Genomic DNA, 70,194 nt, shown 5'->3' with positions numbered 1-70,194 from the left:
ATATCATTTATGTTTCTCTCTTAAGAAAAAAAAACAAATAGGTCGTTTGCCTCGTATTATATTACAGACGACATATCATGAGTTTTTTGTAACATGCCTATGGATTTTTTTATTGGACCTTTGATTTTTTATAGGTTTTTTTTTATTTTGATTTTTTTTCAACTCCATCCTTTAATATTGGGTTTTTTAATGTTTTATTTTTTATTTAATTTTATCTTTTAATGTTAGGTTTTTATTGATTTTTTTTATTAGTATTGAGTTGCTTGTGAATCGGTTTTTGTATTTTTTATCATATAATAAAATAAAATAAAAATAATTCAATCTATTGGAGTCAATAGCTCGGGTTACGGGTTTAGCGGCTGACTAAGATGAATTTGGCCTGTTATTTTTTTCAAGTCGGATCGGAATTTTCAAGTTTGGAAAAAAAAAAAAAAAAAACAAGAAGAAGAAGAGGAGGAGAGGAAGAACATTATTGAGATCAATTCATCAACATTAGCTATCACTTTCATCCATATTCCATAATGAAAAACTAATCTTAGTTGCAGCCTCCATCATGAGCACAAGCAGTGGTGGATTCCATTTCCACATGAGTTTCTTCTCTTGGTAGGCAAAAACATTCATGTGTTTTATCAACACAGACACCTCGTCCTGATGGACATTGGAAGGAGCAGTCAATATCACGAACACATTTTGCTGCCTCCACTGATCTTACTACTACACCTGCATAAATACTCAAGAAAAAACATCAGTTTTCCAACACACAAACCCTAAGCGAAGGGGTGGTAAGAAAGCGAGAGAGACTCACTAGAAGTAAAAACTACGAGGATGAGCAAGAGCACAGGTTTCAAAGAAGCTTTCTCCATTTCCTAACAGTGATTTATATGCTAGAATGTATTTAATTAAATAGTTATGGTATAGAAATGGGGGGGAGCCGATACTATTTTTATAGGCTAGGGAATATTTTTGAGGAAATGTTAACAAATATTTCCAAATATCCTTCCTACTTGTTTATGGGATAGATACATTACTTTATATATATATATATATATATATATATATATATATATATATATATATATATATATATATATATATATCATAGTTTTAAGACCCGGCCCGGTCCAAGACCTGGGTTCCGGGTTTTGACCGGGTCACCGGGTCGGCCGAGTCAGTTCTTTTTTTTAAATCAAAATGACGTCGTTTTAGTAAAACAAAAAAAGCAAAAGTCAACGGATTTTCAACCGGGTCTTGCCGGGTCAGCCGAGTCACCGGATCAGCTGGGTCACACCGGGTTTTTCCTTCTCTCGTTTTTTCTTCAACCCGTCCCAGTTCTAGTCCCAGGTCAGCCGGGTCCCGGGTCGACCCGCTGGACCGAGCCGGATTTCAAAACTATAATATATATTACCTTTCTTGGTTAAGAAAAGTTTCCGAATCCCATTCTATCCAAGCATAAAGGGTTTCCAAGTGTGTCCCACCTGTTTTTTTTTTTATCAGTAATTAAGAATAGATACTCAAGCCAGCCTTGAAAATTCATTAAAATAATATTTTTTATATTTTAAAAAAATTATTTTTAATATCAACGTATCAAAACATTTTAAAACATAAAAAAATTAATGATAAGTGAAAAAGAAAACTTTTTAAAATAAAGTTTCAGCAGCGTTTTTTAATACGGTACAGTGTGGTACAGTGTTGAGAATGACCGTTTTTTATTTCGGGAATCAGGGCTCGCTTAACTGGCATGTGCTGGAAAAATTCTTCCATGGGCTTAGCATTTTCAAACACCAAAACAGGGCCCACTGATAAGGTCGCTAGTCTAAGTTCAACGGCTGATAAATATTAGGTCCAATTGAAGCCCAGCTCAGAATGGGTCCAAAAATCCATTGATTGTATTGGCCATGAACATGCAAGATTTCACGAGAAGACGAACATCTAGTTAACTAAAGCTAATTTTAGCATTGAAAATACTGTGGATATAGATATTTGTATTCTTTACTAGAATAGGGTAATAATGTTTTTTTTAAAAAAAAATTAAATGTTCTCATATTGAGAGTATTTATGTCTTTTACTTTTTTAAATACAATAAAATGATAACTTTACCTTTATAGAAAAAAAATTAAAACATTCATGTAAGGGCTTTTTGGTCTTTTCACCATGTTTTTTTCTTGTTATTACCGATTTTATGAAGAGAAATTTGATCTTTTTACATAGATTAAATATTATTTAAATGGAAGAAAGTGTAGGCGCTTGTGGAACAAGCGTCAATGCTTGGGAGGCATTCGTGCACTTTGGATAGTGGCTTCTGGTGGCAAAAATTCACCTTCCGCCATGTTATTGGAAGTGTAGCTTTGTTTTTTTTTTTTTCTGTTAGTGTGGCATATGTTGGTAGTAGTGAGGTGGTTTGTTGTCGACGAGCTTTTTTTTCCCTCCCTTCTTTTCTCTCTCCTCCTTAAAAAAAATTATAATTTAACCATTTTTATTATTGATATTTCAACTTCAATCCTTATTCTTTTGATTTCTAGTTTTGTTTCTTGGCTCTTTTGTAGAAATTCTATTTGTTTTCAATTTCATCCTTCCATCTCAATTTGTCATATTATTTTTTGAATTTGGTCCTCATTCTTTTGATTTTTTAGGTCTTTTGTTGAATTGATTTTTCTTTTCAATTTCACCCCTAAATAAAATATTTATTTTTATTTCTTATTTCAATTCTGATCCTTATTCTTTTGACTATTTTTTTGTCGTTTTGTTAAATTGAATTTTCTTTTCGATTTCATCCTTTAATCAAAGAAAAAACTAATTTTGTACTTTAAATTTGATCCTCATTCTTTTAATTACTATTTTTTTATTTTTAATCCTTTTGTATAATTAATATTCTTTTTTCAATTTCATCCTTCAACATTTGAATGATTGGAATTGGGTGTCATGGTTTTTCCAGATAGAGTGTTTCTGATTTAATGATTGGGGTCACAAGTTTGAAAAGTTAATGTGAGTTGACAGTAGTTTTTTAAAAAGAAATAGGCTTTGTGATTTTTATTGTTTTATTTTCTATAGAGTTATTCTAATCTCATGACTTGGGTTACGGGTTTGGCGGGATAACCCGAGTTATATTCCTCAATTCACATGTTTTGTTGAATAGTTAGTGACAAATGAATGTCACTTAAGTATACCTACTTATTTCATTTCTTAACAAATCAAGGTTAGGTCTAACTAGATCACTAGTTTGTGTTATGTCACGGGTCAAATAAAAAAAACAAATGCTAAAAAAATATTTAGACATTGCTAATGTGATTAAAAATATATATATTTTTTAACAATGAATTCAAAATTTATTGCATATTGGACTACATGTTTTTAAGAATTTTGAGATGGTAACACACTTAACAATACATTTTTAAATATTAAAACGATAATATATTGAACCAACTTGGATTAACTCAGGTTAATCAGCGAAACTCACGGATCGGATCATGAGATCATGATAGTTTTACAAAAAGCAAATCGAAACAAATAGGAAGCTTAATGTCCAATTAACTCAATTATGAAGAATAAAATTAGTAAAAAAATCAATATTTAATTAAAAAAACTTGAATGAACCCAAGTTAACAAACGAAACTCGTAACTTAGATTGTGCATCTCACTAGATTTAATAATCTTTTATCCATGAGATTAGTTTTCATTTAATTATAAAATAATTATTTTTAAAAAATAAAAAAGAACAACCATAACAAACACGTGACATAAAGATAGAAAAAATAGGCCTAATTTTTCTAAGTTAAATAACACAAGGAGGTTTTTTATATTTATTTTAAGTTAAATTAAAAAAAATATCATGGAGTAACAAAAAAAAATTTAAAAAAAAATTCAAGGACTAAAATGTATGAAATAACAAAAAAAAAGCTAGAGTGTAAAATATAGGTAACAAAAAAACATTAAAAAAACAAAAAAACAAAGCATGCCAAACATGTCGTCTAGAGCCTTAGAATCCAATAAACAGAGGATCGTTGAAAGATCCGGGCAATGATTTATTTTTTCCAAGATTTTTATTTTCAACCTCTTTTTTTTATCCAAAAAATCTAGAAAACATCTTAAAAACCTTAATAAACCTATTTATAACCTCAAACAATCCAAAAATTAGTTCAAAAACCCATAATCAACCTGAATAAAAAATATTTCTTGAGCTTAGATCTACTATCTTAAGGAACGGTAATGTCAAAGAACATCCCAGTAAAATTTTTCTTATTGAATAAAACTCATTGGCACTAAAATCAACTATTTTAATGGTCGAAATTAATATCAATCAAAACTTTTTTTCTTTTCTATTATAATTTGACAAGATTTTTTTTCCAAACCCAAAATAAAAAATAAAAAAACTTTAAAACCATCATATATTTTCAATGCCATTTCCACCCTATTCCTCCTCCTCCCAGTTTCTTACCTGCTTAAATCCACATTGAAATTTGAGGAAGCGAGGAGGAGTACACATGTGCACTGAGTGGCATCGCCTCCCCCATTTTCTCTGTCGTAATAAATGCCGACCTAACATGCTCGCTCGCCCGCTCGCCTGTCCAAATCCTGATTTCCCTATCCTCTCTTTTTTCTCACCCAAAAGAGAGAGAAAAATCATCATCCACAAGGTTGACTTATGGAGCAACATGCACATAACCAGTCCCAGACAGAATCTTTTATCTTCAAAAGAAGCAATCGCAATGATCAAGTGTTCTCACATGCCGATCACATTGGGACCCCAAATATGGTTAAATGTCGGTCCATATAAAAAAAATACAATAAGCTCAAGATTCACCGTTAAAAGGTCTACACAACCACCGGAAAAGGACACCATCATTTCAATTCCATTTCCCCATATCTTCTACTAGCTGGAACAGGCATTCTTCCTCCCTGGCCTATACATGTTATCGGAGACAATCCAAGATCCAATCATGTGTGTGTTTTTTTTTTATTTGATGCTAGGAGGTCTTTTTAATTTAGTGTTTTTTTATTAATTTAGTTTGAATGGTGATATTTTAAATAAGATAAATCTGGTTTTAACATGAAAAAAAAATTAAGGGTAATTAGAGTGTAATAACAATTATTTTTTTAAGTATTTTTTGTTTAAAAATATATTAAAATAATTTTTTTATTTTAAAAATATTATTTTTAACACCACCATGTTAAAATAACTCAAAAATATAAAAAAATAATTCTAAATAAAATATATTTAAAAATATATATATATATATATTTTTATAAAAAAAAAACAACTTCAACCCCTTAACAAAAACACCCTCTGTCATAAAACAAATATTTTATTAGATGGAACGGTAAAGTCAGGAAAATACGAAGACAAGCTGACTCAAAAATACCATTTAACAACAAAATAATATAATAATTGATTTGACAAAGAAAACCAGACCACCAAATATGACTAAAAACGACGTCGTCACCGTTCAAACTTCTAAATCAAACCAGTTATAACTCTCGCCTCCAGGCTTCTACAACGAAAGAAAACACAGCACCTTCGTTTTTAAAACTCTCTCTCTCTCTGGATCACTAAAGCTGCGTCTCTTGAAACCCTAATTTCTCTCCCTTTCTCTAATCTGAAACCCTAACTCTAAGAAATCCCCGAACTGCCCTCTCCGCCACTAGCATTCTTGAAAAAAGTTCAAATCTTTCTACCTCCAACACTCGATTTCTACCCGAATGGACTCAGTGAGTCACCGCTCAATTAACTGAACTCAGCGAGTCACACTTTTGGTCCCTTGTTTTTACTGGCGGTGGGTTTTGTTAGGAATGTGAAAAAATGGAAGGAAATAATGGGAATTCTAGTGAAAATAGTAGTAGACCACCGATACCTCTCTCTGCTTCTACCACTACGACGTCGTGCAGACAGTGTTTTAGCATTGATCGTGTGCCTGTTAACTGTAAGAAGACTCTGGTTCGTCACAAGTCTCTTGTAAGTTTCTAAATTTTACACCTTTTTGGCATCTGGGTTTTTTTTATTTCGTGGTTAAAGAAATTGGGTTTTGGTTTTCTTTATGTTTCTGTGATTTTAATGGGTTTTTTTAGTTGGATTTCTATGTGTTGTGCGTTCTTTGTTGTTCGAGAAATTCAAGTTTGACTTTTGATTGGGTTGAATTGGTTTGTTACGTTTGATCTTGTTTTTCTTTCTTTCTAGCTTGTGTTGTTCTTTTAATATCACTATGTAATATATTTGTAATTATTGACTCTTTGAAGTGGACTCCTTGACAAGGAAGTTGTTAGTGATTTAATGAGAATGTTTTCCGAGGAGTAATGCTAATTTTGATTAAACATCTCATCCATGGTTTAACTTTTATTAAATTATGTAAGCACAAAAATCAGGTCAAGTTTAATTTTTATTAAATTATGTAAGCACTGGTGATCTACAGTTCTTGTTGCTGAGATTTTGACCTGATTTTTGTGCAGGTGAAGACAAAGACGTTGGATATCTCTGTTAAACCTCAGCTTGGTGCAGAAAATCATGATGCGGATTTCATTCCAATTATCCGTTCTGGTGCATGGGCGGATATTGGCTTTCGCTCAAGTATGGAAGATGTGTTTTTATGTGCTGACAATTTTATGAGTGATTATGGACTCAAGAATGCTATTGATGGGCCCAATTCCTTTTATGGGGTACTAGTTTCTTTCTCTTAATTCCTCATATGATTCCTTGTGTGGGACATTCAAGAAACTGTTGGCTGTTCTGTGGTTAAAATGATGTGCGAGATATTTGTGATTTCCTTGAAGCATTGGCCCTTTTTGTTTATTTATAAATTTTCTCGTATCAAAATTCTTAAAATATGCAATTCACACCATAAAATCATTTCAGTTAAGTGAATAGCAGGCTGTTAGGCAAAACTTGAGGCCTTGAAAAATATAGCCTTTTTGTTTTTGCTTGATATTCAAGAAACGCAATAGCTTTACGTTTTCTTCAATTCTGCTGGTTCGAACCATAGTTGAAAGCATCTTTTTTGTGATTATGGCTATGGGAAAAAAATATGTTTTATGTATGGTTGATCGCGAGTGCGTTGCTGGTTATAGCATTGATATCAGCTATCGTGATGACAAGTATTAGTTGAAGTCAGTTCTGTTTTTGATGGTTAGGTGTTTGATGGACATGGAGGAAAGCATGCTGCTGACTTTGCAAGCTACCATTTGCCAAGATTCATTGCTGAGGATGAAGACTTCCCCATGGAGGTTGAGAGGGTTGTTGCTTCTGCATTTCTGCAAACCGACTCTGCTTTTGAGAAGGCTTGCTCCCTGGATGCAGCCCTTGCTTCTGGAACCACTGCACTAGCAGCTCTTGTTGTTGGGAGGTTAGCTTTTATCCATCCACCAACCGACTCAGCTCTTCTTGGAGCATTTAATGCTCACCAAACTAGGCTGTGGTATATTTTATTAGTTATAGATTATTAAGAATCTTTATCCCTGGTGCTTAGTTTCACCAATTACAGTACTGTTGAGTTAAGAAACAAAGGTAGATATGAGCTATCCAAGCTATAGTTGGGCTTTTTATGAACCTGAAATAGGTTGAACCACATTCTATATTCAAAGGCAAGCCTCCATCTGGATATTTCTTAGGGAGGCTGATAATATGAGTTTATTCAAGGAAATAAAAAGGCTGCAGCTAAATGATGGTAATGCTTGCCCTTAGGTCATATCTCGAAATGCACCCATAAGAGCCATTAAGGCAGGGTCTGTGGTTTTTCTCTTAAAGTTGGGTTGTGACGACTGAGTTTTCGACTACTTAATATGCTATTTATTTCTGATGACAGGTTGTTAGTTGTGGCAAATGCTGGAGATTGTCGGGCAGTTCTATGCCGCCGTGGCAATGCCATTGACATGTCTAATGATCATAAACCAATGTGCAGCAAAGAAAGGAAGCGCATCGAGGCATCTGGGGGCTACATTTATGATGGTTATCTCAATGGACTACTCAATGTGGCTCGTGCTTTGGGAGACTGGCACATGGAAGGACTGAAAGGTAATGGCAGTGATGGTGGACCACTAAGTGCAGAGCCTGAGCTTATGACTAGGCAATTGACTGAGGAAGATGAATTCCTCATTATAGGCTGTGATGGGATTTGGGATGTGTTCAGGAGCCAAAATGCTGTGGATTTTGCTAGGCGGAGGCTTCAAGAGCACAATGACCCAGTCATGTGTAGCAAAGATCTAGTTGATGAAGCCTTGAAGAGGAAGAGTGGGGATAATTTAGCTGTTATCGTGGTTTGCTTCCAGTCTGAGCCTCCCCGAAACTTGGTTGCCCCACGTCCAAGGGTGCACAGGAGCATATCTGCCGAGGGTTTGAGGGAGTTGCAGAGCTTCTTGGATGACTTGGCAAAATGAGGCAGTAACATGTTCCTTCTCTTTCTTTCCTTCTTTTTCTAATTTAGAGTTTTAGCTGTAGTTCTAGATATTGAGAGAATTGAGTTCCAATTGTAACATATGCGGCGGTTTGTTGCTCGGTTAGAAGTTCATCTTGGCGGTTTGTTGCTCGGTTAGAAGTTCATCTTGTTTCAGCCTTTTGTTTGGCCTGATCTAGACAGTTAATTTTTTGTGAAGATGGTTTGTTGTGCGGTATTAAACTTGTTCATCAATACTTGGAGCATTTACTAGAGTGTTGTGGTTTGGGTGTTTGATTTTGTTATAATGGTGGGTTCCATCTCTCTCTCCCTCCCCCTCTCACTCGTCCTCTCGAGTCTAGAATGTTTGGTATGGAATTGAACATTTTCACTTTGTTGCTGGTGATTGCAAGCATGAATGCATTTATTCTGAACATGTACTTAACTAGATGTAGCAAGGTTTTATTGTCCAAGCATAAACATGTTTAAACAAGGAAGTTTATAGTTCAAGCAAAGTCATATAGGGCTAAAATTCAGGACATAAGATCTTGCAAGGATGATCTCTGCGAGCAGTTGTTGTAAGGTCATGAATTTGAGCTTTTACTAAATTTAGGAGATGATCACAACCACCAGGCACCAGTCCTAGGTCCTCTCACACACTTTCTTCCATCCTCAACACCTTTAAATGCTAAATTGATTACCTCATAAATACTACGACTTGAGCCTTGAAAAGTCCCCTCAGACTCAGAGAGGACCCCTACCATGTTAGGAAAAGAAGATGGGCCAAAGAAGTGAATGTTTTGAAACTAACACTATGTATGGCAAAAAACTATTGTTTCCCATTTTATTTTTCTTTCTTTCATAGACATAACCTTTTAGACAGGTTTGGCATGGATCTGCTTTCGCGCGCGCGCAGACACAAACCACATTTCCAACATGAGCAAAAATTATGATCAATAGAACTTGAAGCAATGATAAATTTCTGATTGCTTTATACATTTATCTATGTAGAAAAGCAGAAAAAAATCTCATCTTCTCTGGAAGTTAAATGCTCTAATGGAGAATGCAAAGGTGAATGCAAATAGCACACAGATCCCAACAATTACGATTGCACAAGTTCCAACAAAGTCGTGCCGAAAACCGAAATAATTCCTCACGAAATCTTCTACTGTTTCATCACCCTCTAGTTTATCCTTGATGTCTCCATATTGCGAAGCAATCAATCCATAGAGGGTCCAAGAGATCGGACATGCCCAGAAGTACCATCTCCACCAGATAGGAATCCTCTGTCAGAAACAAGAGTTAATCATCTTAGTCCTGGTCTGTTTTTTATTTAGATTAGGTGGTATAGAAACACAAAGGAGGGTAAGTTACCGTTCGAGGAACAATGAATCCCGAGAAAAGATTCCATATTGCGTAGAAAGCAGATGAAACTATAGCAGCAACATTGTGGTTTGGCGTGACGGCGACAGTCATCATGCCATAGAAAGTCATGTATAATAAAGTGAAGTACATGAAGAAGATGTACCAAAAGAACTTGCTAACTGTCCAATCAAAACCAATCATGGTGTACACTATAACTCCATATATGAGAGTCTGAACTAAAACGTATGGGATTTCAATCATAACCTGCATAGAAAAACAAATGATTAGGTGAGGGAACCTTGCGGTTGATTTTCCTGGAATCTCAAAACAAGCATCAAGCAGTCTCTTCTGCATGTTTCCTGTATTTATATACCTTAAATCTTGACAGATGGATAATGCATTGATGAATTAATCAATTCCTTTCCACGAAGACAAAAAGGCTGATTAACAAAATCAATTTACCTGTGCAAAGGCATATGGCAATGCAGAATACATTCCTGCTGCTCTTTCTCTGTAAAATACTGTTCTCTCAATAGCAACAACTGGCTGCACTGATGTAGCATTCTGTACCCCTATGAAAAGAACAGCGGCGTACATAGAACCCATCGAATTAAAGATATCTTGTCTGTTCCTTCTGCAGTTCAGAACATTTCATTTATGTTAGAGAGCAAAAGAGGGGGGGGGGGGGGGGGGGTTAGCCCTTGTGTAAAGAATATGCTGCACTTCTATGTACCTTTTGGAGCCCATGTCCCAAAATATTGTCCCAAACATTAAAGCTATGAATGTTGTGAATAACAGTCTGACTGCAGTGTATGGCGGGTTGCGCCAATATGACCAGTGCTGCTTCCATAGGCAAGCCATACACTGGGTGAAGAAGGAATGCGAATACTGAGTAGGGAAGTAAAGATCGTTTGAACCCGGCGGTGGAGAGCTTAGTTCCTTGATCAATGCTTTGTTTCTCCTGAATAATTCACTGAAAATTGTCAGTAACCTTGTAACATTGTGTGCATCAGAAAATGATAGATTCTTATGAAGCTTCACCTCTTTTTCTTTAAATACATTTCCAATTATAGCAGTTTTCAACTCAAAATATAAACACGGTCCATAAAGTTCTCTTTCATTTTTCCACCCTCTCCTATTTTTATTTTTTATTTTTATTTTTTTATAAATAAAGGAAATGTGAGGCGGTCTGACCTGAATAGTTCTGAATTCTTGTAGATATCAGTGAAGTCAACCCCGAGAAGAGCTTCTTGTGCTGCTGAAGTAACCTCCAACATCCAAGTTGCAGGATTGTGACCATCCTTAATCTTTGGAACTCCCTCAATTTCCTTGGTAAAGTTCAAGTCCTCAATGTCAGCATTTTAGCAACAAGGTAAGATTCGAGTATCTTCTGTATCAAGCAAATTATCCTAACCTCAAGATACTTGATTAGATGGCAAGCATGGCGGCCTACTGGACCAACATAAATTTCCTCACCTCCCCGTTTCAACAAAAATAGCTACAATGTGAAAATAACGGATTAGAGCATCTAAAAAGATGACAGAAACTCGTTTGATAGTTCCATTAGAGTGAGAAATATGTCTCACCTCATCAAAAGCATCGAATATGTCTATGCTTGGCTGGTGTATTGTGCACACTACAGTTCTCCCAGTATCCACCGTGTTCCTCACTGTTCTCATAACTATGGCTGCTGCCCTGGCATCAAGGCCAGAGGTTGGCTCATCCATGAAAATTATGGATGGATTAGCAACAAGCTCAACTGCAATTGTCAACCTCTTGCGCTGCTCGGTAGAGAGACCATTCACACCAGGCAATCCAACAAGCGCTTCTCTTAAAGGGTTTAACTCCACAAGCTCCACGACTTCCTCAATGAACATCTGCAACACATTGATTGAATTTAGAGTCATTAACCTGATGGCTGAAGAAAACAGAAAAGTTGTAGTATCGTGCTGCATCCTTGATTTTGGATGCCTTTTCGTTCATCCCTCCCTCCGTGTTCTACAATAAAAATAAGAAAAAGAATGAAATGTACCTTTCTTGTCTCTGAATCGACATCGGGGGAAAGTCGAAGCCATGCAGAATAAACCAAGGATTCATAGACAGTAACATGAGGGGAATGGATATCCATTTGTTCACAGTATCCTGAAATCCGAGCAAATGTTTGTTGGTTTTTTGGATACCCTGATATAGAGATTCTTCCTTCAATATAACCACCGGTTTTTCTTCCAGATAACACATCCATTAGAGTGGTCTTTCCAGCACCACTAACACCCATTAGAGCTGTTAGGACTCCCGGCCTGAAAGCACCACTGACACCCTTCAAAAGTTCCAGACGATCCTCAAGAATTCCTTGAGCCTTCATTTCCTGCAAGATTGGCACAAAAGTCAGGATGCACACCTTCAGCACTTCAATAGAATGGTTGCAAAAGAGCAAATATAATACCAGAACTCAATAACTATTTTGAAATTTAGAGACTTCCTACAGATTCAGAAATTCTTTACGTAATGACATCGGGAGAATTACATAGCAAATTAATTCATCCATAATGTCATTAACTCCCAGAAAGTTCAGCATTTTCATTTGCTCTTTAAGGTTGCTGATATCTACGTTGTACTTCATAATTAAAGAGCCTTAAGGTACCTGTGGCATGTCTACCGAATATCTGATCTCATCGAAAGTGATAGAAAGGGGTTGAAAAGGGAGAACCATTCCTCGCTTATTTTGACTGGCATCACCAAAGCTATGCATTCTTAAAGATGGTGGCCTGGCTGAGGAACTTCGTCTGCTGTCAATCCCTCTTACTGCAATGTATTCAGAAGGTTTAACTTCGAGCTTCCTTCATACAAGATAGAAAAGAAGCAACTATCTATATAGGTTAGTCTATTGACCTACCTGAAGAGCTCTTTCCTCTTGTTGATAGTTCAATCAACTCTCCAGTTCTGTTAGCATTTCTCTCAGCCAAGGCCTCTTTTGATAACATTGCCTGGGGCTTCCCGAATGCTGCAATCAATTCAATCATCAGAATGGTGGGCTCAACTTTCAAAACTGAACATGTAAATGTAGATACTCACGGTTGAGATATTTTAGAGCCAAGGTGAAAAGGAAGTTGAACAGCAAGGTATATCCTATCAAAGCTCCTATTCCAATCCAATACCAATGTGCTTCTGGGAAAATTCCGCGAGACTTCAAGACAACAACTCCTAATGACTCTGTTGAATTAGGAGGAATCTGTGGCACGGATATTTCCAATTATTAGTATTAGTATTAGCTGAAGCATTTTCTTCGAGTCTTCAATGTGCGTGTGTGTGTTTTCCTGTCATCAGAGTTCAAGAACATGAAGCTTCTTACATGTCTCCAACTATGCCCAAGAAATTCATTGACAGACGCCGCATTCTGCACATACATTAACGGCGAGACCCAGTAGCCCCATATCCACCATGGCTTCACATTATCTAATGCAAAAGAATATTGGGTTCACAATCAGAATTTAATCTCATCACACTTAACAAAATAAATAAGAGTAAATGTATCCAAGCCACCTCTTGATAAGATGAATCCTCCCAAAACTAGTACTGCAAGGAATGCAAATGAACCAAATGTATTTGCTACAATTATGTTCCTTCCTAGTGCTCCCGTCATTCGGAACAGCCCAGATGACATCTGGTTAGCCAACACAAATATCAAGTACTGCTTGAAAAACCTGCCATGAAGAGCTTTCAGCAAATTCTGGAAGTCCAAGGGACTAGAAAACATATTCATTGACAAGTTCCATTTTCTCACCTTCCAATGTTTGGATCAAAGCCTATAACATAATATGTCATGATCGTCCATATGGCAACTTCTACAAACGTGATTGGGATCTTGAGAATCCATGTAGGTATGGCATATGCCCAGGGAGGATAGAAGAGAAGGTCTCTTTGCTTGTAAAAAATAGGAAGCTTCATGATGGTCATGGCAAGCTCTGAGAAGCCATTGAACATGATGACAATGATAGCGAAGAAAAGAGCGCCGAGATAAATCCCACCATCCACTATTGTGTTGCGATGCATCTCCGTTCTTAGAAATATAGTCATTGTTATGGAAGCTAAGATAATAAGCTGAAAATGAAGGAAGAACAAGTTATTATTGTCACAACAATGAAGCGCTTGAAGTTTATTCTAGTTTTGAACATATGCAAATCCTTGAGAGCACAGAATTTGATCTTATGAATGGAATGGCTACGATTTCTGAAAACAAGAAAAAGAATCCTCACTTGTGTGAATTTGAAAATGTAGACAAATGAGTTCCTTTTCATGAGCAAAAATTCTCTTGAAATGCAAGCTTTCAAGAGTTCCTTCTTGCTGACACCATACTTCTCAGTTGTTAGAGCAGCAGGGTGGCTTTTGGACTTGTCAAATGGTGTAGCAAGTTCATCACCTAGTTTTCGGCCAATATGAAATGATTGGAATGCTTCAGAAAATTCCTTGGCTGAAACAAAGCTGTAAGGCTGATCTCTACATGCCCAGTACTGCTCTTGATCTTTCCTTGATGTCACCTATTTGATATCACCAGAAAAAAGTTTATAAACAAGCTCAAAGCTGTTCCAAGATCTGTAAGGGAAATATGTCATTTGAAGTTATGGCTAGAATTACTTCTTGTAAGAAGTCAGCAACTCCTTTCCTCTCCGGACATTTAAAGCCCAATGATTCAAAGAATTCAAGAACATTTTCGCGTGGACCTTGGTAAATAATCAGTCCTTCCGACAGCAGAATTATGTCATCGAAAAGATCATAAGTTTCTGGTGCTGGTTGAAGAAGAGAGATGAAAGTAGTTCCATTGAGAATGTGTGTTGTTTGCCTGAGTGAGTTCGCTATTTGGAATGTTGTTGAGCTGTCCAAACCAGTTGATATCTCATCCATGAAAAGTGCTCTTGCTGGTCCAACTAGCATCTCACCTACATCACATAGATAGACCAGAAAACACCCAGTTCTGGTTTATGCTCATAAGAAATTACTCCCAACAATAACAAAAAGTTGCCTTATGTTTAACCTGTTGTGAGTCGCTTCTTTTGTCCGCCAGAGATGCCTCGTATCATTTCGTCACCCACCATGGTATCAGCACATATATCAAGTCCTAAAATCTGTTGATTTGTAGAAGCAGAAGGATTAGTTATATCCATATGTGTATCTTTGTGTAATCCTGCAACTCCCTGGCCTAGTTAGATTTGCATCCAGTACCTTGAGAATATAATCTGTTGTTACAGTAGTCTCCTGCCCTTCTAGAGCTGCTGCCTGTAGAATCCAAATGTTTAGGGCATATTTTAATGATGAAAACACTTTTCTCACTATGATTATGGACTCAATTCTATTGCAGTCCATCCTCACCTTCATGAAAATATCAATGTCAGGATCTGGTTTGATATTTGCTTCCCTCTCCCTCCTTGATAATTCAGTTAACATCTCTGCATAATTTCACAATCCCACAGTAATTCAAATCAAATCCTTTATTGATTAAACAATTGCTATGCTGAAACAATGGTGTTTTACTGACCATAACGTGGTCCAACCCCCTGACATCTTGCAGAGAAAGACAGTGTTTCTCTCACAGTCATTTCTCCTATATGAAGATCATATTGACTTATGTAAGCTGATGTCCTCTGTGGTACGAACTCTGCCATCCCATGTCCATTGTAAGTAACGCTTCCTGAACTCTGAAATTTCACAAATATCAAGGTCAGATCACAAGGCAAAAAACAATTTCTTAAAAACAAATACCGAAAATCCGTGACTCCTTACTTTCAAATCTTTACCAAGTTTTCCAGCCAACGCCAATAGTAATGTGGTCTTGCCTGAGCTAGGAGGGCCTAAAAGTAGTGTCATTCTGCAAAACTTGAATATGAGAAACCAACCATTTTGCAGCATTCTCTATATAAATATACTGCAAACTTAATATTTTCACTGACCTTCGCGGCTTGATGATCCCACTGAGATCATGAAGAATGGGAAATGGTTGCTTTCTACTTGGAAGTATGTGAAGGAAACTCAAGAACCCCTTCGGAGATAGGAAGAATACAGGACAATCAGTGAATTCAATTCACAAAACTGGAGGAAATTTTAGCCGAGTTAAAAAGACAACAAATCAAGCATGATTTCTATAGCAGCTTTTGTACCTCTAGCATATTAGCAGAGAAGTTGAAAATCGTAGGCAATGCTCTACCCCCAACATAAGCTTCTGCTTCGATACTTAAATGTTCAAACCTGACTTCAATTGTTGGTATATCCAGTCCAACTCTGTGTTTCCAAAACCAGTTTAGAGAAAAAAAAAACAGAAGCAGCAATGTATCAAAAAGAAAAAGAAAATCTTTCAGGAACTGGGATGAATTTGAAGTTTCAAGATCCAATACCTGTGAATCCTTTCTTTGAGCTTCAACAAGAATCTCTCATTATCTTCTTCAGCAATTTTAACTAGCCTCTCCACTAAATTCCTTTTCTCTATCAAACCAAGGCTTGCTATATCAATCTCTCTTGCTTGACCTTCTTCTTCAGTTAATATACCTCTTCTCATACGTAAACAAGTAGGGAGTTTTTCTATAGCAGCCCATTTTAGAGCTTCTTCATCATCTTCATCACGAGAGGACCTTGAAAAAACGTCCAAGGTACTATTCCTCCATATATTAGAAGAACTGCTTAAACGTGCGCTGCTTACTCTGTATATATCACCTCCACCATCCATTCTTTTTCTCTTTCAAAATGTTGCCAATATCATTCAAACATGAACAACTTTTGAAGTTTCTCCAACTTTCATGCAAGAAAAACAAGGCACGCGAACTTTGTAATAACTCAAGGAGTTCGATCAGTAGCTTGGCATAAGGTATGGGCACTCTCTGTCTTCTCAATTTCAAGTGTTCATGGTGGAGAGAGTAGGGACAACAAGATGCCTGTCTTCTCTGTCCTTTCAGTCGAAGAATTGACGTGAGTTTTAATAATTTGAAGATGCTTTGTATGCAAGAAATGGCACTTTCTATATATATATATATATATATATATATATATATATATATATATATATATATATATATATATATATATGAGAGTTAGAACATCACATATTATATAATTAATTTATGAAATATAAGCTATTGAATAATATTTTGATGTATAATGTTACTTATGATAAAAAGGGATTTCTTTATTATTATTATTTCTTCAAATTTCTTGAAGAAATTGAGTAAAAACAACATTATTTATACCATCGATTTCTTAATGGATTTTCTTGTTATTATAATTAGTGTGATTTTTCTTTTTTTATATATATATATATATATATATATATATATATATATATATATATATATATATAGTGAGATGGTGTCATCATGAATCAAGAGATTGCTAATTGCTTTCTTGATCCTAGAAAAATATTGTTTTAATAACCTTCTTTGTTAATATAATGACAACTGAAGACTTACATGTTTGTTAATTTCAAGGCTTATGGAATTAGATAAGGTGCGCGCAAACTGACCCGAACACCCACGTTAATAACAAAAAAAAAAAAAACAATGCAATATAATACCTTAATTAATAATTTAATAACTCCTATCTACAGATTTCCAAAATTTCTAACACTTAACAATAAAAATAAAATAGATAGAAACAATTTAAAATTGGATCTCTAAGCATCTTATCTTTCTTGGAGTTAATTTAGAAATCTGAAGTACAAGTTACCCTTGAAGAGCATGTGTTTAGGTGAGAAATGGGCTAATAAATTATTTTCAATCTCAATGGATTGCCTTATGATCTTGAACAGTCAAGATCTTTCTAGAAATCCGCAACCAATTTAATTTTCGTAAAATCAATGAAGATGAAATGAAAAGATTCGAAAAATAATTAAAATAATGTTTCCCACTTTTGAAGGTTCCTTAACAGTTAATTATTGGCTGAGTTTCAAAGTTCTTATGTACCGATTTACTTAAAATTTTATATTAATAAATCTGTGGTATTGCAATTCATCTTCAAAAATTCCCCTGAAGATCTATGCAATGCCTATTATTAAATAATTTTACAACAAATTAAATTCTTTAAAATAGTGATAGAATTAATTATGGACCGACAAGAGTTGCAGATGGCCACCAAACCTTGACAAGCTGATGCATGTGCAACGTGGAAACAACTATTCTAAGATTTATTATTACTATTATTATTAATTACCAGAAAAACTAAAACACATCGTGTTTCACCGTGAATTATACATAGTACAATCCATAATAAAACTACTATTCTAATTTTGGTGGGCAAGCTTGAGTTTAGGGGATATAAGAGCTTTTTTCATAAAGTTTATTAATAATTACATTAAAGAAGGGTGTTAATCAATAATTTCATGTTTTTTTTTCTACAGCATAATTACTAAATGATCCTTGAAAATTTGTTCCCTTGGGTCAAGGGTTTTTTGGGGTTTTTATATTTTTATGTAGGTCAATTACTTAAATATCCCTAAATAATAAGCTCTCTTTACTATTGATGCAAGGTCATTTTAGGTTTTTTGCTATGATTTTTTTGTAATTCTCATGTGTGATTAGGAGAGATTTGATATATATATATATATATATATATAAAAAAAAGTGGCTAACACGTGCTATGCACGTGTCAATAAATGAGCTCCGCTCGTGCCCTTACACAACATTGAATTCCACTTTCTGAGGCGGCGTTTGATGCGTCTCGCCACCCTTGTCATGGTGGTGAGGCGCGTGTTCTCCGACGACATGCAAATGAGCTTCGGCAAAGAGTTATTCCCTTCCTCTTTTTTTTTTCTCTCTCCTCCTATAATTGTGCTGACTATTGCAAAAAAACGAAAAAGTCTAGTTATTTGTTTGTTAAGTTAAATTAGATCTTCATTCTTTTGATTACAATGTCTTTGGTCTTAAATTATTTATTGAGTTAATTTATTTTTTTCAATACTTTATTTTTATATCATATTTGATTCTCTTTCTTTTAATTGCAATGTATTTGGTCTTAGATCATTTATTAAGTTAATGTTTTTTTTTTAATTTCATCACTTTATAATTTGTTTTTTTTTTATTAGATTTGATCTTTATTCTTTTAACTGTGATGTTTTTTTTTTCTTAAATCCTTTATTGAATTAATTTGTTTTTGGATGTCATCACTTGACATTTTATTTTTTTATCAAATATGATCTTCATTCTTTTTATTGTTATTTCTAGTTGTTCTTATCCTATTCTTAATTGAAATTATTTTTCAATTTCATCCCCTATAATTTGATTATATTTTTTGTGTCAAATTTGGTTGTCTTTCTTTTTAAATTTATATTTTTTAAAATCTTTTTTTTTAATTTTTTTTCAAGTTTATCCTTAATTATTTTGATTGGTTTAGAATTTTATATTTTTATTTTTTTCAAGTTTTCTTTTTACGTTGTGATCCGACCTCATGATTCGTGTTACAAATTCTGAAGGTTGGATCGAGTTGACTTTAGTTATTTGTAAAAACTTCATTTATCATCATTAGGATCGTTGGAAATTGGTTTTCTTTGGTTTTTGTGTTTTGGATGTTTTTATAAATTTAATTTTTCTTTTTAATTTTACTCTTTAGATCAATATTTTTTATATATTTAAGGTTTGACCCTCAATGTTTTGAGCTTTTTTATTAAATTTTAATTTATTTTCAATTTCATCCTTAGATTCATAATCTTGATTTTTTATTTTTTAAATTTTTTTTCCTCATTCTCTTGATTTTTATTTTTTTATTTTCAATTTATTTTTTAATTTGATTTTTTTCAGTTTTACCCTTAAATTCAAAATTTTAGTTTATCTTTTCAAAAAAAAATTTCAAATAAGGTTCTTCTTCTGTTAATTGCTATTTTTTTATCCTTTATTTTTTTCATCATTCGAAATTTTATTTATTGGGATTTGGTCTCCTTGATTTTTCACATTGTTTTTAGGCCCTATCTAATAGTCAGTCCTGGACAATTATCGGGTCACAAATCAAGTGGGTTGGTTTGAGCTAACTTAGGTCAACTAGATCCTTTTGTTTTATAAAAAAATCAAAATGATACAATTTTTTTTAAAAAAAGGAAAATAATAAACATGGCTTGACCCTGTTTTGATTCAATTTTCCTCGAGTTAACTGAAATATTGGTCAACCCAGGTTTTTTACTGTATTACACTAGATCAATTCTCCTCTAATTTCTTTTGAAACTCGGGTCGATCTAAGCCAAGGGTCACCTGGAACACAGGTCAACCCGTCAAGTTGAGCCAAGTTTTTAAATAGTTGCTTTCCAATTACAGTGCTTCCAATTTAGACACTACCTAAAGTCATGGGTTTAAAAGTTAACACGGTTTGACGTTGTTTTCTTTCATATTTGCATCCTTTGAAGTTGTTCATTTTAAAAAATAAACTTCATTATTTTTTTAAATTTTCTTTTCAATTAGGTTATCCCTATCTCATGATTTAGGTGAGAACTATATCCAAGTGGCTCATGTTTTTTTAGAAGTTTTTTTTTTTTATTTTGTCTTTCAAAATTTGTTTCTTTTTTAAATTAAACTTTTTTTTATACATATGTTTTTTCTTCTATTGTATTATCATGTCCACATGATACTACTCGTGGGTTTTGATAATCTCACTTGGTTTTGTTGGTGCTTTGTTTTTTTCACTGATTTTTTTCCTGATTTCATCATTCTACAATTTAATTCCTAGGGTTTGATGATCATTATTTTTTTAGTTTTCTTTTTATTATGTTGAGTTTTTTATTCTTTAAAATACAATGGCAACGCTTTAGCATCATTTTTTACGCTATAAAGAAATTGATTTGGCCTGTGGCAAAGCACCGACTATTAATCTAGTTAACAAAAACTAAATGAGAAGAGGAATTTACTATTCTCCTATTATAAAGCATCGTTTTCTTCAATGCTATTTTCTTTTTTTATTGTTTTAATGTTTAGTTTTTTTTCTAATTTCATCTTTTAATGCTGGATTTTTTTAATCGGTCTTACAACCCAAGTTACAGATTTTGTAGATTAACTTGAGTTTTTTTGTCTTATATTTTATTGATTTATTTTCAATTTTATCTTTTAATATTTGATTGATTTGAAATTAGGCATCATGATTTTTTTCAATTTGCTTTTTATAAAGTTATTGTGGTCTAATTACCCGAGTTGCGGAATAGACAATTTAACCCGAGTTAACTCGGGGTCATTTTCTTGTCTTTTTTAATTATTATTTTTTTAATTTCATCATTCAACATTGTGTTGATTGAGAATTGAATTTCATAATTTAATTTGATTTATTTTCTTTTGGTCAACCTATTTTTGTGACCCGGGTTACAGATTTGACATGTTAATCTAAATTTAACTGGATTAATCCAATATATTTTTGTATCAATATTTTTTTTTTGAAAAATAAGTCTTGAAAATTTATTTAGTCAAACTATATTTTTAACAGTCATCCAAATTATTTTTAGACTTGTCAAATTGACCAGGTCATGTTAAATTAACTCTCATACAATTTAATTTTTTTTTACTATAAAACATGTAGCAATGTTTAAATATTTATTTATATTAAAAAAATAATATAAACCGTAACATCGATAACCAATTATCTAGTTAATTACGAAAGTTACTTGTAGTAGGGAAGCAAAGCCAAATTCCCAAAGAACTCTGGGATTTCTTCGAAGGTTTTTTAGAAAAATAACAAGAATTTTTATCATTATTTAATTGGGTTTAAGAAAAACTAGAAGTTAAAAACTAAAACATGGAATCATTTTATTATTTTAATTTTTAAATCAAATGAAGCCTTTTATAATTATCTGATATAATTTATGACCGCAGATATTAATTTCTCTATAAGTTTACCATGAGTTTCAAATATTGATCTCTAACTTACTGAGATTTCTATTTTACATTGCATTATTTATAAATTATAGTAAACTAAAATTAAATAATACATTTATAGGAAGGTACTATGAATTAAAAACATAGTAATATAAGATATTAATTAATAATATTTTCTAATCTGTGATAAAAAGTCAACCACAATAATATTGAATGTTAACATAATTAAATTGAGTTAATTTAATTAAATATAGCTAACTCAATTGATCTTGTCTTATTTTATTAGAACCTTATTATATCAATTCTAAATTTTTTATTGAAAACAATATTACTTTAATATTTTAATTTTTATTTAAAACATATCGGAAGAAACCCAAAACCTAAATCTTAAATCGGATCAGTACTTTGGCTTTGAAAGAAGTTCAATTTTAAATGCGAAGGTGAGGGAAGATTCATCATCAACAGCTCCAGGTCAAAACTCCTGGTGGGATTTTGATTCTACAGAATCGACGGTTCAGATCAATCTGCCTAGCTGTACCAAATCCCAGAAGGAAGATCTTGTCTGTACATGCAAATGCATGTCTTCACGTGGGTCTCCACCGAATCATATCTGCACCCTTGTAGCTTTAAACAAAATAAATTGCAACACAATTAATGAAACAATATTATGATCTGCTCAACCTTTATTTATTTATTTATTTTTTTCTAATAAATGATTGCTGGCCATATGAACACAGAAAATCTATAAGCAAAGCTTATAGAAGAGGTGGAAATAATTTTTTTTATTCATTTTTCTATTATTAGTAACATTAAAATGAACAAATTAATTAATATAATTAATGTGGATTTACTCTAGGCATTTTATTTAATTTAATGAAACAAAAGAGATAGGTTCTTGGGCATGAAACGTTAAATCTAGAGCACCCAAAGGGAAAATAAATAAGGAAAAAAAGCCTATAGAACTTATTTATGTGCTTGCTTCAACGTAAAATATATAATAATTACATTTTTAATTATTAGTATTATTAAATCTTAAACACTCTCCTAGGGAATGAGACCTCTCTCCTTTTGAGGGTGCCAAAAGAAAGAGAAATCATTGCTTAGTAGAGTTTGGTGATGTTTTTTCTATTTCTATTGATTATTTGATTTTTTTAAGTTTTTTATTGTGTGTTTTAAAATATGATTGTGCTTATTTTTTAAAAGTATTTTTTATTTAAAAAAGTATCAAAATAATATATATTTTTTAAAAAAATTATTTTTGACATCAGCACATTAAAATGATCTAAAAACACCAAAAAAATATTAATTTGAAGTAAAGAAAAAATAAAAAAAATTTAAATTTTTTCAAAAATACTTTTGAAACACAAAAACAAACAGGGCTGAAAGTATATTAAAATAATTTTTAAATTTTTTTTAATATCTACACAATAAAACAATTTAAAAACATAAATAAATAATTTTTTTAGAAACCATAGCTTTTGCCTATATATTTTCAGGTAAGTGTCTTTTAACGAGTTAGGTAACAGATTCTCCATGTTGTCTAGGAGATTTTGTTGTCCTAGAAAAGGACGACATTGATCGATTAATTTCCATAAAAGCATTAGGGCATGAGATGTTAATGATGAACTCTAATCATTACGAAACTAATTTATTTAAAGTTTCCTTTTTCTGTTTTCTTGATTGGCAACCTTTAGTGATTGCTGTTACTAAGTGTTTGAAATTAGGTAATTTTTGTTTCTGGGAGTGGAATATTTTTCATTTTAAAATATTTTTTTAAATTACATTTTACTTGGAAAAAATTAAACTAATATTTTTTATTATTTTTTATAATTTTAATGTGCTGATATTAAAAATAAAAAAACTCTAAAAATTTATTTGAATATATTTTTAAATAAAAAATAATTTTAAAAAATAACATACATTATAATATTAAATACATTCGTGAAAGAAAAAATAATGAATAATAAAGTTATTTCAACTAGGAATATATTATTATTAACCATCATAATTCATGTGCTAAACTCCTTTTCTTTATATAGAGTACTTTTGCTTGACAAATCTTAAAATTAATAAACATATATATATATATATATATATATATATATATATATATAATTCTCTAATAACAAATGGAATATTTTTACATGCTTAATAAAAGTTCTTTTATTGACATATATTTATATCCATCTTATGTCATCACGCGAGCCTAGTGAAAAAAATAACATAAGATGGATAATGCCATAATTTTTCCATTTACGTTGACATGTAACATGTGATTTACAAAGTTTAGGTTATTAAAGATATTGTACCAACCGTGTTGAACAGATTATGTTTGAAATTACAATATATGGTAATTTTTAAAAGTATTTTTTATTTTGATATCGATATATTAAAATTATTAAAAAATATTTAAAATAAATAGTAATTTAATGTTTTTTAAATGAAATATATTTTTAAATTACTTTTTAAAAAAAAATTAAATGCACTCCAGACATTCACTAAATAATATATGATTTGATGGTAATGCCTACCACCGTATTTTTACTTCAAACATATGTTTCTTTTTCTTTTTTATTTCAGACTTGAAAAATAGTTTTTTTTTTAAATGGTTTTCATGGAAAGTTGATTGATTTTTTTTTTTATGTATGATAGTATCATGAAAAATAAATTAAAAAATACTTTCAAGTGTTTGGTTATACAATGAAAAATAAGCTGAAAAATTACTTATTAACGTTTTAATTTTTTTTTTCAGTTTTACTAAAAAACTAAATACTAAAATTGATAGATAAAAAAATTGAAGGAGTATGAAATTGAAAACAAAATCTATTTTCATAAATTATTTCAAATAAAAAAAATAACAATTAAAATAATAGGGACTAAATTTGACATATAAAAAGGTTGAAAGATGATGAAAAATGAAAAAAAATCCAATTTCATACATAAATTATTTCAAATAAACAAATAACAATCCAAAGAATCGAGACTAAATCTAATAGATAAAAAATTTAAAAGATGATGAAAAATAAAAAAAATCTAATTTCATAAATTATTTCAAATCTTGATAACAATAAAAGAATAAAAACGAAGCTTGATAGATAAAAAATTTCAATTAAGACAAAGAATAAGAGAAAAAAATAATATAAAAAAGTAAAGACTAGAGTTAATATAAAAATCAAATTAAATAAAACTCTAAAGGACAAAATTAAAATAAAATAAAATATAAAACAAAATATATATCAATCAAAATATTGAAGATTAAATTTGATATAATCAACAAATAACATAATATTTTTGAATCTTTTATAACATCTAAAAAATATACTCCACCCAAAATAATAAAAAAAAAGTTCTTGAAAATAAGCTAAAAAAACATATTTTTTTATTGATGGTAAAAAAAAATTAGAAAACACAAAATCACTCTCCATGGCATAAACAACACGAAAGAAAATGGTAAGCTCTCATAAAAAAAAAATAGGATAAATGCCACTCATGCACACAACGACAACATATCCAGCTATCTATAGGTAGCTAACCATGGCTGTAAAAAGATTAGATTCAAAGCACCGTAGTGCTCGGACCATGTGTGCAAAATCCCCATGGATCCGGAAAAAATAAAATAAATCTGTGGGTTTATAGTCAATACTTTTATTTTAATCAATCATATCTTATAATATTTAACCTTATAATTGTTACGGGATGATTAAAATATACTAGCAATTGTTTTTTAAAATATTTCTTGTTTAAAAATATATTAAAATAATAATTTTTTATTTTTTAAAAATTATTTTAATATCAACTTATTAAAATAATTTAAAAACATAATTTTTTTTTAATAAAAATAAATTAAATTAATTCTGAAGTGCAACTTAGTATTATTTAGAGTACACGCATCCATCCAAGTGGGTTGATTGAAACCACTATAAGCCCATCTGCAGATTTTGATTCGCCTTGTCAAAACCATAGTTTTGAAACCCGGCCCGGCCCGGCGGGTCGACCGGGGACCCGGCCGATCCGGGACTGGAACCGGGACGAGTTGAATAAAAAATAGGGGAAGGAAAAACCCGGTGTGACCTGGCTGACCCGACAAGTTGACCCGACGACCCGGTCAAGACCTGGTTGCAAACCCGTTGACTTTTGATTTTTTTTGTTTTTTACTAAAATGACGTCGTTTTGATTTAAAAAAAAGAACTGACCCGGCCAACCCGGTGACCCGATCAAAACCCGGAACCCGGGTCTTGGACCGGGTCGGGTCTTAAAACTATGATCAAAACCATAGGCAGCTACGTTGACATGCTCGCGGCGTCCATATCCTAATTTTTATTTTTATTTATATTTGAAAAGGAATCTTTTTCAAACTTAAAACTTGTATATATTTATTATTATTTTATATTTAATTTTTAATTTAATTAAAAAAATAAAAATACATGTGAAATTTCAACTCATCACCTCTTTAATAATTAACTTTTCAATTCAAAATTTTAAATTATTGAGTAAATCTCTATAAATAATTTATATTATTATTTAATATTCAAATACTAAATTAATTAAGCTCTGGCTTTTATCATGGTATACTTAGGAGTTATGCATATGCTCATGTATATTAATACCATATATTTACATATAGTATATTGTAGAAATCCTACAATATAGACTAGATTATTGACCTGCGTTGCAATGCGGATGGGGTCAAATTTTTCTTGAATGTTAAAAAAAATAGATGTTACTAATGTTTCTTTTCTAGTGAAAATAAATAAATTAAACTGTGTGGGAGTTGATCCAATGTGACTTAATTAACTTTGCGGGTTCAAAAACAACCCGAACAACCTATAAAGCATTGTTTGATTAAAAAAATAAAATGATATATTTTTTTTAATATTAAGATAATAATATAATAAATTGACTTGAGGTCAACCTGGATTGTCATGTTAAATTGTGATCCGGGTTATGAGACTACAAAATATTCTTGCATCTTTTGAACTTTTGAAATGTTGATGTTAACACTTCTCCTACCTCTATCAATAAGATCAGTCATCCATTGAGGGTCCAAGCTCCCTCTTCACTGCTTCTTTCATTGCTGCGATAGCTGCGAGTGAGTAACTTGATGAGTATAGCTAGTGAAGATGGAAGGGAAGATCGGAGTTATGATACAGTTTTCTTGTTTTTTTTTTATTAATTTATATATTAATTAAGATTAAGTTTTTTTAAACAATCTTATTAAGGATATAATTCTAGCATATATTTATTAAATATAGTGAAATAAATTCTTGTAAATGCTATTTCTTGAAAATGAAATTAGTTGTGGTATGGCATTAAACTGAACCTGTTGATGACCAATAAAATTTGGAAGCCAAATTTACGAGCCATGTAAAATATTTGAAAGGTCAATTTCAAGATTTAAAAACCGTACGTTACAGAGAGTGATGCTAAAAGTGTGATTTCGTTGTTATACCAAATCATTAAACCATATGCTATGCTTTAAGTCAGTTTTTTTTAAAGATATAGACAATAACATAAATTATATCTTATAATTTTATTTAACAATTTAAATTTATAGGTTAAGATGGTTCTTCGATATGGTATTAGAGTCTTGATGATCAAACGATCACGAGTTCAAATCTCACCATCTCCATTTATTTAATAAAAATCAAACACAAGATAATGTGAGCTTATATAAATTTCAAGCCCAAAGAGATTTCACTTGAGAGAATATGTTAGAAAATAATATAAATCATATCTATAGGTTGAGATGGTTCTTCGACAAAAAGATATTTAAATGTTGTTAATATTTTTTTTTATAGTTGAAAAAAAATTAAATCATGGGAGACTTTATTCGATATAAACCGGTTGACTTTACTAGTTCAAAAAACAACTCATACAACCCGTGAAAACAATATTTGACTAAATAAAATTTTAAAATGATATATTTTCTTAATATTAAAATAACAACATATTAGATTCACTTGGGATCATAGTTGTTAAAAATGCGTTTTAACTCGTAAAATCGTACGATTTTACTAGTTAAACCCCATAAAACGTGCAGAAACGGGGACAAAAATCGAAAATCAGTAAAATCGCATAAAAACGGGTTAAAATCGCATAAAATACGTGAAATCGCAAAAAACATTAAACACGTTACGTTTTCACGATTTAACCAAAATGTCACCGAATGCAAAATTAGAAATGCAAACAATTTTGACTCAGTGGATTGCATCTCTTTTCTTTCCCAAATCCCACCCTACCACCCTCACCCCACCTGTGACTTCGTCTTCGTCCCTGTCTCACACTTTCCCTGACTCCCTTTCCCTTTTCCCTTTCCCCTTTCCCCAGCAAATTAAGAAATCACTTTGCCCCCGATCCGAAGCGTTCTTGGCGAGATGAAGGTAAGAATTGATTCCCAATCCCATTCTTTGTTTTTTTCTGTCTAATGGTGGTGATTAGAGACAAAAAAATGATCTGGGTATGCTGTGAATCTATGTTTATCTTCTAGATATTCTACAATTAAGTGGTTTGCTTCTGGGTATTTTTTCGAAAGGGGAGTGGTGCTGCACTGCTGCTAGTAATTTCGTGTGCAACTTCTGTGAAGCTTTCTAACAATGGTTTACTGCTGTGTGTTGTGATTTCTTTTAATGTTCACCCATGCTCTGTTTGATCTTGCTTGCTTTGGTGTTGCAGATTCTGTAATTTTGCAATCTGCATAGACAACGATTCAGCGAAGCAAGGAAGCAACGAAGCATTCCAATTTCCAGGATTGCAGGTATTCTGTAAATCCAAAAACTGCAAACTTTAGGGCAATTGATGCACCTGTTTGGAATGCCTTTTGCATTTAATTTATCTAGGCTTTTTGTGTATTACTGGATAGGTAGTCTTGGAATGCCTTTTGCAGTAAAATGCTAATTCACCGATGTCTAAAGGTTTTGAGCTTGAATTTGATAAGAGCCTTTTTTGGCAGTAATTGATAAAGACCTGTATGTAGCTTTCTGCAACTAGCATCGATATCTATTGCCCCACATTCAGTGAACAAACTAAATATGTTCTCGGTGAAATAAAGAGTTTAGGGGCTTACGTTTCAGCACATTTGGGGTCTTAGGTGTTTTAGCAAGCATCAAGCAATTTTAAGTTAGTTTCTCTCATAATTTTGTTGTCTGGTTGCTTTAAAATGAGCTCCTGTTAGAATCTGAATGGTAGAAGAAAACTGGCAAAGCGGACTACATCTCTCAAATGATATCATCCTGCAAGGCTTTGATTTAGTGATATTTGGTTTGCACTGTATTCTTTCCAGCTTTAAATGACATCCATGCAGCTTGTATTCTTGTTGTGACCATCTGCTTAAAATCTATGCTGAACTGTAGGGTACTAGAATAGTTGCCTTTTTTGTCTCACTAGAATAGTTTCCCATATTTGTTATTCTTAAACAAATGATTGAACTGCAAGAAACAAATGATTCTTGAACTATAAGATACATGACATCTAAAAAAACTACAAGTGGCAATAGACTTGACATGGGATTACAATATGGTATAGATGTTGACAAGAATTCAAAAGGAGTGCAGTGCAAGTTTTGTCAGAAAATTATTACTAGAGGCATTTATCGTTTCAAGCATCATTTGGCTTGCACTCGAAAGGATATTGAGTCATGCCAGCAAGTACCAGAAGATGTAAAGAAGCTAATTTTGAATGTTCTGGTGAAAAATCAAGAAGCATCTGAGAAGAAAAGAAAAGCTTTCCAATATATTGGAAAAGATGAAGATAATGATGAAGGGAATGAAATTACCTCAGTGGACAAAGGAAAGAGAGTAGCAAGTGGGAGTGGAAGTACACAAACCACCATCAATCAGCTGCTAAAAAAGGATCTTAGAGAAGAAGCATGTCGACAAATTGCAAGATTTTTCTACACCAATGCAATTCCATTTAACTGTGTGAAAAACCCTGAATTTGTTAAGGCACTTGAATTGGTTGCAAAACATGGGCCAAGTTTTAAACCTCCATCCTACCATGATATTAGAGAGAAGTATTTGAAGCAAGAAGTAGATCACACGATCAACTTGCTTGAGGAGTACAAGTTAGAATGGAAAAAAAACAGGTGCTCAATAAATTCTGATGGATGGATTGATAAGAAAAGGCGTTCTATTTGCAACTTTTTAGTTAATAGTCCTAAAGGGATAATTTTTTTTTATCATCCGTAGATACCTCTAATATATCCAAGACTGCTGATAAAGTATTTGAGATGTTGGATGCTATTGTGGAGAGGATTGGAGAGGAAAATGTGGTGCAAGTAGTCACTGACAATGCTGCAAATTATAAGGCAGCAGGACAATTGTTGATGGGAAAAAGAAAAAGATTGTTTTGGACACGATGTGCTGCCCATTGTATTGACTTGATATTGGAAGATTTTGAGAAGAAACTAGAGGTCCATCAAGTAACTATTGCTAATGGGAGGAGAATCACCTCATACATATATTCAAGAACTATTCTCATTTCCATGCTCAGACATTTTACAAAAAGAAAGGATTTGATTAGGCCTGCTGCCACTAGATTTGCTACTGCATACTTAACTCTTGGATGTTTGAGTGATTGTAAGATACAATTGATGATAATGTTTACTTTCATCCAATGGAGGTCATGTAGGTTTTCAAAAACAGAAGAAGGGAAGCGAATTCAAAGTTGTGTTTTGGACAGCAAGTTTTGGCATGATGTTACTACATGTATTAAGACAACATATCCTCTGATAAAATTTCTTCGATTAGTTGATTCAGATGAGAAACCAGCTATGGGTTTTATATATGAAGCAATGGATCAAACAAAAGAGAAGATACAAGTGAATTTTGGTTCTGTGAAAAAAAGGTATTGATTATATATCTTGCTAATTATTTATTTACTACTATCAGTTGATTATAATGTTTACCAACTAGGTCATGTAATGTTGATGATAATATTCTTATTTTTCGTTTGTAGTTATATGCCTATATGGAATATCATTGATGCAAGATGGGAACTTCAACTTCACATACCTTTACATGCTGCAGCATATTATTTGAATCCTCATTATCATTATAATTCTAATTTTAAAGTTAATGTCAATATTAAAATTAGATTATATCAATGCTTAGAAATGATGGTGCCCGATGCAAGTGAAAGGTGTAAAATTGACTTGCAACTTGATTCATTCAAGGATACAAGTGGGTTGTTCGGTATTGAGGCTGCCAAGATAACAAGGGATAAAAAGACTCCAGCTAAATGGTGAGATTCTTATGGGGATGAATGTCCAGAGCTACAAAAATTTACAATTCGAGTTCTAAGCTTGACTTGTAGTTCATTTGGATGCGAGCGAAATTGGAGTGCATTTGAGATGGTAAGTTTTTTCCTTTTTAATTTTAATGTTTTTATATTTTATAAGAATCTTATATGGTATTAATTTGAATTGCTTACATAGGTTCATACAAAACGAAGAAATCGTTTGCACCAGAAAAAAATGAATGACTTGGTATTTGTAATGTGCAATCCAAAATTAAATGATAACCAAGTCAAAAGGCAAGCTAATGATTTTGGTGAAGTTTTTTATCATCTCTCATCTGATGATGATTGGATAACCGAGGGAGAGAAACATGATGGTTCATCCAACTTTGATTTGCTTGGTGTCATTGATAGTGCAACACGAAGGAAAAACGGTAAAGAAGATGAAAGTGATGATGAAGAAAATCTTAATAATGTTGGGATGGAGTGTCATGGAACTGAAGATGATTTAGAGATTCAGAATGATGTTAATCCAGATAATTCAAGGAGCTTGGAGTTAAATATTGTTGACAATATTGGTGTTGGTCCTGGTACTAGTAGTAGCACTAATGTTCCTAATATCGGTGCTGGTACTAGTAGTAGCAGTAATAATCCTTTAGATGGTAATGATTTTGATGACTGTTTTAGGAATAATGAGAGAGACAAAGGCAATGAGGGTGTGTTTAGTTTACATGACACACCTACAGACTGTTTGTTTTAGGTGTGTTAACTTTTAGTTATTGAAATACTATGGACATGTATGAATTTTTATTTGAATTATGTATTTTAAGATGTTTGGATATTTATATTGTTTATTTTACTTTTATTTGAATTATGTATTTTAAGATGTTTGGATATTTGTATTGTTTAAAATATTTTACTTACGATTTACGATTTTAGTTAAAATATTTTACTTGCGATTTTACGATTTTTAGTTAAAAAATTTTACTTCCGATTTTATGATTTTACGATTCGAGTTTACGAGTCGAGTTTATATTGTATGTTCCGTGTCGTGTCAAAAAAGCGTTTTTGACAACCTTGCTTGGGATAACCCAGATTAACGTGTCAAATTCGTGACCTGGGTTATGATACTATGATAATCTATAAAAAAACAAATTAAAATAAATTATGAAGCCTAATTCCCAATCAACTCAATATTGAAGGGTGAAATTAAAAAAAATCAATTAAAAATGACCTAAAAGAATGACCCGAGTTGACATGTCAAGCTTGAAACCTAGGTCATAAGACCGAGAAAACCTCATGAAAACAAATTATGAATTCCAATCCCCAACCAGCCCAATATTGAATATTGAAGATGAGATTAAAAAATAAATCAATTAAAAAACATAAAAAATAACCCAAGTCAATCCACCAAATTCATGACCCGGGTCATCAGACCAAGATAACCTTATAGAAATGTTTTTTAAAAAATTACCTGATTTAACCCGGGTTAACTTATCAAATCCGCGACTTTGGTCTTGAGACTAGGATAAACCCATAAAGAGAAAATAAAAAAATATTATAAAACTCGATTTTCAATCACCCGTGTCGAACCTAATATTTAACGACGAAATTTGTAAAATTCTTAATTAAAAAAATGACGTAAAAATAAGTTAAGTCAACCTGAGTTAACCTTTAAGCACTATTCCTGAGTCATGAGATCAGGATAACCTAATGAAAAACAAACCAAAACAAATCACGAAGCCTAATTCTCAATCAACACACAGTATAAATTGATGAAATTGAAAAAAAAGTCAATTAAGAGAGAGAGAGAGAGAGAGAGAGAGAGAGAGAATGAGTCAATTGTGTTAACCTGCCAAACCCGTGACTTGGGTCATAAGACGAAGACAACCTAATAAAAAGCAAGTCTAATGTTCAAGGACACGTGACCCAGATCATAAGACTGATATAAACTCTTAGAAAGAAAATTAAAAAACGACTTGATTTAACCAAGGTTAAAATACCAAAACCCGTGACCTTGATCGCGAGATTAAGATATTCTCATAAAAAGTGAATTAAAATAGATTATGAAACTTAATTCTCAAACGATCCAATATTGAATGATAATTTTTTAAAAAAATCAATTAAATAAAAGACACAAAAAATAACTCGAGTCTACTCGGATTAATCCATTAAGCACTATTTTTGTTCATGAGATCAGGATAACCTAATGAAAAGTATACATAACAAATTATGAAATTTAATTTTCTCAATCAAATCAATATTAAATGATGAAATTAAAAAAAATCTAAGTTAATCGGGTTAACCCATTAAATCAGCTCAATCAGTCAAACTTAAAATTTGTATTACGAGAATATAATAATTAAATAGAAAAAAAACTAATATTAAAAGAAAACATTAATTAAAAAAAAGAAAAAGAAAAAGCAAAGCAAACCACTATTAATAATAAAGACGAGGGCTGCCGCACCTTGTGCTGGACAGAATTCTCATTCTCTTTTCCTACTTTCTGTCATTGTCTCTTCAGATTCCTATTGCTCTCTTGTGAGGCCCAAGGGCTCGTTAAATTAAGCCCATGTTTGTAGTCCATTAGTTTAGCCCACAAACCTATATATATATATATATATATAAACCTGGTTCATTGTACATGAACAATTAAATAAACAGTTTTTTTTTTAATTTTGGCAACAAGAAAAGAACCATGAAATTCTCCAGTCGACTGAAACTTTCGAGTGGGTTGACTTGCTGACTATCACTCTCCAGTATCAAAACATTATATGATATTATTTAGTGACCCTCGGGTTGAGTACAAAAGCAGCGTTTGTAGTCCAACGGTTAGGATAATTGCCTTCCAAGCAATAGACCCGGGTTCGACTCCCGGCAGACGCACTTTTGCATTTCTTTTCTCTTATTTGATCTCACTAAACTCTTCCTTTAAAATTTCATTTTGGCCCCTGGAGTCTTAAAACTCTTACTTTCAATCCAGACTTTCAAAAACATTTCAATATAGAGCTTTGTTCTTAAGCAGCTAATGCCAATTAAGAGAAGATCACCTTTTCATTTTTTTCTTCCATCCAATTGGTTTGAAGAACTGGTTGCAAGATTATGTGTTTGGAATTATGCCAGTGGTTTAAAGTGTTTTTTATTTAGAAATGTATTAAAATAAAAATAATTTATTTTTTAAAAATTATTTTTAATATCAGCTCATTAAAATGATCTAAAAATATATAAAAATTTATTTTAAATAAAAAAATTAAAATTTTAAAAAATATAATTTATACCATGTTTCCAAACAGGATATCCAGAGCCTGGTCATGATAGGTTGGAAGGTCATGGCATGCTCATGATAGGTTGGCTGATGGGAAGGTCATGGTATTTGGAAGGCTTGAGAGATGCTGTAGATGTGGTGCCAGTCGATTGCATTTCACCACTTCCAACTACAGGTCGTTGACCACTTGAAAACGGAAATGTATAAAATAGAGAAATTTAGAATGGTAATTGATATTTCCAATTAATCTTGCTAAATTTGAAACCTGAAATGAACAACTCGAGAAACTTAATTATGATCACTGACAATATCCAAACTGATATCAGCAATATCCATATGCAATAATTATGGATAAAGTTTAGCATCCAACAAACTTCGAAGAGCTTTTCTGGGAGTTCTGATAATAACTAGTGCTAAGCAAGCTGTTAGCTTTTCAGCATACTGTTAATTATTCACCCCCATTAAAATAGTAGGAGAGAAATGCAGAATGAGATCATCTTCACATAGTCTAGCCGCCTCATCTTCTGGGAGTGTAACCATGACTGTCCTGCTCAATGGACCCTCGCACGGCGGCGATGGAAGGACCAAAACATGTCCTGCCCCCACAACTGGTTCCACATAGGAGGACACACGAATTGGGACAAATCCTTCTTCAAACACAGCTAAATAGGGGTCCACGGCTTCCAAGCTAGCACACATGAGTTCACAGCCATTCATCGGAGGAGGAGATTGATAATCATTATGTTCAAGCCATTCGATCAAGTCAGTGATCCCATCATTGTCCATTTTTGCCATGACTTCTCCGATTGCCTTAGCAACATCCGATAACTTGTGTTCTTTTAAGGACTTTGAGTTAACTTTGTTATATACCATGCAGTTTCCGAAAAATCCATTATCCAGGTGCAGCACATTTCTCATGTCTAAACATATAGACATGTCTATAAGACCGTCTCCTGCTCCTTTCAATTTGCTTATACAAACCCAAAATAACCCGGCCAGTGCCTCGAATGGTGACGGGCTAGACTGATCGAATGCGTTCATGGCTTGACCATTTGCCATGCAAGCTCGGACCATAGGGTCCGAAAATGCAAGAGCAATAGTCGCATGCTTTGTGTCAGATACCAAATTTGTTTTATCAGCAATAGGTTTATAGCAATTGATCAACTCCATGTAAGGCTCGTGGTTGGGATTCTTCCTGCCAGGTCTTCGAGGCGGCAGCTGATGGAAAAGAGGAGGGTTGAGCATTTTCCCGGTGAGTGTCACGTCGGCCCAGGCCTTAACGAACATGGTGGCACAAGTGGGATCAGCTAGCAGGTGAAAGCAGCTCAAGCCAATTGCTAGTCCACCTTCGCCAAATTCAGTTATCTGAAAGGCAATAAAAAATGAGCAGAACCCTAATTTCTTACAGGGTTTTAGCAATGATAAATCCCAATCACACATGAAATTCTAACAAGAAAAAAAATGTCATAAAATGGAACGTATGTTTAATTAGCCATTGATCAAGAGAGACTTTCTTTTTCACCTGAACATAGAAGGTAGACCAAAAATAAGGCTTATGGTACATTTCTTCCCAGTGAACAAGCATAAGCTCCTTCTCTCTATCTACACTCTTTAACCAGTCTTCAACACTTCCTTTTATTCTAGCCTCCACCATTCTTACGCCAGCATCATTGCACTTGATCAACCAATGACCTTTCGGGTCCTTCAACAGCCTGCCTGTCACTATAGGAAAACATGTAAGCATTTCAGACAGAGACTCTCTTAGCTTCTTGGTTAATTCTCCAGGCTCCCTCCCTCCTGGGGTTCGAAAATAGTACACAGATCTTAGGTGGTTTTGTTCCATAAGGCGATCTAAAACTGAAAGCGAGCAGTGTTTTCCTGGTTGCACTGGTTTTGTGCTAACAACAGTGCGTTTGCAAATGTAGGTGATATCAGCCATTTCTAGGAAGGATGCTAGAGACTTGGAGTGATTTTTGGTAGATCTTGAGAGTGCAGTTTATAGGCAGAGATGGTGGAATGGAGCTTTGGGGGGTTCCTTGTTTTATGGCTACCTGAAAAAACAACCTTCGTGCATTTGTGGAAATGGTTTTTTCATGAGCCATTCATGAAAACTATTCGATTAGATTGCGTAGTGGGATATATATCCTTGATTAATTACTCGAATTAATTAATAATCTTTCACCATCGGCAATATACATGATCCTTTTCAGAGATCGCATCTAACAAGACTCACATCCAATTTACATGGTCCGCTCCAAACATTTGATTAACAATTTTTTTATTATTATTAGTATTAATCATAGTTTCAGATTTGATCCAGGGACGGACCCAGAAAAAGGTCTAAATTATTGAGTCAATGGGTGTATTTAGATCAATCATTTTTATCAAAAAAATATTGCTTCGTTGCATAAAAAAAAAATTCTTCATAGTTGACTTTATTGGATTTGAACCGAGTTTAATCGAGTCAACTAAATTACTAAAAATCTAGGGTCAATCATGGTTTTTCATGTTAATGTCTTTTTTGATTTAGTTTAAAATCCAACTCAAATCAAGTTCTAAATCATAAATTTTCGGGATGAATTTATCATAATAGACTAGAATTAATAACCGTGATAACTTTTATTTTCTAGTTTTTTTTATTGCAATATTTATCAATAATTACTATAGGTTTTTAACACCCACTTCTTGTTTTTATTGCAATATTTATCAATATTTATGAAAATTAACTCTTTAGTCCTTCACCATAGTGTTACATATTTTAGAAAGTCCCTTGACCTGTTGACCAGCATTCACCATCTTAAATTTAACTGTTTTTTTTTTCCAATCAGATTTCCATGCCTGAACTACTTATTTTTTCTCGGTTCTATTTTTCAAAAAATAAATAAATATAATTGATAAAGAACAAGGAATTGACATATGGACTAAATTATTAGAAGACTTAAGAATATGGGGATGGAATATATAATTTTTGAAACTATGAGGACTAATTGGTTAGTTTTATTAATTTACTTAGGATTTTATTGGTAGGCGTGTGACAGGGTTGGAAACCATGAAAAAACTAATAAAATGTGCATTTCTTTCTTTTCTTTCTTTCCCCTCTTTAAACCCTCTCTGCATATGATTATATTTCATAAATATTAAAAATTATTAAAGATAATTTAAGGAGTTGTCTTAGCGGTGACGTGCTCTTTATATAGTAATTAAAATGCAGGTGGTGTTTTTCATATGCATTATCTCATACAACACTATTTTATTATTCTATATTTTTTTATTAAATTTAATCATTCAATATCTTATTTATTAATAAAATAAATTTTATAATTTATTTTATATGATTATTCTAGTATTATGATTTAGGTCACGAACTTAGCAGTTTAATCCATTGACTCATGTTTTTTTTTAACTGGCATTTTTTCTTTCAATTTCATCATTCAAAATTAAGTTAATTGAAATTTGAGCTTCATGACTTATTTTAGTTTGCTTTGTATGAGGTTATCTCGATTTCATCACCCAAGTCATGAGTTTTATAGGTTAACTTAGGTTATTTTATTGTGTTTTTTTTTAAATTTCATCCTTTTTAACATTGGGTCTTTTGGGGATTGGACTTTATAATTTGTTTTGATTTTTTTATAGGGTTATCCAGGTCTTATAACTTGGATCGTGAGTTTAATAGGTTAACTGACTTGACTTAGATCTTTTCTTTTCTTTTCTTTTTTTAATGATTGTTTTTCAATTTCATCCTTTAATTTTGGGTTGTTTGAGAATTGGGCTCCAAATTATTTTTGATATGTTTTCTATAGGGTTATCATGATCTCATGACTTAGGTCGCAGATTTGACATATTAACTCAAGTCGATCCAATATGTTGTCATCTTAATATTGAGAAGAAAATGTGTCGCCTTGAATATTTTTTAGTCAAACTATGTTTTTACCAGTTGTTTGGGTTACCTTAAATTCGCCAAGCCGACCAGGTCACATCAGATCAACCCTCAGACAATTTAAATTTTTTTCTACTAGAAAAATATTAGTAATGTTTGAACATTTTGTTCACGTTAATAAAAATATATATAACCTGCAGTGTACTGCAAGCTAACAATCTAGTCTAGAACTATAATATGAGTATTAAAACTCTAATTAGCCCTCAAAATAGATACATTATTTTTTATTAAAAAAAAATTCTTTATCTATAACAAACTCAACTTAAGAATTAACAAAAGCTAAATCTGTTTTTAAAAATCATTGTTCAATTAGATTTGTTTATATTGTTCACTAAAATAATGTAATAATGCTTTTTTTTCTTCACACCAAAAATCTTAAAATCAGTTATTGGGGGCAGTAAGGTGTTTTCACAAGGCGAATTAGTCACCTACTAAATTGATTGGGGGCAAATAAGTCTTTTTGTGGTTTAAAAATACAGTAAAACGACCAAAATGCTCTTAAAAACAATAACATTCAAACTAGCACCAAGGGGCAATTTGATATTTTCACAATGTTTTTTTTGTTATTACCATATCAAATGAGGGTAATTTGGTATTTGATTAAGTATAGAAAAAATAAATCGACAAAAAATAAATCAAAATACCCTTAAAAAAATATTAAAAATGGTGTTAAAGGAACTTTTTAATCTTTTCACAATGATTTTTTTTGTTATTACCATATCAGCTTAAGAGCAATTTGATATTTGATTAAATATCAAAAAAGGTATAGGTGTGTGTAGGGCACTCCTCGGGGTGTGGGAGATGCCCATGCACTTTGGACAACATGTGTGGCATCTCCTGATGATTAATAATGTCTTTCTACCATGTCGTTGAAAGTGTCGCAACATCTTTTTTTTATTGGTGTGGCATGTGTAAATGGTGATGAGGTAGTTTGTTGCTACTGTGTCTCTTTTTTTTTCTTTTCTTTTTCTTCCCTTGAAAATTATAGTTGGGTCCTTTTTGTTGTTGGTATTTAAAATTCAACCCTTATTTTTTTAATTTTTAATTTTTTTAATCTTTTGAAAATTTTTTATTAGTTTCAATTTCATCTTTCAATTAAAGTTTATAATATTATTTTTTTTTCAATTTTATCCTCATTGTTTTGATTTCTAATTTTTTCTTGGCTCTTCTATAAAAGTTTATTTTTTTAATTTCATCCCCTTAAATCCAAATTTATGGTGTATTATTTTTACCAATCTGGTCCTCATTCTTTTTATTTTTTTTCCTTTTGCTAAATTGATTTTTTCTTTTCTATTTCACCCTTCAATCAAATATAAAATTTATTTTGTGTTTCAATTTTGATCCTCATTTTTTTAATTGCTATTTTATTTTGTTTTAAATCCTTTTGTATAGTTAAGATTTTTTTTTCAATTTCATCATTCAAATTTTAATTGATTGAAAATTGAGTTTCATGGTTTTTCTAAATAGAGTAATTTGAGTCTAATGACTTAGTTCACAATTTTAAAAAGTTAACATGAGTTAATATATATATTTTTAATTATCTTTATTTTTTTCTATCATGTTATTCTAATTTCATAATATATGCTATGAGTTTGGCGAGATATCTCAGGTTTGCTTGGCCTTGATTATTAGGGTTATAGGTTTATCATGTTAACTCAAGTTGACTAAAACTGATTTTTAAGTCTTTTTTACTGTATTTCATCCTGTATTTAATGGGTAATATCTTTTTCTCAGGTTATTCAAAAAAATAAAAAAGAATAAAAATTAAAAATCATAAAATAAATTTTTTTCAGAAAAGAATGGACTAGTTAGAGTATTATCTTTCCTTGGCTATTTAAGAACAGGGACCATCTTGGAAGTTCTTGAAATCACAACGACTACAATATTGTAAAAATTAAAAAAGTAGGGACGAATATATAGTTTATCCAACTTCAAATATTCACACACTCGCGAACAGCACGTGCTATACCCATCTCCTTCCCTCTCCTTCCCGTCCCCCTCTCTCAACGCAAATAGAAACCAATCAGATCGGAGGAAAAAAATAAGATCAGAAAAATGTCAAGCTCATGGTCGCAAGCACTCGTTAAGATCTCTCCTTACACTTTTTCCGCCGTCGGAATCGCCGTCGCCATCGGTGTTTCCGTCCTCGGCGCTGCCTGGTACCACAGTGACTTGGTCATTTTGATGTGTGCTAAACACCTTTTTTTTAATTATTATTATTATTATGTGATTTGATAGGGGGATTTATATAACTGGGAGTAGTTTAATTGGTGCTGCAATCAAGGCTCCTCGCATTACCTCTAAGAATCTCATCAGGTAATTATAAATTACATAAACCCTAATTTTCTTTTTTTCTTTTTCCTTTTTAATTCCAATTTGATTTGTGTGTGAAATGGTGAAAGTTTGATTTTCAAGGGCGTTTTTTTATCTGTTTTTTGTGGGTTTTTCTTTTTGTAAATTCATGATTGATTGATTGATTATAGGATCTGTTTGTGTTACAAACTGATGTTTGGCCTTTAATGCTGATTGCATTTGTTATAAGAATTGAATCGAAATTGATGAGTATTAGCTGCATTTTTTTTAGTAATAAGGTTTGAAGGAAGAAAATGTTGGCGGTGAAATTTTTTCTTTTGTTTTTGGAAGGAGGAGGTGGTGGGGATTTGTGCTATGTATATTGCTTTTATACGTATGGCACTCTGTTGGGGGGTGTTGGCGGCTGATTTCTTTGGTGTTGGGTTGCAGAATCTCACTAGTGAATTGGTTTTTTCAAGTTCTTGTAACTTGAACTATTTAGAGAGGGGGTTCTTAAAATGGTTTTGGAATAGACAAAAGACTCTAGAAGGTAATTTGAGAACGATCGTGTTACTATCTTATGCAAATATGGTTTGAGGTGTATTTTTATTGGTAGTCTTGCACAATTTGTATTTAGCCTCTTTTGAGTTTATGCTAGGTAGCTAGAGCATGTTCATATGTTTAAGAGTTCTTGAGAATTTTAACTGATGATTGTGATACATTGAATTAGAAGGCTTAAGGTAGAGTGTCAGGTTTAACACTGAGATGAAAGAATTGCTATTTTAGATAGATTTTGATTGTTATTAGTTCAATTCATTTCCTCAGTCTTCAAGGCCCTATCAAAGTCTCTCTACATGCAATGTTGTCCCATTTCATGAATGGAACAGAACTTTGGTCATATTAATTTGAGTTTTAGGAGCTTTTTGAGTTTCATGCAACTGTTAAGAATGATCTGATTGCAAAACCTGCTTTTATTCTGCTTGTGAAGTTATGTGATGATGATTGAATTTATGAAATTTAAGTGATGCCTTCAAATAATGACTTTCTCAATCACTTGTGTTTGTCAGTGTGATTTTTTGTGAGGCTGTTGCAATATATGGTGTTATTGTAGCAATTATTCTACAAACAAAGTTAGAGAGTGTTCCAGCTTCACAGATTTATGCCCCTGAGTCTCTTAGAGCTGGATATGCAATTTTTGCCTCTGGGATTATCGTGGGCTTTGCAAACCTTGTCTGCGGGTCAGTATCTTCACCTTTGTTCCTTGTATCTTCTACTGAAATATCCCTTATATGCATATACTTGTATGATAGAGTGATGTTAAGCATCAAGATGTATTTAACACAAAAGTTTCACGAATAGACACAGATGACATGCTCTTAATCAATTGTAACTTTTGACCGTTTTAATTATGTGAGGATTCACGTCTTTATGGTTTACTAATCTATCATTTGCTTAATGATACATGCCCTTTTTTTTTGGTTTGGATACCAGATTGTGCGTGGGTATAATTGGAAGCAGCTGTGCTCTGTCTGATGCTCAAAACTCTTCACTTTTTGTGAAGATTCTGGTGATTGAGATCTTTGGTAGTGCACTCGGGTTGTTTGGAGTGATTGTTGGAATTATTATGTCAGCCCAAGCAACCTGGCCTGCAAAATAAGTTTAATTTGTTTTCTTATCAGAATGCAGAAATCAGTTACGATCAATACATGTTGTGTATCCTAAATGAACTTCGAATTTTATTCATTCAATTGTAGTAGGCTTGTATAAACTTGAGTGGTAATGTAATGCTGTCTCTCATAGTCCAAGTTTTGCCCATTTGAAAATAAACTCTGGTGGAAGGCTCAAAGCATCATTGCCCGTGGAAGGATGGGTGTTTAATCATTCTGTGGTGATTGGCAGACAATGTCATTTCAATAATCTTCTGCTTGATATGAGTTGTTCCGAGTCGTGGCGGCTACTCGGTTGTGGAATTTGCCTTGTAGAGTTGTAAAGGAAGTGATTTTTCCAGTTGAGCAGCATACAAATTTTCTTTTTTCTGTAAGCGCAAACTAATATGTTCTTGTCAATTAAGGCCTTGAGTGAATTTTCATTTCAATTTCTGGATAAGAAGGCTCGCTCTCTGTTTGTTCTATCTTTAACCAATTTTTTTTTGCTAATAATGACATTGAGATTCATTTCAGCCATGTTCAAGATACTAAAAACATTTGTCACTGCTGAAGATTAAAAAACTATGATTTGAATGCCAACAAAGTTCTGGCAAGGAGTTTAAGAATTTCCCTCTGCATCGTGAAATGATTTGCAAGTTGCATGAGAGAAAGCTGTCTTGTGAACTGAAAGCTAAATGCTTTCAGAATGTTCATGCAATCTATATTCTCTTGAAACACAGGCTTTCTCGTTTGTATTCCTTTATCTATACGGAAAGATCCAGCAAAAGAACTGGATTTAAGAAATAAAGAAGAGCAGAAGAACACCAAGAGTTTTCTGCTCATGAGGAGTGTCATAACACGTGCGACAAGGAGCATAACATCAATCAACTGACAAAGGAACAGTAGCAAAGAAAGGCATGTTTTTCTGCTGAAGCTCTTCACATTCCTCTGCACTTGCTGTCTTCGGATCAAAAGGCTTGCGATCAAGAAGAGCTAAGCCTTGCTTGATTCGACCCATTCTGCGTGAGTGTAGGACTTGTTTAGAAGTGACTGGTAGTCGAATGCGCTGATATTCCTCAAGAGCTGAAGGTATATTTTCTGCTCCCCACTTCTCAATACATTTTCCTAGAACCGCTGCATCCAATATCGACATGTTTGTGCTTCTGACGCCATGAGGAGTTGTAGGGTGAGCAGCATCTCCGATTAATACCACGTTGTCCAGAAAGATTCGCTCAAGAGGACCACAATCATATATGATATTTATGAAAGGCTCCTTTGTTTCTCTCATGACTCTCACCAATTCAGGACCCCAAGCTTTCTCTGCTTCTTGATACATATTCTCTATCATATCACTGCTTACTTTCATGGTCACTGAGTATCCCTGAAAAATTTTCAAGTAATAATTTCAGAGCTCTAGCCTCCAGCAGCTTTAACTGCTGCAGAACATTATAAGAGTTTCAATACATCATCCCATCGTTAATGCTTCTTACCATTCCTTGTTAGAAACTGTGGCCTAACTGTCCCTAATCCATCTTCAAACTAGAACCTTTTCACGGTTTGAAATATGGACTATACCCAGTTAAAAACTAAATTTATGAAGCCCGGGAAATGGAAATTTTACTAATGGAGTGAGAATCGAAAATCACCTTCTGTTCAGGCTCAGGTTGATGAACATACCAAATCCAGTTGAGCCTTTTGCTAAGAAGTTCATAAAGCACAGTGTGGCTTCCAGTGTTCAGATCAAAGTATAAGCATTTTCCAAGATCGGGGTACACTCTTTGGATGCTCATTATAGTTTCTGAATTCTCATTTCCTGAAAAATCAAGAACTCCTCTCCAAGCACAGTAACCTGAATACCTGCAGAACAAGTAATGCTTACCATCAACTAGTATAAATCATATCAGCAACACATTGTCTGAAATACGAAAGGCAGTAATGAACAAACCTCAATTTCAGGTCAGGTAGAAAAGTCTTTCGGATTAAAGAGAGGCATCCATCTGCTGCAACAAGCAAGTCCCCATTTATCTCAATAATCTCTTCAGTTTGAAGAACTTTAGCCTCAACTGTAACAGAGGTTTTGTCTTCAGAAGTCCTGAAAGAAAGGTACAAATGACCCCACAAAAATACTTCTGCTGGTAGTGCATTGTACAGAAGACCATGAAGATCTGCCCAGTGTGCAGCTCTGAAATTGAAATCCTCATCTCTTGTTAATATCCTACTGACTTCCTTTTCTCCATCTGCTGTTTGATTCTGTAAGATATCCAAAGGCCCGAGAAGGAAAAGTTACTGGTGCCATTCAGTATTGCTGCACAACTGATGAGGTGCTTCCCTCTCAGGATTTGACCCCCCTTGTTCTAAACAAAAGAATTTGATCCCAGTTTCTTACATAAGGTCTAGTAAGCTAGGGTGACCCTCCTTCTCAGGATTAAATTCCTCTAATTCAAGTGAAATTCGATCTCAATCGATTGGCATAAGGCCAAACAATTTTTAATTAATTTCAACATGAGGAAAATCTGTGAAAAAGATGGATTAAGGAAAGGCAAAAAAGGGAATAAGAATTTGTGCAAACCTGATCAATTGTTAGAGGCAAGGTGGTCTGTTGGAGAAGCTGAGGCTGGGGTAGCCAGGACTCAATAATGTTAAAAGCCTGCCTGTCAAGTGCGAGGCCGGCACCGGTAGGGCTCCCTTTAGGAGGTTGGCTTGATTTCTCAAGCACCACAACATCCCATCCAGCTGAAATGAGGGCATGTGCACATGACACCCCTGCTATGCTCCCTCCTACTATTACTGCCTTGGCTTTCTTCTTCTCTCCCATTTTTTTCTCTGCTTCGACTTCCTTTCAGCAGTTAGGTTGTTGGAATGTATATGGGCTGTGTGGATGATAAAGTTCCTGGCTAAATGACAATTTTTCTGGCAAAAAATCAAATGGCTGTCTTTGTCAACTTGCTAGTGAGTCATTAGTTGTTATTTTACTTTGGACTTGCATGCTTGTGTCATGTAGATACTTTGTTTTGTCTTGCTATTTTGCATATGTTTTGCTATTCTAATCTCCATTGAACTCTTCTCTTTCTTGATCACATGATCGAGTGGCCCAAAATACAGTACTAAACCTAAAAAAAAGAAATGATGAATTAGGGCTTAAGTAGTTGGATTTATTATTCAGTAAACTTACAGACTTCACCCTTAAATGATGAAGTATTTTTCTGAATAATGCATTAGAATTTCTAGATGTCTGCTAGCAGTACTCTTTATGGTTTTCAAACAACTTGTTATCACATTCTGCTAATCCCAAAAGCTAGCACCATTTCCATTTTGTAGTTTGTTCTCCAACAACAAATGAATCTGCATAAATAATTCCAACGAAAAACTTGATTTGAATCCATTGGAAGAATTAAGGAAGAGTGAAAGCAGATCATGTTTTTTTTAAAAAAAAAAATTTATTGGCCCAAGCCCAGTTTAACAAGAGCGTGCCAATCGTGTGGCCCGATGCCTCTCAAGCCCATGTTGTGCACACTAGGCCTCTGTCTTGACTTCCTTAGATCCAGACGCATGGCTTGGGCCCACTCTTAGATATTATTTGACTGACTCAAGCATATTAGCCTCGATCTAAAAAGCCAGTGGATTGTGTGTGTCTCATTCTTGAAGAATTTTGTATTATTTACTTATTGCATGCAATATCAAGGACATACATAACAGGTCTATATTATACCTGCATCTCTAAGTATACAAAAATCTCACGTGGCATATCACATTTTTATCTCATTAATACATGTAAAAAAGATATGTATTCATCATTAATGTTTGTGTAAATAATATTTATCCTTTATTAATATTGTCAGGGTGTAATAACTTTTTAGCCCCCTCATTCAAGCAAAATGACAAGATTCAAAAGGTATAAATATCTCTTGAACCACCCAAGTAAATGGTTCATAATTTTTTCATTTTAACATATACACATAGCACCATTTTCTCTTACAGAACATTGATCATATACTTAAACAAGAACGAACAATCTTATTATTAAGATTTAATGCTCTTTTTCATATTTATTGTATTATCTCTATAAAGATATTGACTTAAGCATTATAAAGTCTCAAAATCCACTGAAAAGGAACTATTTTGGTATTAGACTTATTACATCAAGCTATCATCTTCCTTATCTATGGAGAATAGATCAAATAGTAAGAACACTTAATTAAACCTATTATTCAACCACCAAAAAAATCTTACTCTTAAGAATTTTGGATTTTGAAACATCATTAACCATTATTTGCTAAAGAGATTTTGGCATGTCTTTTTTTATCAAACAAAGCATATAAAATCAATTAATAAGACAAAGAAGCATCGGCAAAGAATGTCATATTTTTTTGTTGAATCTTTTCATGATTTTTTTTTCTAGACTTGATGTTTTCAAATCAAAAGGCTTACAACTAGCAAGAGCTAAGTTATTTTGTATCTTTATGACTCTCGCCAAATCAGGACCATAAACTTTCTCTGCTTCTTGGTGCATTTTTTTTATCATATCACTGTTTATTTTCATGGTAACTAAATTTCTCTATACATACATTTCAAGTAATAAGTCTATATGTTATTCCTTTAGAACATGCCTATATTTAAATGAATGGTGTAGCATGATGAAATAAAATATGAGAATCTTAGAAATGGGAGAAGTAAGAAATCACCTTCAATCATGCTCAGGTTGATGACCTCATTAACATACCAAATCCCATTATGCCTTTTGTCAATTAGTTCATAAAATGTGTTGTGAGCTTTGGTACTTAGATCAACAACAAGATAGTTTCATAAAATGCGTTGTGTTTTCTATTATTTTGTAATTTTTTACATATGTTCCATATGCAAGCTTCTAGGTATATCTTACTAGAATATTTTTTACTCTTTTAAAACCTATAAAAATGAAGATGAGATAGGAATGAAGTAATTAGATTTAAGATTTGATAAAATTCATTGCTAAAAATATAAATTAAATCATCTAGTTTTCTCAATTATGAATAAAATTCCAATAATTATTAACTATGTTAGCATATAAAATCACTTAGGTTGCATTTAGTTAGTGATGATGTCCTAGAAAATCCAAGTAGTTTAGGAGCAATGTTTATATGTTGGATAATCAATTAATCTTTTAATTCTAACAATCTCATCCATTCTCCCTGATCAATGTGGATGGTAGCCAGTACTTGGTGCCTAATAGGTAAAAATGGCTAGTGGTTGATACTTGCAAAACATCCCTTTTGGTAGATTTTAGAGCCTCGCATATGCATAAGTATTTTTTTAGAGAGAAGGTAATGCTATTTTAGATAGAAATGCTCTAAAAATATATATGCAGTAGAAAATGAAGATTATGAACCTAGAGCTTGAAGGATTCATAGGGTATTTATAGCTCATGAGTCTTGTTTTTTTATGAAAATGAGGGACTAAAGTATAATTTTGCCCTGATATTTTTAATGAATGATAAATATTCCTTACACAAATATTAATGAGGAAAAATACCATTAACATATGCATTAACAAGGGATAAATATCTCTTATAAAATTATTAATGTGATGGAAATATGGCAGGCCTATTAGGAGATTTTGTTTACACCTAGAAGTGTAGGAAGAGTAGGATCCAAAATATAGTTGAACCCATAAATGTTGACCTTTTCCCCTAAGTTGAGCCCGTGAGGGTCGGGCTCCTCCTCTAAGTTAAGCCCATGACATTGGGCTCTTCCCCAAGGTTGTGCCTACAATGGTTGAGCTCTTCTCCTAGGATGAGCTAATGGGTGGTTTTCCCCAAGCATGTTGCATGAGACTGTGAGTTTTAAACCTTCAAGATTTTTAAACCCGTTAATTTTAAGTTTATTAATAACCATCAAGTCTTTGTGATATTTATATGCAAAGGCTTGTAAAAATATATGTTATGACGAGTTTTTTGAATTTTCTTCGTATGAAAAGAGGGGTGGAAACGTCGGGTAATATATCAGAAAGCCCATATGTAAGGGCATGCATTATGGTTAAAAATGAATTTCTAAGCATATAAAGAGGAATCATGGAGGAACCCATGAAGAAGAAGCCCATACTTAAAAAAAAATTTAAATGACTGGGAGAATCCAAGGAGAGTGAGTCTATACTTAGAAAATATTCTAAGAGCATGAGGGAAACAAATCCCTATTAACACTTGTAGTTAGAAAATTTTCAAAGGACAGAGGGGACAGACCTATGTTGACGCTCATACTTAGAAAATTTTCTAAAGGGCGGAGGGGGGGGACCTAAGGAGGGTGTGCTTACACTTAAAAAATATTCTAAGAGGCTAAGGGGAATGAATCCCTATCGACGCCCATACTTAGAAAATTTTCAAAGGGCGAAGAAGATAGACCTATGCCAACACCTATACTTCAAATTTTTTCTAAGAAGCGAAAAGGAATCCAAAGAAAGTGAGCCTATACTTAGAAAATAATCTAAGAAGATGAGGGAAATATATCCCTCAATGGTCGTAAAAAAAGGCTTGTGGCCTTCTTGTCAATGGTATGGGGTCTTGGAAGCCTCTACTAAAGAGATATCACATTATAATAGGAGGCCCATGGTCTTCATGGTAATGGTGTGGGGCTTAGGAGCTCACAACTAGAGAAAGATCTCACTGAAGAGTGGTAAGCTTGTGGCCTCCCTGGTAATGGTATGGGGGATTGGGAGCCCCCTATTATAGAGTGGTTGTATTAGAGTGAGAGAGGTATATGGCCTCTTTAGTATTCTCAAGGGGCGTGAGACCCCTTACTAGAGTGTTATTGCATTTTTTTAGAGTGAAAGGTTTAAGGCCTTTTTGACGATGATATGAAGTGTGAAAGCCCCCCACTAGAAAGGGATCATACTTGAGAGTGAGAGATTTAAGATCATCACTGAAGATAATATAAGGTCCAGAAGCTTATCTAAAGAGTTGTGTTAGTTCTCTATGTTTCAGTTAGTATTGGTGGTATATATTTGACCATAGGACAAGGGTCATATTGCTTTGTTGAGGTTGACCATCTTAAGCTGTCATAAAAGGCGGGGGTATTTCACTAGAGAGAACCCTTTCCAAGAAGAGTATGCAATTGCACTAGGGAGAACCCTTTCTAAGAAGATTGTGAAATTGCACCAGAGAGAACCCTTTTTAAAAATATTATCCAAGAATCTAAAACCCCAACTAAGATTTATAGATAGCAAATATATGTCACCGAAACAATTATTTTAATTTAAAAATAAACTTACTTTCTATCAAGGATAATATAACATTAGGTGATTTGTTAGGCTTTAGGGATCCCTCTAATCCATCTATTAGAGAGTGGTACTATTAAGACAAGGAGACCCCTTGTCAGTCCTTTTCAAGGGTGGGGTTATCGCGAGTGCAAGACTTGTTGAGATGGCAAAGTCTAATTTTGCCCTTGAGCGACCAACACAACCTGGATGAGAAGTTACACTTGGTTGATAAATTATTTGAAGTCTGAGTGGGTAGAAGTGCTCACAGTAATGAGAAGTGTTCTAGCCTCGGTGTGTCATGGTTGTGCTCCATGTAATGACTTGGAAATGTCATTATAAAAAAACTGATGGTTTTTTTTAATCAAGTTCTCACAGACAAAGCCAATGATAATGTCCTAAAAGATTTAAGTAGTTTAGGAGTAAGGCTTATATGTTACATAATCGATCAATCTCTTGATTCTAGTAATCTGATCTATTTTTCCTGACCAAGATGGTTGGCAGCCAGTGCCTAGTAGGCAAAAGTGGTTGGCGGTTGGCACCTTTAAAAGGTCTCATTTGGTAGATTTAGGGACTCTCAAAAGTTTAAATAAGTATCTTTTTAGAAAAAGAAAAAAATTATATTTTAAAGAAAGATGCCCTGAAAATATGTATGCAGTAGATAATGTAGATTGTAAACCTGAAGCTTGAAGGATTCATGAAGTATTTATAACCCATGAGTCTTGTCTTTTTATATAAAGAAGAGGCTAGAGTGTAATCTTGCCCTGATAGATTTAATGAGGGATAAATATCTCTTACACAAGCATTAATGAGGAAAAATATCTATGACATATGCATTGATGAGGGAGAATATTCATGATATATGTATTAGTAAGAGATAAATATATCTTACACAATCATTAATGCGATATAAATATGATAGACCTAAATCTAAGGGTATAATGAGAGTAAGATCCAAAATGTAGTTGAGTCTTGTGGGTTGAGTTTTTCCCCTAGGATGAGTCCATAATGGTCAGACTCTTCCTGTAAGGTGAGCCCATGAAGGCTTTGCTCCTCCTCAAGGCTGAGCCATAAGGGTTAAGCTCTTCCTCAAGGCTGAGTTCATGAGGGCTGGACTCTTTCTTTAGGCTGAGTCCACGGGTGGTTTTACCTAAGCATGTTGCTTAAAACTGTGAGTTTTAAGCCTTTAGGGTTTTAGATCCGTGAAATTTGAGTTTATCAATTAACGTCATGTAACAAAAAAGATATGAATGTGTTTGGTTCAAAGGATGAAGATGAAGGTATTATAAAAATTGTGTTTGTAACAATTTTGAAATGAATTTTTGTCTTTTCAAGATAGAAAAGATAAGGAGACAAATCTTTTTTATCTTAACTGTTTTCATCCTTTTCATTTCAAGAAATTAGCTAAACACTATCACAATGATTTGAAATGATTTTTTAAATAATTTTCTTAATTAAAAAAAGAAAGAAAGAAAAATGTTTTCTCTCTTAATCCAAAATTCAATCGGTCTCTTATACATAATTTCAATATTTTTTTTACTCCATATTTTTTAACAAGCCTTTCAATATCAAAATTAACAAAAAACAAAATTGAAGGAGGATGAGGTTTTATTATACCCCTCTTTACATTACATTATTCACTAGAATAGTATTTTTTTAAAAATACCTATATATTTTTTTTAATTTCAATTTTATTATTTAATTTTATATTTATTGAATATTCATCTTCATAATTTTTCTGAATTTACTTTTTATGTGGTTATCCAGAAATCATGAACATGACCGCGAGTTTGACGGGTTAACTTGGTTGACTCAAGTTTTTTTTTTCTAATTGAATTTTTTTTTCTTAATTTTATCTTTTAAAATTGGGTTGATTGAGAATTAAATTTTTTTATTTTTTTCAGTCTGCTTTCTATGAGGTTATCTCCATCTTATAACTCAGGTAACGAGTTTGACGTGTTAATCCCAGTTGACTCAAGTCATTTTTTATTCGATTTTTTTATTTAATTTCATCTTTCAATATTAGGTTGATTGAGAATTGAACTTCATAATTTACTTTCATTGTGTTATTCTAGTCTCATAACCTGGATCGTAAGTTTAATAGATTAACTCGAGCTTATTCGGGTTATTTTTTTAAAATATATTTGTTTTCAATTCCATCATTCAACATTGAATTTATTAAAAATTGAGCTTATTTATTTTAATTTTTTTTATAAATGATTATTATGATCTCATTACTTGGTATACAAATTGGCAGGTTAGTCCAAATCAATCCAATAAGTTTTCATCTCAATGTTTATTAAAAATATATCATCTTAAATATTTATTTTGAATCAAACTATATTTTTACCTGTTTTCTAGGTTGTTTTTGAATCCATCAAAGTAATCAAGTTATGTTAAATTAATTTATATGATTTAATTTTTTTTACATTAATAACATCTAAATATTTTTTTATATTAAAAAAAATAATTTAACTTGCAGCATTGTTCCCGGTTAAATTTTATAAGCACAATACATTTTGATAGCCCAAAATAGAAACTGAAACTTAGTCTTCTTCCTGTATTGGGTCTTAGTGGTGGACTAATAAAGCCCACCACTAATATTCTTGCTTGCCGAACAGAAATTCAAGCGAATCAACTAGAAAATAACTGCTTGTCAAATCCCCAATTCAGAAGCAGCGTAGCCTTATAAACCCCATATTACAAATCTTTGGTGCTCCGTATCTTCTGGGTTTGTTTGGAAATCTAAAATGGGGGCAGGGCGTCAAGTATCAATATCCCTAGATGGAGTGAGAGACAAGAACGTGATGCAGCTTACGAAGCTAAACATTGCTCTCTTTCCTGTTCGTTATAATGAAAAATATTACGCTGATGCCCTTGCTTCTGGCGATTTCACCAAGCTAGGTTTGTAATTGTTTCTCTCTTAACATATATGTGTGTGTCTTTCTGCATGTTATTTTTGGTTATTTTTGTTATTGATTTTGTGAAATGGGTTATTGGGTTTCGTGTGTTTTGGTTTTTCTTTATAGGGTTTGTTGTTTTGTTCTTCTTTTTTTCCATGTGGGTTTTCTTGTTGAATTTTTGGGACTCTTTAAATTTGTGAGAAAGTGTTTTTGTTTGTTAAAATGTTGCTTGAATGTCAAATGCTAGCAAACTGGTGTTGCTTGTAATTATTTGTTGTTGAATTTAAGATATAAAGTGCTGATGCTTTGAATTTCTGCTGCTGTCAATAAAGGGAAATTATAATTAATTCAAAACCTGGCGTTTGTGTTTGTGTTTGTGTTTGTGTTTGTGTTTGTGTTTGTTCTAGTTCTAGTTTCCATGTTTTTGATTATTGAATTTTGTTGAGTATGTTAATACATGTGAAATGTGAATGACAAAAGTTAAAGAAACAACCCAACACAAGGGACCTCCGTGCTACCTTTGATATTTTTGTTCACTTTCAGTTTCCGTCACGGGTTATTTTCTGCGTGAACTCATGATAGGCCATTTAGTTTATTCTTACCACCTTGGCACCAGTTTTATTGTGTATTTTTGTAGCCTTTTTTTGGGTTCTTAAATTAGTTAAACTTGCCTTTCTTTTTGCAATCTTTTGTTGGCTGTTGCGTTTTTGTGCATTGGATGTAACCATATAAATGTGTTGATCTCATTCTTCTTTTCATTTATGGGTTTTATAGTTTCAGTAAATGTTTTTTTTAGTCTGTATTCCATTTTTTGTGTAAAGCTGCTTATCATCTCAGGATTCTAATTGTTGATAAATTTATTTTTTATTATGTCTCCTCACTTGGATGGTTGTTTTAAATTTATAGCCATTTCCTTTGGGGTGGAACGTCAATATTTAGGATTGACATTTCAGCTTTTTTAAACACAAATCAACATTTCTTGTAGTTTTGATTATTTCACAATATGTTCATCAGATATCCTGATTTTTAACAAATATCTTGAATGGTATATTGGGTTGTTTGATAATCCGAATAGGTTCAGATGTGGTTTTTTTGGTCATTTTATTTATTGTTGTTTTTTTTCCGTAAATATTTAAATTGTCAATTTAACCAATGACTTGGGACTTGTGTTCTTTTTAACCTATCATTTTTTTACATTAAAAAAAAATTGTTCGGCCCGCGGCAACGCGCGGGTAATATGTCTAGTTTTGTGCTAAGAGTTGTTCATGTAGTGTGGAAAATTCCTAGTTGTTAACTTTTATATCAGTTGGAGAAATATTATATTCTGTCTTAGGAGATGCATTAAAGCCATTAGTTTCATAATTAATTGATAACTGCTGCGCAACATTATGTCAATTAATAATGTAGTTTAAACACTTCCAAATATGTTTGCCTAGCTTTATGTTCTGAAATATGTAGAACATGTCTTTCTGTTATGGATCTATCATGAAGATCTAACCACATGATCTATAGAATAAACATCATGGTGCTTGTGATTAATTGTTCCTCCTTGTTTTTAGACATGTGTACCACACAGATGAGTGAAAATGTGGTATGCACATCACTTAAAGAAACAAGAATTGTGGCAATCTCGGTGAATATAATGCTGGAGTGCATCATTTCATGATAAGTCAGTTGTACTAAGCTTTGGGATCTTTTTTCAGCATATTACAGTGACATCTGTGTTGGTGCAATTGCATGCCGACTGGAGAAGAAAGAAGGCGGAGCTGTCCGTGTTTACATCATGACATTAGGTGTTTTAGCACCATATCGAAGGCTAGGCATTGGTGAGCAAACCACTTATATTCCTCTTATGGTAGAAGTCTATGCTTTTTTATTATGAATTTGATCCTGACACACAAATGATGCTCAAGTAAATTTGTCGAAAAGAAAAGGCGAAAGCCTACTCCTTGAACCTGAACCAGTTATTGCTGAAAACATTTTAAACTTAATTTATCTGTTTGCATGCTGCCTCCTTGTTTCTGATTCCCAACTGGCCTTACAGGTTTTGCAAACTGTTAGCAGTAGAGTCACTATATTAAATAAGAACCATGAAGTATCAGGAACTCTGTTGCAGTTTACATTTATGAATAGTCAAAACCCCTTTTCTGAAAAGCCCTCTGGTTTTTGGACTTATTCTTCCAAGTCTGAACAGAGAGCAAATATTTGTGAAAGAAAGTTTTGGCAGGTACATTTACTGATCACATTTGTGTGATTGTGCAGGTACAAAGCTGTTGAATCATGTTCTTGATCTCTGCTCAAAGCAAAATATTTCTGAGATTTACCTGCACGTACAGACAAACAATGAAGATGCCCTTAACTTTTACAAGAAATTTGGATTTGAAATCACAGACACCATCCAGAACTATTACACGAACATTACTCCGCCTGACTGCTATCTTCTTACAAAACTCATCACTCAAACAAAGAAATAATGTCACAGAGCTAGTAGTTCAGTGTAAACTCTGCTTTTTTTCTCCTATTTATTGAACTTTACCTTGGTTCGGTTGTACTATTGAGGTTCCATGGATGCTACTGGTGAAATGATGGGTTAAAAGTTCACCTGCTAAAATCCGTGGACCAAATGAGTAGTTATGGTTCTAAACAGTTATACAAACTTTTTGTAGTCTTGTATTTCTTTGAGGCTCTAAGAAGGGTCTGGCAGTTTATAAGATTCTGATTGCTGTCTTTTAGACGGATCAAAGATCCAATTATCGAAATTGTGATTTCATACTGTGAATGGCAGCTCGTCTTGGTGTTGCATTTGCAGGCTCTGAATGTTCTGAATGTTATGGCTATGCCAAGCCATTCATATATTTACAACAACCATGCATAGTTTCGCAATCAACTTCAATCTGTGCATGCCAAAAAAGCCTCGTCCTTATCATAAGGCAGGCAAGGTCCAGGCGTTGCATTGCTATATATATCCCATGGAAGATTTCTGGCAAGGCGGACAAGTTCCGGGCATTGCATTGCTTCACATGATCAATAGAAGAGTTCCGAGTTAGAGCCCGGCATGGTCAGGTCAGGTGTATTTGACCTCAGGAGTGCTGTTATATGCAGCTTAGTTTACAGTAGTCAACCGGGCTTATCATGACGAACCTGACAGTGATTTATTACAAATTGTATATTATTTGGAGGCTTGAGAGCAGGCAAACAATGCAATGCTCGCTCATCAGGGAAAGCAGTCTTCATATGTCAAAAGTATATTGTATCTGCATTTGCTGTTTAGCAGGCCAAACCACCAGCAAAAGCATCTCCTTAAAGAAGAATAGACTCTGTCAGTCAATAAGCATCCCATGAACCACCGGGTCTGCCGATAACACTCCACAACATATTAGCAGAGTTGATATGGAGAGTGCATTTATTTTGAAAGCTCTACAGTATTATTCTTTGGTAAAACGACTGAATGACACAATTTTTGGTTAACTTCACCTCTCCTCTAACCAAAAAAAAAAAAAATTTGTTATGTTAAAAAATTTCAATAAGAAACAAATTAACAAAAACCTTTGAGTAAAAATATTTCTAAATAAAATAAAAATTAATATTCAATCCCAAAACTATTACACACACATGGTGTATAAATTTAAATTGGGTTGGATCGATATAGTTTCAATGTCTTTAAGAGGATGGTGGTTGTTTTTGAAAGTGTTTTTCGCTTAAAAATATATTAAAATAATTATTTTTAAATTATTTTTTACATTAATATATCAAAATAATCTAAAAATATATATAAAATAATTTTTTAAAAATTTAATTTTCTTAAAAAAACCATTTGGAATGCAATTTGAAACTGCCTTTCTAAAATTTCTAACTGCTGCCCGATTCGTGATATACATTTTTTTTTTAGGGTTTTATCCGTTATCAACGGTAATATTTATATTATTCAATTTTAATGAGATGGGTTATTCTAGAGAAAGGGTTTTTTTTTTTATTATTATTATTTTAATGTGTTAATATAAAAAATAAAATTTTGAACACTTGCGCGACTAAAGTCGAACACAGTTTCCCACGGTGGCTCTCTCCGTCCATGAAGCGCTCTGCTCCTCCTGTCCAATTCCTCGCCGCCGCTTTTGCCGTTGATTCCGCCTCCATGTCTTCTCGCCGCCCTCCGGTACTCCCTCTCCCTCTCAAAAATCTGTTAAAGAGTTAGTTACTTAACTCTTTTCACTAATTCTAACTGTTTTTAATAGCAGTACCGTGGCAGTAATAACAGAAATCAGTGGGGAAGAACCTTTTCGAACGGTCCGTATACAGAAGACTCCAGTTTAGGGTTCCTCCAAGCAGAAGCAAACCACAACTTCACTCCACGACCTTCGCCACGGCCTCCTCCGCGTTATTATCAAAATCAACAATTTCGCCAACCACCACCACCACAACCGTCCGATCAAAACCGGATATTCTGGTATTCTCCACCGTTCAATCAAAATCACAATCGACAGTTCTTCAACCAGAATCACAGGCTGCAGAGGCCTGCTAAGCCGTTGGATTATAGGAATTGGGAGTATGCCAAAACAGCGCCTCCTCGTGACTCTGAAAGATTTATAGTTCTTTCTTATAATTTATTAGCTGATTATCTAGCAATCAATCACAGAAGCAAACTTTATTATCATATACCACGGCATATGTTAGATTGGGAATGGCGAAAGAGGAGTATAATTTTCGAGCTTGGTTTATGGTCTGCTGATATAATGTGTTTTCAGGTTTAATTAATAGTAATTAATCAAATTTAGTGTTTAATTTCTCTCATTTGGTTTTGATAGTAATAGAGGTTATTTCTACGTTTTTTATTTTGATTGGTTGTAACTGTTTTTAGGAGGTTGATAGGTTTGGGGACTTGGAAGAAGTGTTGAAGGTCCGAGGATACAGTGGAATTTGGAAGGTGGGTTTTTTGCAAGGCAATTAGTTCCTTTATTTATGAAATGCGGAATTGTGAAATTTTGCTGCGTGATTTTATGAGCCAGTTTGTGTTTGGATTTGCTGAGTTATCTGGTTTATGTATTTTATGTGCATTAAGAATTGTTTTGTTTTGTTTTGAGATTATGAGGATTCATAGTTTAAGGAGTTCAAGTGCAGGAATTGAGCTTAAAAGATGTGAAGAGCTGAGTGAGAGCAAAGGAAGGAACCAATGTCTTTGTTGCCCCAAACTTGCTATTATTTTTCTAATTATTTTACATTATTAGATTTGTAATTGTAATTTTCTGGTTTCATGTGATGGTTGATAATGAGGTTTGCCATTTTTTATGTTTTTTTTTAATGGGACTTGCATGACACATTTGACTGTAATGGTATATCTTTACAAGCTGTAACTCTTGCATGCAACAGGTTAATGACCAGTAGCCTGAGAAATTTGAATTAGATATTGCGAGCCATTATAGGACAGTTACTCAGTTTGTTCAAAAATGTTAAGATGTGTTTCTTTTTATGAAGTTTGGTCTGACAACATTCTCTTTTACATATAGATGCGGACTGGCAATGCAATTGATGGCTGTGCAGTCTTTTGGAGAACATCAAGGTAAAATCCCAGCTAGTTCTAGTGGCCATTGATCTGTGGCATTCATGGGTTCCGTTAACAGCACTGCTTGTTGATAAATTATCAGGCTAACATCTGCATAATGCCAATTATTTAAGATGGTTTGATGTCCTTGCTATTGTTTCATTCACTTGCTGCCCTGAAGGTTTTTCAATTTCATTCATTTCAGTCTATTTTCCTTGAACTTTCTTCTCCAAAAGTTATCCTTCTTCTGTTCTGCTTCTGTGGTACCATTTGTTTGCATTTTAGCTGGTGCACCTTCTTTCTCAGTTATGAGGTAGAGCCAGATGCTCACAAGTCAACATCAGGAAACTGTTTTGCAAGATTTCACTGTCATGAAATTTCAATCATTGGGAAACCCAGTTCTTTCTAGGTTGGCTCCTCTAGCATATCACCATATTGCCTCTACCTTTCCATAAATGTGTCTCCCCCTAGCTTCATCAAAGTTAGCATGCAACACAACAGTTGGCATTCAGATGTCCAATCAGCTGTGAAAAATGAAAAAGCTCTATATTTTGTGGTCTACGAGTGCTCCCTGCATAACATGAGAATGTGAGATGATTAATGTTCTATATATACCATCCCTTTAAAGAAGCTCAAATTTGAATTACCTCAAGCATTCGCACATTTATTACTTCTCATTGTCTTGATTGTATTTCTCATTTCAAGTGGCATAGTATTTTGGTTGACCCTGTACTGCTTTATTTCTTTGAGGCGGTTTATTTCAAATTTAGCTTCTGTCAGATGGGAAAGATATATCAAAATTCATTACATTTTTTTATTCTGTTTCCTTCTTTTCCTTTTCCAGGGAATCAATTGTTTGAGTGTTTAATTTTCCTCTATTTATCTTTCTTTTGCTCCTTTTCCGAGATTTTATAAAATTTTATTTGATGACTTTTCTTGATAGAATAGAGAAAATATCGTTTGGTGATGTAGTCTAATACCTCAACTAGTTTGGGATTAAAGCTTTGCTGTTGTTGTTAATGTTAGGTTCAGATTGGTCCATGAAGAATCCATTGAGTTCAATAAACATGGACTTCGGGATAATGTTGCTCAGATATGTGTGCTAGAGGTATCATGTCTTCATATCTTGGAAACTTTCTCCTCAAGTCTTTCCTTACTGTTTCCCGAATAAGTTGGTCCATGTGGCTTTCATGTTATTGAGTCAGTTTTTCTTTTCTTTTCTTTTAGCAGTTAATAAGACAAGACAACACTGCAGACACATCAACTCTACCTACAAGGTGCTGGTTTAACAATTTTTGTTTGAGACGTTTATTACATTATGATAAATATCAATTAATAGCTTGCACAAAAGTTAAAACTTCAGAAACATTATTATGAATATCAATAAATAGCTTGTACGAAAGTTAAAACTTCAGAATTTTTAATACAAAACTCTGAAGGGTCATTACAAAAAAGGAAATCCTTTCATTCTTCTTGATATGAACTCTGTGTTTTCTAGGTTTTTAGTAGCTGTGTAGAACACATCTGGAGATAATGCTTGGTCTTCTTTTGCCTTTTGCTGGTCCTTTAGAATTTTGCTTCATCTTAGTATCATGTGGAAGTTGATTTTTATCCTGTGAACCCTGCACATTGCATAAGTTCGGGCAAGTTTTATCTGCTATTATGAATGTGCTCCATAGATGGACTTGTTTATAGTGTCTTTCAAGATTGTGATGGCAGGTTTATAAGTTTATATGGTGAGCATTTTGAACTCAAGTTGATGGCATTGTTTGTGGCTAATCTCTTATGTGATCAACTTGAATTTGCTCTCACTCATTCTAGTGATTGTGGATAAAGGAACTATATATGCATGAATTTATACGTACCACTTAAAATTTGGTAGCCTCAACACCTTAACCATTCAAGCGCTTTGAATTGATACACCCCACTCCAGCCTGAGTTCAGATGTACTTGCGGTCCCAACATAATTTGCTTATGCAGATCTGGTAATAGCTTGTTTTGAAGTTCTGCTGTCTCTATATGCAATGGAAAAATCTATACAAATGGAAGAGTTATTCATACAATCTTACAAACTGATGTGGCAAGTGATGAGTGATGTTTTAAGTGATTTACTTGTCATGTAAATGATCTATAAATCTATTTCATTAAATGTTATTAGTGTTAGCAAGTATTTTGGTGCAATTTTTTTGTGTTTGTATTGTCTTACTCGTTTGTAATTAGATCTTTGCAATATCAATTTCCAACACAGTACTGTATGCTTTTTTGTTGTGTTTATTCAAACATATGATAAATTTTGTATCTCAGTCAGCATTCTGTATTTGCAGCTCAACCATTTCTAATAAAGTTGTCATATGTAACATTCATGTGCTTTACAATCCCAAAAGAGGAGATATTAAGCTCGGTCAGGTACTCACCATCTGTAGAGTAATCCATACAGTTTTTCTTTAATGTGTTAGTCTTTTGATATGTACTCTCTGTCTTTCAAAGAGTGCCCTTTTGTTTCTATTCTATCACAAAGTATATCTGATGTCCATTATCAAAGAGTCAAAGCATTAATTCATTTACTTTCCTATTACTTCCCATTTCCCATTAAAAATCAAATAATGTCATTTCTTCCTGCTTTTGCAAGTATGCTTAGAAAACTCATTTCGATTTAATATGAATATGAGTTGGCTTAATATTCGTTGACAACCATTGATATGTGTGTATAGCCAGGGACAGTAGGGATTATATTTTGTTGGCTTAGAAATTGGTTTGCTTTGTTGTCGTGCGCGTGCGCGTGCGCGCACACTAGTTCTTTCTATAAGACCCAAAATGGGAACTCATACTGACACCAGCACTTTTTAGCTTCACAGCTGATCCCTCACCAGATGCTTAGTCTCACATGGAATTGTTTTTTTGTGAATAATTGCTTACAATTTTAGTTCTTGTATGCCAGTCAAAACACATATGAATGTGTTAAGTTAGGTCTTTGACTAGCATGCCTTTGCCTAGCAGGTCAGGATGCTTCTAGATAGGGCTCATGCTGTTTCAAAAACCTGGAATGATGCCCCGGTTATTCTTTGTGGCGATTTTAATTGTACTCCAAAGGTCACTTCTAGTTCAGCATTTCTTAAAAGTCCAGATCTGGTGTGTTTGGTCTTTTATGGCATGTTTAATCTGTTATATTTATTATGACAGTGATGTTTGTGCTTTTGCATCAGAGCCCGTTATACAACTTCATTTCAGAACAGAAGGTAACTTTTTGTTCTTCCTTTATTTACTTCCATGTTAGATGATTGATGAACTGCAAACAACATGTTAATTTCATTGGTGTCCGGCAGTTGGATTTCTCAGGAATTGATAGGGGTAAAGTATCAGGACAAGCTTCTGCTGAAATATGCAATTCTAGGCCATATAATTTTGGTCGTAATCCTAATGCTAGTCCTGGGTAAGTTTCCACAAGTCAACTAAATCTTGTAACCTCTGATGTTTTTGTGAACTTCTGACAATTGACCCTAAAAAAGGCCTGCAAACTATTGCAGGACTCAGTCCTCTGATAATTCGGTTCAAGCTCCATTAATGGTAGATAGCAAGCAGAGTGATACACTCCCAAACACGCAGAAGCAGAATAATCAACATGAGAGGCTGGGAGATGTTCCTTCTGTCAATGACTACTCTCAGCCCAAACATACAAGAACTGTGCTGAATGCTTTGGATGTGAGTGCAGGTAGTGAACTGTGTGTTGAAGAGAGAGAACTGTACATAGCAGTCGAGCAAGGCTCAACAATATTTCATGGTGAGGGCAAGTTACCTGTTGATCAAATGAGTGATGAGATGAACAAATCAATTCCTCCACTGACCTCCCATCCTGAAGATGCCTATTCTGACAAGAGGGAACAAAGAGAAGGAGGAAATTCTACTTCTCTTCTTAATCAAGTATCATCATGTGAGCATTCATCACATACAAATACAGAAAATATAAGGGAAAAGTTTGATGATCATGAAGTCTCTACTTCAGCACATCCTTCATCTCAGCCAATTGTTGATGACGAGAAAACTGACCTTTCACCCTCCTATCAAATCAACATCTCAGATGCTTCGGTTAGTTATGTAGATGATAAGCTACTGGAGGATGTTTCTCTTCAGGATCTAAATGACTTATTTCCAGAAAGTAGAACAATAGGGGAAGACCAAAGTACTTTTTTATCTGCGCTACATGGAGTGGAGGGCTCATTGTCACACGACCCTAATTATTCCCCAAAAGGACTTGCATCTGATCTAAATGACTCTCAGTTGGATTCACCTGATGACGAAGTTCTGGTTGATTTTTCTCTGGGACTTGATTCTGAGGGTGCTGGTGTGGGGAAAACTGCAGACGATCCATCATTATGGACCCCCATGGAAATAGTGACTGCTACAGGCAATGTAGACTGCATGTTTGTGGAACATCCGCTAAAGCTCAAAAGCACATATACACAAGTTGAGGTAAATAGCATGATGTTACACCTTTTCTTTTTCTATTGTTTTTCACTGTTGATTCCTCTAAAACTCAATTTGATTGGAGGGAGGGTAATTGAGGAAGAAGTAAAACGGTAAGGCGAAGGGTTGGGGTAGGAAGGCTGATGAAAAAGGCATGTGATGGCGATTCTATGTCCTCTTATCACATGAAATAGTACTGTTTGAAAAAGCTCTGAATTCTCAGAAACAACATTATGCACTGTGGCTAGCCATCACTACATACATATCAATTTTGCAAGTTCTCCCTGAATTTGATTGGTTTTGGCTTTTGAAGTTAGTGCAGAATCTACAAGGAATAAAAGTCTAATAAAAGAAATTGATTAACTATTATCTGTACTTTTATAAAGGGACTAAATTACAGGACCGATATAGAAAGGGGGGCCAGTATTATCTTATCAAGGGGAGTAAAATAACTTAACACTGAAGATTCTGTATGTATGCATGTTTGCAGGACTGTTATGGGACAAGAGACCCAAATGGAGAACCCTTGGTGACCAGCTACAACAGGTGTTTCTTCGGCACAGTTGATTATATATGGTAAGTTAAAAAGGTTCTGCAGTTCCTTGTTTCTACTCTGCATATGAGTTTTCTCTTTGTTCTTTGAATAATCACAGGGAAAAACTTACTTAAGGAAGGGTTCTTATGGCCCTGCTATTGGTTGTGGTGTGGCAAGCACATCTAGCCTAGTGGCTCAGGGGGAGTGGCAGAAACTGGGGGGATGGGATATTTTAGAATGAATTATGAATTTCAGGTCCAATTATGAACTTTTGGAGAGGGCTATTTCAAAATTTCAGCAAAGTGCTGCCATGTAGCAAAAACAGTGGTTGTGAGGGGAAAATTCATATTTATTTCTCATTTCAGATCTGGACTCTGTGAAGATTATATTTTAATTGAACATGCAGGTATTCAGAAGGTCTCCAGACTGTCAGGGTGCTTGCTCCAATGGCAAAACATGCTATGCAATGGACAGCAGGATTCCCGACAAAGGTATAAGTTTGCTTTTAAGATGGGTAATAGAAAATTTGCTGGGTTTGGAAATTAATTTACAAGAAGACTCCAATACATCTAGGTTCATGATGTCTTTTTTTCTTCCTCGTAAAAATCTCAAATGCCTCGTGTACCATAATTTCTATTAGATTTGTGGCTGAGGCAGTCTAATTGCAAGTCACTTCTCCTCTGATGAGGAGATCCCTAGTTCTAATCCCCCCCTCACCTAAGCTATTAAATCCTCAAATAAGCATCACTTGATAACAAGATAGATGGATTGTGTGGTAGTTTTTGAAGGTAGTTCAAATTGGGGCTAAAATGAGGCAAGTTAAGTTTTGAAGGATTCATGTTTGGTCTTCTTCTTGTTTGTCTAGCCCCAGAATCTTTACTTAGTTGGGATTCCATCCTTGAAAGCATTAGGTAAAGAAATGGCAAAGTGGTTACCTATAATCTGTGGGAATGTGTTTGATTATTTGATTTTTCTGGAATGCACTTTTTAATAGTTTAAGTTACATTTTGTTGGCTGTGTTGTTCAGAAATGGGGTAGTGATCACATTGCATTGGCTTCTGAATTTGCCTTCACAAAAGATGCGAGCAACAATAACATAGAAGTTCAATAGCACAGAAATGGGCTTGTGTGGTTGCAATCTAGAGAAGCTCAGAAATACCATTTCAGCTCTCGGCTTATAGTCTTCCTTCGGCATTTGCAAATTATAGCAGCACTTCATGAGGTTCGAACTGCTCTCTTGTGAAGCATTTCTCTCTTGTACTTCTCTGTATTTTGTTTTTTAGTCATATTTTTCTACCGAGAGAGAATTTTATTCCCATTCTGATCATGAAAAATCTTGTTTGGACTATAATGACTGTGCAAATTAACGCAAGGTTTTTAATTCTGCAGAAAATTTAATATTTGCTCTTGTGGCTGATGTGGCAAGAGTATATATGGCTATAGCATTGTTACGGATATAGTCCAATGCCCATTTAACCTAGAGATTCTTCTTTTCAAAAGCTTTAGTGCCTCACGGGTTTAATTTTAATTTTTCAATTTCTCACTATATAAATTACAGAAAATACAGTAATATTAAAGTATTTTTATTAGAAAATAATTTCCATTGTAAATCAAAAAGTTGATGCATGTGTGTATAATATAGTGAGAATTATATGAGTTGTTGATGCTCGTTGTGAGTGGATATAAAAATTAGCAAAAAAAAGGTGTAGCCATTAACAATATATATTTTTTTTAGCAACAAGATTTATTTTTTTTATTATGAGTCAAAACAATTTTTTATTGTGATTCAAAACCATTTGTGGAGGGCTGCAGAAAAACAGAAACCAACGGTAATGCTATAAAAAATAATTCTATAAGATTCCATGGAAAAATAAACAAAACAAAAGATCTAATGGTATTTAATCAAACAAAAAAAAATGCAACGATCAAATAAAATAATCATGTCCTCTTTATTTGAATAGAACAAGGTGTAAAATATTGGCGGGTAGAAAAAAACAAAACAAAATAAAATTAGTGACGGCTTATTAGCCCATCTAAAAGAAGCGTGTCCTCTTTATTTTCTATATTAAAAGGGGGAGAAAATAACATCTTGAAAATTCAACCCATTATTTTTACCTAAAAAACCTAGAAAATATTCTAGAATCTTTAATAAATTTATTTATAACCTCAAATAACTTAAAAACCAGTCCAAAAATCTAAAATCAACTTACATGCACAAAATTTTCTAACCTCGAATCTACCTTCTCATGCGATGAAAAAGTTAAAGAACACCTTAATTAAACTCCCCTCATAAAAAAAAACCTTTTTTCACTTTTTTTCTTTATCTTTAAATCTTGTTGTTTCTTAATAACTTTACTTAAATTAACCATTATAATGAGAATTAACAAGCAATACCGCAAGATCCATTGCATGTGTTGATCATAACAATTATAAAAGCAAGAGCTAAAAGGATTAAATGGACATTTAATGAGCTTATTTATAATATTTTGGCCAAGAAAGTTTTGAAAATTCCTTTTATGGTGACGTCAAGTATGAAGTTGAGTTCAAATAATAATAAGTCTTGATCAATATAATCCAAGTAAAGGACGAGGTTGCTTAATATGTATTAGAGTTGGGTCACACAAATTTATATTAATGATCATATATTTAATTCGATTGTTGGATGTAACTCAAATTTTATAATAATATTTTAAAAACCTTGTTTTTTATTGGATTAAAATTTTAAAGCTTTTTCAATAAGGCCTGAAAAGTTATTATTTAGAAATATATATATATTGAACTTTGTATTTTATTTCACCCATATTTTTATGATTCTTCATTAAACTTTTCAGAATTTATTAAGGAGATCTTCTTTGCGGCACTCTAATCATATGCACAATGCTTGGTTAATGTGATCCGAAAAGGAAGAAATTAAATTAAGAAATTGATTGGTGTATTTGGTTTGTATTCTGGATCTAGTGGACTGGTTTGAGCTACGGTTTTTGTGACATGGAATTAGGCTTTTTGAATAAATAAAATTTTTAATTATTATTTTAATAAATAAAATTATCCCTCAACCTTCCAACTCATTCATTTTCGACAATGAATGTTTCTGACAACTGATACGTAAATAACAATTAATTAAGGATTCGTTTGTTCGCTAAGTATATTATTTTTTTTAAAAAAAAAATGAATTCTAAAAAAGTGAATTATTTTCTAATATTTGGTAGTGTAATGAAAAATAAGTTGAAAAATACTTTTCAATGTTTGATTATATTATAAAAAATAAGCTAGAAAATAACTTATTAATGTTTTATTTTTTTCAAGTTTATTAAAATAATGAGAAACAAATCTTATAAATTAAAAAGTTAAAAGAAAATGAAATTGAAAAAAAATATAATTTCATAAATTATCTCAAATAAAATAAATAATAATTAAAATAATAGAGATTAAATCTAAAAAATAAAAAAATAAAAGATGAAGAAATTAAAATAATAATAATTGATATTTTATAAATTATTTCAAATAAAATACATAACAATAAAAAAAATGAGGATCAAATTTGATACATAAAAAATTTCAATAAAAAAATAATAAAGAAAAAGCAAATAACAATTATAAAAATAAGAACCAAAGTTAATATAAAAATTAAATTTTTAAGAGATAAAATTGAAAAATAAATATTCAAAACAAAATATATATAGCAATCAAAAACTTGAAAACCAAATTTGATATAATCAGCAAATAATATGACATTTCTAAATTTTTCACAACTTTCAGAAAGTGTTTTCCGCCCAAATTTTTCAGGAAAACACTTTTTTGGAAATCAAGCCAAATTTTCCTTTGACTGGAAAGTGTTTTTCGTTGACCAACTATTCTAATGGCAAACAAACACAGAAAAGTTTGGAAAGTGATTCCTAAAAAATGAATTCCGGAAAACAAATGTAGCCAAGATTGTATTTGTTATTACAGTAATAGTTGTTTTTTAAAATATATTTTACTTGAAAATAATTTTTTTTATTTTTAAAATTTTATTTTTAACATCAATACATCTAAACAATCTAAAAATATTTAAAAACTATTTTTTAAAAAAAAATATTTCTGCAAAAAAACAAGGTATAATTCAAGTGATATCAGGTTTGCAAATTGCAAGGGGGCACGCTTGAGTTGACCTATTTAACCACAATTGTACATTATTCCAGCGGGAAAACAGCTCATATACAATTATTTATTTATTTATTTATTTATTTTAGTAGGCAATTTACAAGTGGCCCCTGATTTTTAAATCCCCCATTCGCTTTAATATATTATTTTGTTTTTTTTATTCTGTTCAAATCACTAGAAATGGCAAGATAGGGACGTGGAATACAAGTGGAATTAATAAAATAAAATAAAATGAGCACAGCAGGAAAATCCTGATTTCGATATCCCGCACATTCGGGTTCAATGTATTTTCTATGGTATACTCGGATATAAACATAAATTATATATAAAAAATAAAAATACCATAACATAATAATATCCATATAATTTTAAAACTCAATCCGAGATCTACGCATGACAAAACTTAAGTTACAAAGGATTGACACTAATAAAAAAAAATTAAAATAATGTTATTTTAATATGTGCTAGATCTAATTTTTAATAAAAAAAAATTTTGAAAAAAAAAATTGATAATTTGGACTTAAATGGGCTAGATCTAATTTTTAGCTAATTAATTGTGTTTTTTTATTAGGTAAACAAATTAATGGAGAAATGGCTACAAAATCCATAAAAAGAAAAAAAAAATCAAACAATAAAGGATAATTATCCTAAATGATAATTTTTCATCCGAATTAAACAAATACTAAATCTGATATATAGCATGTTTAATAATAAATATTATTTTTTAAAGTATTTTTTATTTAGAAATATATTGAAATAATATTTTTTAAAATTTATTTTTAACATCAGCATATTAAAACGATTAAAAAAAATCAAAATAAAATCAAAATAAAAAAAATTACTTTTAAAAAAAACATTTTTAAAATACAAATACAAACAATCTCTTGTAACATAATTTTATCTTGCATTAAATTATCAAGTTATTGTCAATTTTAGAAGGAGAAAAAAAATATTCAAGGGCAGCGGTTTGTGTCCGTAATTAGACAGCAATAATTACCACGTACGGTTCATGGCAATCAAACCATGACTTTTTAAAATCATTGCTATCAAAAGGAAGGAAACCAGCCATCATCCAAAACAAAAGGAAACCTCCATGAAGGTGTTGTGGAAACCAGAAATCTCAAGGATCTTGAGGAACACACTACTGATGTCAATAGCACAAATATACATCAAGGTAAATGCAATTGGAGTTTTTTTTTTTAGTTTAACGTGGGTGTCCGGGCCAGCTTGCGCGCACCTCGACTAATCCCACGGGCCCTGAAGTTAACGACCATGTAAGCCTCCAGTGGCCATCATATGAGCAACCACAGGGCTCGAACCTGAGATCATAGAGGGAGCAAACCTCTTGGTCCTAAGCTCTTACCACTGGGCCACCACCTAAATGATTAAATGCAATTAGAGTTTTGATTTGCTTGGTGGGCATGTCCGGCCTAGATCATAATTACATGATCCGGTTTATCAGATCAACTCAATGATCTGTTAGCTCAAAACTTTGCATGGATTAAGATAATCTTTGGCATTGGTATTGTGGTAACGTTTATTTTTTAAAGTGTTTTTTTAAAAAAATACATTAAAATAATATATTTTTTTATTTTTTAAAATTTATTTTGAATATCACCTCACTAAAACAATCCAAAAACTGGAAGAAAATTAAAGCAAACAGCTCATTGCTTCATGCCCGCCCCCTTTGGGTGGGACACATTCGACAGAATATTTGCATATTTCAGTCAAAACAGCTCATTGCTTCATGTTTCTTTTGTTTTGCTAGCTAAGCCACTCTGCAAAAGAAGGGCATGTGACTGATGAGTTGTCCACCTCCTCCTCCTAGAATTCTTGTCGCCGCCGGCCCTCGCGGCTGGCTGCTAATAACTTTTAACCTGGGAAATATACTAATCTCAGTAGCACAAGCATACATGGGGAAGCGTCCATGGAAGGAAATGTTCTCTGTGGGGTTCATGGGAGTGGTTCAACAATTTACATGAGGCCAAAAATTATGAGCCACATCTGTGGTAAGAGTAGTTCAACAAGTTCACATTATAAAAAAAAAAAAAAAAGGTGTTTTGGTAGGAAAGTACTGGAGGTAGTTTTGACGAGAAAAGAAATTCTAAAGAGGTGTGTAATTGTAAGTCTTGGGATTTTTTATTTAATTAATTATGAACTCGGTTAAGTTTTGTACTAAGGGGTGTTTAAAAGTATAATAACGGTTATTTTTTAAATTGTTTTTTTTTTAAAATATATTAAAATAATTTTTTTTATTTTTTAAAATTATTTTTGACATTAGCACATTAAAACAATATAAAAATATAAAAAAAATATTTTTAAATAATAAAATTATTTTTTTAAGAAATACGGTTAAAACTGCGTTCCTTAATACAGCCTATATAATTAAATAAATTAATTTTTTAGGGCTTGAATTTATTAAAAAAAATTATTGAAGATGCAACTATTAGACTACACATGTTTATATGCGTTCCTTTTATTAAAAAAAATATTTTATAAAAAACTCATTTTTTTTAAGTTTTTCCTCTTTCTCACAGTAATAATAATTAACTTAACTAAGATTCGCTACTTCTCACAACCCGATCTAACCTGCCAGATATTATCTATTTTGGGTTTTACTGTCCTCATGAATTTGTTTTTAGTGACAATGCATAGCTTTAAAATACGTCTGACAAGTCAGCAACCAGCACTACTAATAAAATCAGTTACCACATTTTCACCCGCCGAAATAAGATATTACTCTACTCGTTCAACATCTTTAAAAACTACTATCTTTTATGTATTTATCAATTTTTTAAAAGTTAAATCTCTTTCATTTTCTTTTTTAAGTTTAAAAGGAATCATTTTCTTATCTTATAAGAACCCTATCTCTTGACAAACCAACACTTTGATTAAATCTAATAAAGGTGTGAAAAAGATAAAGTAAAAAGTGATGTGCAAAAGTGCAAAATGTTTTTTCAGAATAAAAACATTATGTTGAGAATCTAATAATTACTGTAAGAACATCGGAGCTTATTCTTAAAAACAATATAAAGAACTTAGTGTTGATCTCAAAAAAAAAAAACCCAGTGAGATAGCAAATTATTTAATAAGATAGGTAGGTGATTAATAATCAATTATCCACGAGCAAAAAATTGTATCAACACAAAATTAAATTAAAATAATCTTTTTTTCCATTTAAATTAAGTGATGAAAAAAAAAAAGCCCTTCAAAACTTAGTATTCATATTCATGAATGTTCATAATTCACTAATTACTTATAATCATATTCATTCACGTCATATAATTAATGTATTAGTTCATGTACTAAAATATTTTAAAGATTTATAGAGATTATTAATCAAATAAAGATTTAATATCAAATATTTTTCATTAACTAAATTCAAGTCTAAACTCATGAGCCTACAAGTTTATTGTCCAATCCACAAATCTATTTTGGATTTAAAACTTTTGTTATCAAAATATTTTTTTAGAATAATTTTTT

At 32.8% G+C, this 70,194-nt stretch overlaps 7 protein-coding genes and 1 non-coding gene across 15 annotated transcripts; 5 read left to right on the top strand and 3 right to left on the bottom strand.

The window, feature by feature from the left end:
- Positions 1-5,465: 5,465 nt before the first annotated feature.
- Positions 5,466-8,662, top strand: LOC7462968 (probable protein phosphatase 2C 22). Its single transcript, XM_002324236.4, has 4 exons — positions 5,466-5,947; positions 6,439-6,645; positions 7,117-7,328; positions 7,788-8,662. Exons 1-4 carry the CDS (start codon positions 5,795-5,797, stop codon positions 8,356-8,358), a joined length of 1,143 nt encoding a protein of 380 aa, XP_002324272.2. The 5' UTR covers positions 5,466-5,794; the 3' UTR covers positions 8,359-8,662.
- Positions 8,663-9,291: 629 nt separating this feature from the next.
- Positions 9,292-16,681, bottom strand: LOC7459004 (pleiotropic drug resistance protein 1). The gene is made up of 24 exons (XM_024589925.2): positions 16,103-16,681; positions 15,869-15,989; positions 15,662-15,750; positions 15,495-15,579; positions 15,250-15,409; positions 15,084-15,160; positions 14,937-14,990; positions 14,749-14,839; positions 14,352-14,653; positions 13,973-14,254; positions 13,501-13,817; positions 13,260-13,420; positions 13,069-13,172; positions 12,792-12,948; positions 12,613-12,720; positions 12,361-12,521; positions 11,752-12,084; positions 11,306-11,596; positions 11,134-11,217; positions 10,914-11,047; positions 10,453-10,680; positions 10,182-10,353; positions 9,729-9,983; positions 9,292-9,640 (listed from the first exon to the last, which is right to left on the bottom strand). Exons 1-24 carry the CDS (start codon positions 16,429-16,431, stop codon positions 9,383-9,385), a joined length of 4,353 nt encoding a protein of 1,450 aa, XP_024445693.1. The 5' UTR covers positions 16,432-16,681; the 3' UTR covers positions 9,292-9,382.
- Positions 16,682-33,583: 16,902 nt separating this feature from the next.
- TRNAG-UCC (transfer RNA glycine (anticodon UCC)) lies at positions 33,584-33,655 on the top strand. Its single transcript has one exon. It is a non-coding gene; the product is annotated as a tRNA-Gly (tRNA).
- Positions 33,656-34,251: 596 nt separating this feature from the next.
- On the bottom strand, positions 34,252-36,050 carry LOC7462969 (protein ECERIFERUM 26). The gene is made up of 2 exons (XM_024589517.2): positions 35,557-36,050; positions 34,252-35,399 (listed from the first exon to the last, which is right to left on the bottom strand). The coding sequence occupies exons 1-2, from the start codon at positions 35,971-35,973 to the stop codon at positions 34,479-34,481; spliced, it is 1,338 nt and encodes a 445-aa protein (XP_024445285.1). The 5' UTR covers positions 35,974-36,050; the 3' UTR covers positions 34,252-34,478.
- Positions 36,051-39,920: 3,870 nt separating this feature from the next.
- Positions 39,921-42,372, top strand: LOC7462970 (V-type proton ATPase subunit c''2). Its single transcript, XM_002324237.4, has 4 exons — positions 39,921-40,130; positions 40,210-40,287; positions 41,331-41,501; positions 41,755-42,372. The coding sequence occupies exons 1-4, from the start codon at positions 40,027-40,029 to the stop codon at positions 41,918-41,920; spliced, it is 519 nt and encodes a 172-aa protein (XP_002324273.1). The 5' UTR covers positions 39,921-40,026; the 3' UTR covers positions 41,921-42,372.
- Positions 42,373-42,586: 214 nt separating this feature from the next.
- LOC7459005 (uncharacterized) lies at positions 42,587-44,829 on the bottom strand. Its single transcript, XM_002324806.4, has 4 exons — positions 44,479-44,829; positions 43,855-44,159; positions 43,556-43,766; positions 42,587-43,290 (listed from the first exon to the last, which is right to left on the bottom strand). The coding sequence occupies exons 1-4, from the start codon at positions 44,722-44,724 to the stop codon at positions 42,790-42,792; spliced, it is 1,263 nt and encodes a 420-aa protein (XP_002324842.2). The 5' UTR covers positions 44,725-44,829; the 3' UTR covers positions 42,587-42,789.
- Positions 44,830-51,746: 6,917 nt separating this feature from the next.
- Positions 51,747-54,795, top strand: LOC7462971 (uncharacterized). Its single transcript, XM_002324238.4, has 3 exons — positions 51,747-52,037; positions 53,740-53,862; positions 54,299-54,795. The coding sequence occupies exons 1-3, from the start codon at positions 51,884-51,886 to the stop codon at positions 54,508-54,510; spliced, it is 489 nt and encodes a 162-aa protein (XP_002324274.2). The 5' UTR covers positions 51,747-51,883; the 3' UTR covers positions 54,511-54,795.
- A 1,233-nt stretch (positions 54,796-56,028) lies between these two features.
- LOC7459006 (carbon catabolite repressor protein 4 homolog 6) lies at positions 56,029-64,327 on the top strand. Of its 8 annotated transcripts, XR_002979086.2 has the most exons (15): positions 56,048-56,189; positions 56,269-56,778; positions 56,892-56,957; positions 57,538-57,590; positions 58,599-58,680; positions 58,800-58,849; positions 59,897-59,978; positions 60,570-60,662; positions 60,776-60,808; positions 60,896-61,002; positions 61,079-62,039; positions 62,524-62,609; positions 62,975-63,059; positions 63,596-63,790; positions 63,958-64,327. XR_002979086.2 is itself a non-coding variant. In XM_024590536.2 (14 exons), the coding sequence occupies exons 1-14, from the start codon at positions 56,106-56,108 to the stop codon at positions 63,677-63,679; spliced, it is 2,373 nt and encodes a 790-aa protein (XP_024446304.2). In that variant the 5' UTR covers positions 56,029-56,105; the 3' UTR covers positions 63,680-63,949. The 8 variants fall into 8 exon arrangements, 7 of the variants coding, with proteins under 7 accessions (XP_024446304.2, XP_052305095.1, XP_024446305.2 ...); XM_024590536.2 differs by lacking the exon at positions 63,958-64,327 and having other exon boundaries at positions 56,029-56,189; positions 56,272-56,778; positions 63,596-63,949; XM_024590537.2 differs by lacking the exon at positions 63,958-64,327 and having other exon boundaries at positions 58,803-58,849; positions 63,596-63,949.
- The last annotated feature ends 5,867 nt before the right edge of the window (positions 64,328-70,194 follow it).

Source organism: Populus trichocarpa, chromosome 18 (assembly GCF_000002775.5).
Source record: "Populus trichocarpa isolate Nisqually-1 chromosome 18, P.trichocarpa_v4.1, whole genome shotgun sequence".
NCBI classification, from domain to species: domain Eukaryota; kingdom Viridiplantae; phylum Streptophyta; class Magnoliopsida; order Malpighiales; family Salicaceae; genus Populus; species Populus trichocarpa.
This window is presented reverse-complemented; position numbering and strand designations above follow the sequence as displayed.

Excerpts from the sequence above, each read along its gene's own strand:
- LOC7462968 (XM_002324236.4), top strand. The coding sequence starts at position 5,795 with ATGGAAGGAAATAATGGGAATTCTAGTGAAAATAGTAGTAGACCACCG. Across the intron at positions 5,948-6,438 it reads TGGTTCGTCACAAGTCTCTT|GTGAAGACAAAGACGTTGGA; the intron begins GTAAGTTTCTAA and ends ATTTTTGTGCAG. Across the intron at positions 6,646-7,116 it reads GGCCCAATTCCTTTTATGGG|GTGTTTGATGGACATGGAGG; the intron begins GTACTAGTTTCT and ends TTTGATGGTTAG.
- LOC7459004 (XM_024589925.2), bottom strand. The coding sequence starts at position 16,431 with ATGGATGGTGGAGGTGATATATACAGAGTAAGCAGCGCACGTTTAAGC. Across the intron at positions 13,818-13,972 it reads ACATTTTCAAATTCACACAA|CTTATTATCTTAGCTTCCAT; the intron begins GTGAGGATTCTT and ends CTTCATTTTCAG. Across the intron at positions 10,354-10,452 it reads TGGGACATGGGCTCCAAAAG|AAGGAACAGACAAGATATCT; the intron begins GTACATAGAAGT and ends TCTGAACTGCAG.
- LOC7462969 (XM_024589517.2), bottom strand. The coding sequence starts at position 35,973 with ATGGCTGATATCACCTACATTTGCAAACGCACTGTTGTTAGCACAAAA. Across the intron at positions 35,400-35,556 it reads GGTCTACCTTCTATGTTCAG|ATAACTGAATTTGGCGAAGG; the intron begins GTGAAAAAGAAA and ends ATTGCCTTTCAG.
- LOC7462970 (XM_002324237.4), top strand. The coding sequence starts at position 40,027 with ATGTCAAGCTCATGGTCGCAAGCACTCGTTAAGATCTCTCCTTACACT. Across the intron at positions 40,131-40,209 it reads TCCGTCCTCGGCGCTGCCTG|GGGGATTTATATAACTGGGA; the intron begins GTACCACAGTGA and ends GTGATTTGATAG. Across the intron at positions 41,502-41,754 it reads TTTGCAAACCTTGTCTGCGG|ATTGTGCGTGGGTATAATTG; the intron begins GTCAGTATCTTC and ends TTTGGATACCAG.
- LOC7459005 (XM_002324806.4), bottom strand. The coding sequence starts at position 44,724 with ATGGGAGAGAAGAAGAAAGCCAAGGCAGTAATAGTAGGAGGGAGCATA. Across the intron at positions 44,160-44,478 it reads TGCCTCTAACAATTGATCAG|AATCAAACAGCAGATGGAGA; the intron begins GTTTGCACAAAT and ends GATATCTTACAG. Across the intron at positions 43,291-43,555 it reads AACCTGAGCCTGAACAGAAG|GGATACTCAGTGACCATGAA; the intron begins GTGATTTTCGAT and ends AAAATTTTTCAG.
- LOC7462971 (XM_002324238.4), top strand. The coding sequence starts at position 51,884 with ATGGGGGCAGGGCGTCAAGTATCAATATCCCTAGATGGAGTGAGAGAC. Across the intron at positions 52,038-53,739 it reads TGGCGATTTCACCAAGCTAG|CATATTACAGTGACATCTGT; the intron begins GTTTGTAATTGT and ends ATCTTTTTTCAG. Across the intron at positions 53,863-54,298 it reads ATATCGAAGGCTAGGCATTG|GTACAAAGCTGTTGAATCAT; the intron begins GTGAGCAAACCA and ends GTGATTGTGCAG.
- LOC7459006 (XM_024590535.2), top strand. The coding sequence starts at position 56,106 with ATGAAGCGCTCTGCTCCTCCTGTCCAATTCCTCGCCGCCGCTTTTGCC. Across the intron at positions 56,779-56,891 it reads CTGATATAATGTGTTTTCAG|GAGGTTGATAGGTTTGGGGA; the intron begins GTTTAATTAATA and ends AACTGTTTTTAG. Across the intron at positions 56,958-57,537 it reads GATACAGTGGAATTTGGAAG|ATGCGGACTGGCAATGCAAT; the intron begins GTGGGTTTTTTG and ends TTTTACATATAG.